This window comes from Artibeus jamaicensis, unplaced genomic scaffold (assembly GCF_021234435.1).
Source record: "Artibeus jamaicensis isolate MK-2021 breed Jamaican fruit bat unplaced genomic scaffold, CSHL_Jam_final scaffold_537, whole genome shotgun sequence".
Lineage (NCBI taxonomy): Eukaryota > Metazoa > Chordata > Mammalia > Chiroptera > Phyllostomidae > Artibeus > Artibeus jamaicensis.
This window is the reverse complement of record NW_026522047.1, coordinates 3205489-3276628: the sequence shown is the minus strand read 5'-3', so window position 1 is coordinate 3276628 and position 71140 is coordinate 3205489. Positions and strand designations below refer to the sequence as shown.

The 71140-nt window shown below is 52.8% G+C and overlaps 1 protein-coding gene across 1 annotated transcript; it reads left to right on the top strand.

Annotated features, from left to right (window-relative positions):
• The first annotated feature begins 21548 nt into the window (after positions 1 to 21548).
• Positions 21549 to 28548, top strand: TRAM1L1 (translocation associated membrane protein 1 like 1). Its single transcript, XM_053658273.1, is given in 9 exon segments — positions 21549 to 21738; positions 21741 to 21791; positions 21794 to 21923; positions 21925 to 22133; positions 22136 to 22198; positions 22201 to 22252; positions 22254 to 22384; positions 23893 to 23960; positions 28447 to 28548. Coding segments are annotated over 9 exon segments (996 nt in total).
• The last annotated feature ends 42592 nt before the right edge of the window (positions 28549 to 71140 follow it).

Here is a 71140-nt window from a genome sequence, read left to right as displayed (position 1 = left end):
TTCCACAGCATCTGGCCTGGAAGCCAGGTCAGCCAGCTGCAGGGGGTTCTGGCGAATATTACCCACACACTTTCCCAGGCAAAGTGGCAGAAAATGCAGACTCGGCGGCAATGACGCCGGAATGACAAGGACCACCGGCTGTGACAAAGCGGAAGGAAAGGCATCATCGCCTGTGGCGCTTGGTGCTGACCCTGGGTGGCCACTGTTAGGGGAGAAGGAATCACTGAGAAGCTGACCTATCAACTCCCACAAACACACGGGGGCTGAGGAGTCGCCAGAAAGGGGGCGTCCCAAGGGCTGAGAGCAGAGCTGTCGAAAATGGCCCCACAACTAGCCCTGCCCTGCGCCCACCCGCGGCCCTGTCTCCACTCTGAGTGTGCGGCCGGCTGGTTCCTGTTCGGAAGAGAGGTTGTGACCGGCATGAAAATGAGGCCCAAACGAGGCAGGAGATGCCCCGCTGTGTCCAATGAACTGAGCGCCCGCAGCCCGTGGCTGCGCAGGACTCACACCTGCTGGGCCTTCGGGAACCGGGTCAGGGAGGGGGTCTCGGACTCGCAGCTGCGGCCTCCCCGAAGAGGGCGGCGGGACATGGAGGCACAGCGGCAGGTGAGCCATCGCCTCCGGCCTGGCACTCGGGGTTACTGTCCGGGTTCTTTCCTGTTTGCTGAGCCACTAAAGCTTCCTCTGGATCCTGGGCTCCCACTTTGCTTCCCCGGCAACTCATTTCCTCGGTGAAAGAAGTTCCTGACTCATCCGAGTAATAGGCCCCTGGGGTGCGTTTCTGGCCCCGAGGGGGAGGGGGTTCATTGGAAATGGGTGGTCAGCACCCCGGGGGCGGGGGCGGTGCGGATGCAGCTGCACCCAGTAAAGACCATGGCGGTGCTCGGTGGGTGACAGAGATGAAACCCCTCCTCCCATCGTCACCCCGACGACACCTGGAGTGAAGAGCTCTCTAGAAGGAGGGTGTTTGGGGAGCTGAGAACCTTTGGTGTTTGTCTGATGAGCAAAGAGTGTGGGGGACTCTTGGGAGGACTCGGTCGGCACAGGAGGGGGCACAGCGGGCCCATGGTGACAGGTAAAGTCCCTTACCACGTTCCACACCCGTGAGACTCATCTGGGGGGCGGGGGCAGGACCACAGAACGTACCCAGACCCGAGTCTTGTGAGGTCGGACTCCTTGGGGAAAGAGGAGGGTTCAGCCTTCGTACCACATTAAGCCTCCCTCCAGGACACCATGAAGGTTGCTGAAACCCACAATCGCTGGTTAATTACTGTTCCAGCTGGCGCTCCCACTCTGTGCTCTGTCCTAGACACAGACTCAGATATTCTATTACTGTGTCGTTTAACCTCTATGACGACTCGACCAGTTCATCACCAAGTTTTCAATGTTTAGAGTTCATTTTTAATTTTAATTTTAATTGTTGTTCAAGTACCGTTTTCTGCCTTTTACCCCCATCCCAGCCCACTCCCAGCCCTCCCCACCTCCCTCGCGTTTCCACCCGCCCCCCTTGTTATTGTCCATGTGTCCTTTATACTTGTTCCTGCAAACCCTTCCCCTTTTCCCCCGAAATCCCTTCTCTTCTCCCCTCTGGTCAGAGTTCAAAGAGCAAAACTTCTCCCTGTTTATAAAGTTAACGAAGGACACAGCGGGTCTCAATGTCAGCTCCGTCTGCCACACAGAGTATCCTTCTAACCATTGCTCTGTGCTGGGATAACAGGAAAGGTCCAAGGTCCACTGAGCAGCGTCGGACGGAGCGACCCCGTCTTCCAACCCAGAAGAACACGTCCTCCCTGAAGGGCCCGGATGCTCTCGTTGCACAGACTCTGCAGGGGGCAGAGCCAGTCCACGGACAAGGAGAGAAGGGAGGCAGAAGCTCAGCCGGCTGAGGTGCAGGAGGTGTGGGCGCCGAAGGGAGCGCAGGCTCGAGGGACTGGAATCGGGGAAGGGTCTGGGCTCAGGGACAAAGGCCCAGGGAAGAGGCTGTGCAAGGATGTTCCTGGGTGGTCGCCACTGGGTGCAGAAGGGGCCACCTCGAGCGGGACACGACCAGGCGCCTCGAACACGTCCCATTGCAGGACCTGTATCCTGACACGGGCGCAGCACAGGCGCGGTCACCCCTGCTCCTAGAGCCACAAGCCAGGGCCGCGCCGTCCCGTGTCCCCGCCCTTCCCCCTCTCTGACCTGCGTCGTTCACCTCGCCTGCACCGGGCTCCTCCGAGCACAGCCAGGCAGCAGCCAGGTCGCACGACGCAGGTCCCGTGAGAGCAACACGGAGCCGAGACATCCTGTCGCCTGGGGACACTGCTTGTAGCACTGCCGCCACCGTGACACTGTGATGTCCTGAGGTCGTCACGCGACAACATGGAGCCTTGCCTCTTCTGTGTCTCTGAGCTGTGGGTGGTGACGCCATGGGGCTGAAGGGCCTGGGACACTCACCTGCCGAGAGTCCCACACGGAACCACACACATGACCTGGTCTCCTAAGATTACATATTATAGTGGAGCTGAAAGTTCCTGCCACCCAGTGATGTCACCGTGGAGACATTATCCCTTGGTAGCCTCATTCCCTGCAGAGTCGTGGGGCTCTGGGTCCCATGTCCTAGCACAGAGCCGTGCCGGTCTGGCGTGGGGAGCCTGTCTGTGGGCCCTGAGAGGCCCCCCCACATGACCTGTGGGGGAGCCAGGCTGGAGTGGCTGTGACCCTGGCAGGGCAGCCTCGGTGTGGGTCGCCCCTCGGAGAGCCAGCCGGCGCCGTGCGTGGGGAGGACCCTACTGAGATACCAGGAGGGTCACAAAGCAGTGTCAGACTTCCAGAGTGTCCAGGGAAGTGTCCAGGGAAGACCAGACCTGTTTAGCTACCTTTATTTATATCCTGCGTGTGTACAACAAATGCACACATACAGAAATTCAGCCTCATCCAAATGCAGAGGAGAAATGTAACTCTGGACAACTTGTGCAACTTCTGCCTAACACCAGTGTGAACTTGAGCGACAGAAGACCGGCATCTGAGCAGACGGCTCAAGGACTCAGATGGCCAGTCCTCTGGCTCCACTCGGGTGAGGCGCAGGTGCGGCCTCAGGCCCAGTGTGGGGACTGTGCCCCAGTTATTTCAGGGATGCGGGGCACATTCCGATCAGTCCCCTGGACTTGTCACTTACCCTCTGGTAGGGTGGCGTCTGGAAACCACGCAGTGGGGTCAGCCGTCCCCGTAGCCCCTTCTCATCGTCCCCGGGGACGCTGTCTCCTGCCATCCTGGTTGGCGGCAGCCTCTCTTCACCTGGGGTTAAGGACTCCCTTGTACGACCTTGACCTCCGCTCACAAGGATGGTGGTTTGTTTTCTCCAGGTGGGAGGTCATGTCATCCCAAATGGGGCGGGAGACCCCTGAGTTAACGCCGGGGTCGAGTTTGTGGTAAGTGACATCACGTCAGAGGCAGCACAACCCATTTCTGAAATGCTTTTCTGTAGCTGCTGCTCACGCAGTTTCAAACATAATTTAAGATAATAATTCTGAAAACCATTTACAAGTGTTTACGCTGCTTCGACACGCCAGTCATAATTGAACATTTCCACCTCACAAAGGCATTTCGTTTTACGTGAAACTTTTCATTTTCAGAATAGATGAAAGAATGAGCGAGAATGACTATGGCGCATGGCACATGACTTTTAGAGATTGTTGTTTTCCTAAGATTGCTTTTTTTGTGAAAACATTGTTATTCCGTTCTCCCAAAAGGTGCGTCTCTGTTTTGGCAAATAAAGGTTTCTACTATTTTCTATTTTTGTATGCTCGTTTTATCTTTTTCTAGCCTTCAGTGGTTTTATAAAGAATGTCAGGCACCGAGATCGCCTAGTCTCACAAGCCCGACAGCAGTTTTAAGCCCCGTCTTCCGGCACAGGCTGAGCGAAAGGACAGCGAGACCCAGAAACCCCTGGGGGGTCCGTGACCCGAGGACTAGCTCTACCGAGTCAGCTTTACTTTTTTGAACGTAATGACACTGTGCTGGATGTTTTGGAAACCAGCGTATATTGTGGAAAAATGGTTCCAATATAACTCAGCCTATGTTCTCGTCATATACAATGGGATGTAAGTGTTATTATAAAAGAACAGTGGTAACATCTGACCCAAGGGCGGACAGGAAGTGCGTCTGTCTATCATTTACAAATCGGGTGAGCACCAGGTAGCCCGGCTCACCGGGTCCCTGCCGTGTGCCACGGGCCTGGGTTTGCTCTGTAACTGTCATCCGATGAGGAGGCTCTGGACTTTGGCCCCTGATTCCTGGAGGGAAACTCTAAGTCCTTGCACTTACCTGGGTGATAGGAGGGTCTGGGTGTTCCTGGTGGGACCCTCAGAAGTCACCTGAGTTTATGCTGAGGATGTGGCCCTGCTGGGCCCCTGCATCGTTTGTGTGAACAAGATGACCCAGGATGGGGGCCGGCCCTGCAGAAGGACCGGCCTGTGCTTAGCGGCCAGGGGCTCTGAGCCGGGTGACCTCGGGGAGGGGAGGGGCTCCGGGCTGGAGATGGAGTGGGAATCCCGTGAGCAACGGACGCCACCCACCGGCTCGGGGAAGGAGACTGAAGCCCTGGTGCTCCGACACCCGCTCCGACACCCGCTCCGTCGCCCGCTCTGACACCCAGTCTGGCATCCAGAGAGTGACCTGCGCTGACTCCAGAGGCAGGACAGGGAACCCTGGTGTCCAGGCCCTGCTGGACCTCACCGCCAGCCCCTCTTCTTCCCTCTGGCCCTGATTTTATGCGTTTTGCTGTAAGAACAGTGCACCCACAACTACCGCACACTCCTGAGTTCTGAGGCTCGTGAATCCTTATACGTGAGTGGTGCATAGGGACCCCCAGACCCACAGCCAGCTGGCCGGCTGTCTTAGGTCCCCTGAGTGGGCAGCTGCCGTCTGACCTGGGGACAGCGTCAGGAGTCGCCGCAGCTGCAGGACGGTCCCTGCTTTCCCACCTCTTCAATGTGGACCTTGGTCAGGCTCTCCGGCAGGTAGCTGGCGGGGAGGGCTCGTCCTTCATCAGCAGCGGGATCAGTCGGGACAAGTCCCACTTCTACACGGCACTGAGCACGCTTGTCCTTTCCAATTGGGGAACCTGCCCGTTGCTTGGCAATGACAGGACAAGCTCTAATTGGCCCGCATGGTGGAGTCAGAATCCCGCCCGTGTTTGCGAAGCTGGATTTATGAGGCGACAACATGAAGGTCGGCTGTGAATTTCTCCACCAGGGTCCGTCAGAGAGACTTAGTGAAGCAACGAGCTTAGAACACACTGTGGTGTTATCTTTGAAGGGAATGTCTCAGTAAAATGGAGCAAAACATGGAGTGTGGGATAGTAAGAATTTTAAATAAAATTGACTTCAGTTTGAGAACAAGAGAAAAACTTGAGTCTGCATTATGTTATTCTTGAATTTAAGCAAAATATCCAGTAGTATATTTGGCAGTAGAGTGAGTCGTAATTGTCAGGATAAGTACAACTTCTAAAAAGATTGAAAACACTCGGGGCCTCTCCGAGTGCCCTGCTCCCCGTGCTAGCTCAGTGAAAATAAACCCCTCTCTGTTGGCGACTATTGATGGCTGTCATGTGACTCGAAGTGGTAGAGAAATTTCCTGTTTCACACACGGAACTTTCTAGAAATGACTTTTTTTTTTTAGTTGTGAATAACTTTCCTAACTAAAATGTACTAGGTGTTTTGGACTCTGAGCCTCTTGTGATCTGCCAGACACACAGGGCCGCCCGTGACCGCGGCCGCCCCTCCCTGGGTCACGTTTTCTCCTCCTGGTTAGGACGCCCCGTTCACGGTCCCGCAGTAAGGCCTTCCTTATTTCTTCTGAGTTACCCACTTCCTCTCCGGTCTTCTCACACTTCTGGCTCCTTCGTTTCAGGGTTACTGTCAACCAGGAAAGGACCGAAATGCGACTGTGGTAGACACTTTCATTCTCTGCACTGCTTTTATAGGGCGTGTGTGCGTGTTTGTCCCAATAAAACTTTATTGCTCTTTGTTTGGTCCATGTTTCTATCATTTACTTCTGCCTGGGGGGTTTCTTTCAACATCCCTGGTCGTGACTCTGTTGCAGATGGATGTTTTTTCCATCTTCTAAGTCCTAAAATTTTTCGCCTTGCCCTTGTGTTGACAGATGTCCTCCGGGTATAGATTCCAGATTGACAGGGATTCCTTCAGCGGCCCTTGGCCGACTCTCTCATTACCTTCATTGTGTGGAAGAAGACCTCTGCTGCCGTCCTTATCTTTGTCCTCATTTGTATAGCGTCATGTTCCTCTGGCTGCTTTTAAGGGTTTTTAAATAAGTTTTTAGGGCAATGTGATTATTATGTGCCGTAATGCACTTTTCTTCATGGTTTCGTACCTGATCTTGATGAGCTTCTTGAATCTGTGCATTTATGGTTTTCATCTAACCTGGAATTATTTTGAGCGTAATTTCTTTAAATAGTTTTTTGACACACAGCCCCCTTTGGGGGACTCTTGTCACACATAACCAAGGTTCCTAGACACTGTCTGTGACTCGCTGATGTTCTGTGTCATTTGGATGACTTGTATGTCTTCAAGTTCACGATTTAGGTACTTACAAAGTTCTACTTTGTCTTATTGGAGTCTAAGGAGACAGGCTCCTTTTTCTGATGTTCTGAAGCTAAAAGCCTCTTTTACGAATTGATTTGTTAGTGACAGCGCAGTAACATGTGACAAGGGAATATTGGGGAGGCCAGCAAGTTCAGTTTGTCTGTACGACGGCTCTAGTGGGGCTTAGCTTTCTTTAAATTCATTTGAAACACTTTTGTTAGATTGTATGTGACAGCTGTCATCTCAGTGTGCATTTAAAAAATTTATCAAAATTGGTGAATTTTTTTGTCACCATTTGAACATTGAAAATGGAAGAAAATAAGTGACGTTTTGGTCATATTATGCTTTATTATTCCAAGAAAGGTAAAAACACAACTGAAACACAAAAAATATATTTGTGCAGCACATGGAGAAGATGCTCTGACTGATGGAATGTGTCAAAAGTGGTTCGAGAAGTTTTGTGTTGGAGATTTCTCACTGGAAAGTGCTCCACGGTCAGGGAGACCAGCTGAAGCTGATGGCGATCAAATTAAGACATTAACTGAGAACAGTCAATGTTCTACCACCCGGGAGGCAGCAGACATGCTCAAAATAACCAAGTCAATAAAGTTACTGGTGAAAATGACAAATGTGTCTTTTATTTTATGGAAAAAACTAAACAGACTTTTTGGCCAGCCCAAGAAGTGATGAGATAGCAAGATTCCAAAGATGATTCCAGGTCCCTTTGTCACAAATGCAATCACTTGGAAGTATTTTACTTTCTCAGACAAAACCACAGCCGTTCTTGTTAGGAGATCGACAGCAGCAGAGAAGGAAGGTTTGCCCAGGTCCGATCTGAGACCTGTGTGTCCTTCTGTGATTCTGACCTTGGCCGAGCTGTGCTTTGTGACTGTGTGATTGTGGGTCTGAGTGACGCTATCGTCCTCACGTCGACTTGGAGGCAACGTGGCCGTCTCGCCGTCCAATAAAAGTGTGCATGGGACCGTCCCCCGGTGGACATTGTCAGTCTGGTACACACAGTGGGCTGTCTTTTCTAAGTCAGATATAAAATGTTGACGTATGACATGAACAACTCGTGATATTTACACATTATTTGATCAAATATTTATAAATGTGGCCTAACTTAGGATTGTTTTCCTGACCTATGTTTATATTTCTGTTTTGGATTAAACTTCATTTTTTAAAAAATAAAAATTGACTGCTGCAGCATCGGGAAGGCCCCGGGCTGGCGCTGCGCAGATAACAAGGCCTACTGTGTGCGAGCCAGGCCGAGCCCGGTGACCAGACCTGGCCGTCCTGCCATCGTGAGAATCCGGAAAAGTGAGTGGACTTGAAAACAGTATCCACATACTCGGGAGACTGCTGGTCATCGTCTCCAGGGGCAGTCGCCTCCCCGTGGCTCTGCGGCTCCATGTGACAGCACCTCCAAACTTCCCGCTCGTGCACGAAACAGTCGGGAGGACTGGGATGGGTTGGCCACACCCATGGGCCCATCCCGGCCTCTCTGGGTACGAAAGAGGGGTGCACTGGGCTTGATGGTCATCATGGAAGTGACTGCTCAGACTTAGGGTCCAACTACTTTCCATGGTTTTTTCTCTACTTGGATTCTGCAGAGTTTATTTTTATTCCTCATTATGATTTTTCCAGTCATTCTGTACATCGTTTGCCTTCACATTTCTTAATCCAACAGGTGCTTCATTGAACTGCTCTGAACAAGACGTCACACAGGTTTCTGAGATACAGATAGGATCAGCACGCCATCTCTGGTGTCGGTCACGGGCAAACACAGGCCTAATTAACAGTGAACTAACGCACTGGTCCAGCCTGGGGGCCTCTCTTGGGGCTGCCCATCGTCCTGTTTCCGGCTGTGCTCGAGCACCTGCTACCAGTACGGATTTGTGGGTGGCGCGCGGGTGTCACTGGTGGGTGCAGCTCCACAGCCCACTGAGGGAAATTTAGAGGCTGCTCCTTGGCCAAGGACCCCACGGGGCCAAGGGGAGATGAGGCCGAAGAGTGTTTCCGGAGTGATCGTGGGAAGGCGGGGTGGGCCTAAGTCCGGAACAAGACCTGATCCGATGAAAGAATTACCGTCCAAATAGTATGTTTTGTGATCAGCCTCACGGCTGCTCTTCACACTCAAGTGACACATATAAGATGGAAAGTAGAAATAATAGTGTGGCCCTGGCTGGGGTAGCTCAGTGGATTGAGTGCTGGACTGCAGACCAAAGGGTTGCCAGTTCGATTTCCAGTCAGGGCACATGCCTGTGTTGTAGGCTGGTCCCCAGTCAGGGGCATGTGAGAAGCAACCACACTTTGATAACTCTTTCTCCTTCCCTTCCCCTCTCTCTAAAAATAAATAAAATCATATATATATATATATATATATATATATATATATATATATATACACACACACACAGTGTGGAAACTATATAAATCATCTGGAAGTAAGTATAAGAAAATTACATAGGACCTCTTTATAAAATAGTATAAATTACTACAGAGAGAAATTAAGACGTATATAAACCAATTAGAGTGACCTACTGTTTGGAATCCCCCAGGGACAAGGGCGAATGGCCACATGAAGTCTGAGGGGGAGGCATGGAGCGTGCGGAGGTGAGGGACGGTGGAAAGAGGACCGGACGTCAGGGAGGTCGAGGGGAGGCCCGGGAAGGGGGAGTGAGTTACGACCGAAGACAGCACTGAGTGTTTCTGGAGTGAGAGACCGGTGACCCTTGTTCATCGTGGGCCACTGAGCTGTCGGGGGAGACGGGTCCCCAGCACGGGCCATTGGAACTCAGGTCTAGCTTTACACGGCCAACTTCCAGCCGGAGGTGACCGCTCACCTTTCCACGAGCAGATAGACAGCACAGAGTGTTCAGAGGGGAAGGGGGTTTGCTCTCCCGCCAAGATAAATTTCACGTGTGCACGTGTGTGTCCCCACAGTCACCGGCTCTGCGATTATCGACCGCCGCCTTAAACACCCCGTCACAGCTTCCTGTTGGAGGCGCCTTCCTCAGTGCATGGGGACAGTTCTGTGCGGACCACATTTAAAGACGAAGCTATCGGAGCGAAGGCCGGCTCGCTCGCTCGTGGCGCTCTGGGAAGTGAGTCTGGCTCCCTCTGTCTCCCGTCCCTGTGTGCAAAGTTGGTGTGGCGACGTGACTGCTTGTTCACCCGTGGGTGGCCCGGCATCTTCTGCAGAGAAGTTAAGTAGAGAAATGGGGAAACATTGTAATAATTGTAAAACTTAGGGTTTGAGAATATTGTGTATAAAATTATCAATCCTTTCACTACAGCTATCAGAAACTATTTCAGTGTAAAAGCTTTCATCATAATTGTTTTTTTTGTATAGTTATTAATGAATGTGCACAGGCGAAAGGAGAGAAAATTCATGGGAATGACCTAAAAGTCCACTGAAATTCTATGAATCCCCCAGCACAATTATAAAAACACGTTGGAAGCTACAGTGATACAGTTAAGTTTTTCTGAGAGACACCAACTGGAATGGAATTTTAGAGTTTCAAAAAAATCACATTTTCAAGTCTTCTGTTACGCATCGTCAAGTAGAAATTAAGGAAACTGGCACCAATTTACGTGCCTGCAAGCAAAGCGGAAGCGCTTTTTCCAGCCGCCTCACTGGCCCTGCGTGGATTTACTATTTCACTTTACGTCTGTGAAGCGTGGGGTCGCTCCTGGTGTTTGATATCAGTGGCCAAAGTGGTTCAGAGGTCAGTGAGGGCTGACCCTCTGCCTTGCACCCCAGTCAGCTCTGTGACGCCATGTCCCAGGTCCCCTCACCAGACGATTGGAGGACCCTGAAACGCTGATTATTTTCTCTCCTTCCCGTTCTCGCTGGCCTGGCTCTGAATCGCCTCCCGACGTCTGGAGGAGGGTTTGCGGGTTCCTCGCTGCAGGTCGGAATGGGGGTGCAGCAGGGTAGAGCCAGGGGCAGAAAGAGAATAAAACACGACCCTGGCATCTGTCACCAGGGCCTGTTCTGTGTGCGGGGAGCCGGGCAGATGCGGTTGCCGGAGCCGCATCTGAGTAGCCCAGGTGTCCCCAGAGGCAGAACTTCGCTGGGGACCCTGCGTGAACACCGTCACTCCATCAGGACACGCTGCGGGCTCCATGGGGCGAAGGGGTTTGCAGTCATGAGGGCAAGAATAGGGTTTCTTCCCTTTAAAATTTGTATTTTATACAACTTCAACCACTATCAAGTAGCCCAGAGAACAGAATGTGTTGTTCCAGAGTGAAATGGAAATGGAAACCATTTCATCTTCATACACACAGACTGTTTTATTCAACATTGAACACTGGTCGGGCCCTTCAAATCTGTACTTGTGCCCCGAGTTTCAGTGGTCGGTGTAGAGACACCATGTGATTTTTGACAATTTAAACAGATGTGATCTCTGTGAGATTGATAAACAACTGAATCACTCGTTAAATGGCGGGCTTCCAAGTGTGGACCAGATGCAGGGCTCTGGACTGGGGACACTGACTGTGGACACGAAAGGATATCACACTTTTGCTTGAGGTGTTCCAAATCTGGTGGCTGAGAGAGGTACTTTCTGAATTTAAAGGTAAAGCGTTATAAAACTGAACAGTGAATCAGATGCACCCTAACTGCTGTGCTGGCGGTTTGAGATTAGCAGAGCTAATCTGCTAAGAAGAACACGAAACCTGATCTATTAGAAAGCAACAAGCCCTGGCTGGTGTAGCTCAGTGGATTGAGCGTGGGCCTGCAAACTAAGGGATCATGGTTCGATTCCCAGTCAGGGCACATGCCTGGGTTGCAGGCCCGTTCCCAGCAGGGGGCGCACGAGAGGCAACCACACATTGGTGTTTCTCTCTCTCTCTGCTTTCTTTCTCCTCTAAAGGTAAATGAATAAAATCTTAAAGCAACAGGTGGTACAGAAGCTCTTCAAGCCAGTGAGGCACGTGATAGACTCTTAATTTTCAAAGAAATGATGTTAGCAGGGCCGGGCCCGCGAGGCAGGGAGACCTCTTGCCCCAGGCAGTCTGGTGCCGGGGTTTTCACTGGGTCTCCCTGGCAGGAGGGGGCCGGGGCGTTTGCCCACTGAAGGTAATGGAGTGTTTCGCTCTATGGGAGAGCCGGAGAGGCCTCCATCCACCTCTGTTCCCTGGTCACTTTGTGCCCGAGGTCGGAGAACGGACATGAACCCTGAACGGTAACAAGGTAGCCCTGTTTCCCGGGCCCTTGGACGGCCGACCACAGGGTGGCGGGGACACATGCTGCAGGGTGACTGCAGGGGGACAAAGGGACGGGCCCCCGCTCTGTGCTGCTCCCCGCTGTCCCAGCTGTAGGCATCACGGTCGTCCTGGCCCATTCGGTGGCTGTCATGTACCTCTGTCCTGTGATTTGGGTCACTTAGCGGTTTGACCGCTGGGCCACAGCACGGTTCTCTCCGGGCACCACCCACTGTCCTCTCTCCCTTCCAGCCCAGCTGGCGAGGCTGTACCCGTCGGGGACATGGAGACGGCGCCCTGGGTGGCCCTCACAGCGAATGGAGGAACCCACACACTGGGCCAACTTGTGATTCGTAGTATTTATCCGAGCAAATGAGAAGTTTAAACTCATTTTCTTCAAGAAAAATGCGATGTTTAGCCACATGGTGTGCGGGTCCCATCTAGTTCTAAGATTATACTTTATCTACTTCTTTTACTCATTTCTCTAACACATACTTAGTATACTGCGAGCAAGACTTTGTCCCCAGAAAATAAATGCATGGATTAAAACATTGGGAGGAAGCACCATTGTGTGTGATGCCCGGGCGTGTGTGAATCTGCACAGGTGTGTGAAGTAACCCCGCCTCCGATGGCCTGTGTTTCTGCTGCAGTAGTTTGGTCTCTGGCGTCTCTGTTCAGGTATTAAGGTTGCCGTCTGTCCGTCCGCACGCCCACCCGCCCTTGCTCACTGTCCCTCCACTGGCGCACTTCGCATGCCCATTACCCCCGTCCCACAGGCCTGACCCATACTTGTTAACTCCTCCATCGCTGCTGTGATGGGTCTCAGGCTGGCCCTCCCCTGAAATCCTTGGCTTTGCCAGCAGGTGGGCCTCATAATTACGTCCTGGCAGCGGATGGAGGTACGAGGTAAGGGGTCCCAGGACAGTCTTTGTGCCCTGCCGCTGGGGGCCGGGTGGGAGCGCAGGGGTCCTTCCGTGGCCCCGGGACCACATCTCAGGCTCCCTGGGTCTGAGCCTCTGGTCTCTGGGCCTCGCCGCCCTCCCTCCCCTGGGGCGGCCGGCCCGGTGCTGCCCCAGGTGAGGCCGGCTCCTCGGTGGGTCATGTCCCTGTGAACCCCATGGTCACAGCGGCGCCCTGGGCTACTTCCCAGACTCCCCGTCCCCTGTCCCTGACACCGCGGCTGGCCTCCGGGCACTGGCGGACCACCTCCCCACCCCGGCTGCCCCTTCCAAGGCGCTGGTTCCAATCCGGCCACTCCGGGCAGTCTGGATCCATCCCTGCCGGTCCCGTCTCGCAACTGGGTCCCATCCCCATGGTCCCAGAAGAGAGGGCTGTGGGGGCTCAGCCACCTGCGTGTGGTGCCTCAGGCAGAGGGGACCAGGGCCGCAGGAGCCTCCTGTCCTCCCTCAGCCGCCCCAGGGCCCTGCGCCTCTCCGAGGTCCCCTGAAAGGCCCAGCAGGTCCCCGGAGTCTGCGCAGTGAGACCCTGTCGGATCCCCACAGCCCTGCCACAGCGGAGTCTTCATGGCCCCGGCTCCCCGGGTGCTCCCCACCATCCCCTCCTGTGGGCAGGTGTGGGCGTCTGGGGGGCAGGCCTGCAGGCCCAGGGATGTGCGGGGCTGGGGGCAGCCTGTGGTTCTGGGGAGCCTGTCCCACCCCACCTGGGGGCGTCCCGGGCCTCTCAGGTGGAGGGTGGGGGTGGGTCCCCCTACAGCAGTGTGAACAGGAGCTCCAGCTGCAGGTGGTGCCCCCACCCAGTGGGGGCAGTTCTGGTAACAGGGCCCCTCCCGAGGGCGGGCCTGGGCAGGAACCAGCGAAGCTCCAGCCTGCTCCAGACGGCCCCCCTCCCTCCAGAGGGGGGTGTTTACTGCAGGCACCTGGTCAGCCTGGCGGGGGGTGGAGCTCTCAGCAGCTGGGCCCTGGAGTTTCCAACCCAGACGCCTCCCGGCCGAGCCCCGAATTCACCGGCTCGGGGTGACTTTCTTGAGACCTGCTGTCTGCCGAGCTGGGTGACTCTCCGTCCACCGGGCTGGCCCCCCAGTTCCTGGACAGCGGCTGCCCTGTGACCCCAGTGCCCTCACGCCTTCCAGAAGAGTTGTCGATTTTCGTACCTGCTTGACGGGCAGCCAGAACACAGAGTTAATTTTTCCAGTTGGGGAGAATAACAGTTTGAACATTGTAGGGGGAAAACACAGTAGAGAAGGAAAATTTTGTTGATTGAGGATAATCCTTAGACTAAATATTCGAGTAGTGACGTGAGGTGGTTCAAATTGGCTCTAACAATTGAAAATTGGCTTTGAGTCTTTCAAGTTATCAAAGCGTTAACTTTGTTCACAGTGCATTTGGAAAGATTCCTTCTGGTATTTAAATGCTGAGTTTACTGTAGATCCCACATTCCTTACATAGAAATGCTTGTCTGAAACTGCCTTAGTATGCATTTTCTTATTACTGTAAATGCGAAGCGTTTGTTTCTGTACCTGAGCTGTTTTCTGGCCCCTGCAGGGCGCACCGTCGGCGGTAGCCTCACCCTGTGCACCAGAGGCTGCGGGCTGAGCCCTGGTCGGGTGCCGCCGGGAGGCAGCCGGTCCACCTCTGCCTCTCCCCTCCCTTCCTCTCTCTCTAAAATCAGCAAACGTATCCTCAGGTGAGCATTTAAGGTACGTATATTTTCTGCTCTTGGGAAATGAAAACGAAAAAATATTTTTGCAAATTTTTTCTCTTTTTATGAATAATTTTATGACAGAGTGGATGACGCTTTTTAAAAACTACTCATGAGACAGCTTGCTTCTCCCTTTTTTAGCATTTTGTTCGTCTTTGAGATTTCTGGTTTGATCTCTTGAAGATCATTAACTCCCACAGATAAACCCCATACTTAAAAAAGAAAGATTGTTTTTTCTATATTCCTAAAGGTCTCACTTATACCCCAACTTATCATTTCATAGAAAAAAATTAAGTATTTTCTTTTTGAATTGAGGGTTTTGGAAAAATATTAATTTGAAAACTGAATGCTACCCTCTATTTTATATTCCATGCATAGAATATAAAAAGGTTTAGTGAGCAACAAAAACACTACAATGAATAAAAATGCTTTTTTAACAGGTTTGATGCTGTAGTGACTTGGAAGAGATATAATTAAATGCTAATTTATTTCAGAGCAGACTTGTCTCTATAGCACAGACTGTAAGACGTGCCGAAGCCGTTTGGTAGAAAACCAGTGGTGACTGAATTGGGAGAGTGAGGCAAGAACAGAAGGCGCGGGGGAATCGGACGTTTTTACTTGCACCAAACGCCGTCATACGTCCTGGATTCCTGCCCTTGGGATGATGGTTTTTTCCCTTGTAAAAAGAAACATTTTCATTTATTTGTGAAATCACTCAGAAGCGATGACCTGTCCGTTCTCTGCGTGCCCAGCAACTTTGGACCGTGCGTGGAACAATGAGGACCAAGCGGCCTCCGCCGTCCCCGAGCTCGGGTGAGCGCTGAGAGAAGAACTTGTCTTTCTAACGTGTTTCGGGCGCATCTCGATCTTAGCATCTGTGTGCTAGCTTGTCTTGCTCACACGGAATGCTGGAGACAATTTAGGAAGCTGCAAATTCGGTTTCAGAATGTGTTCTAAGGGACTGGAAAGCGGCCAGTGAAGCGTGGAATTGGGGACGAGATTCAGGAGAGCAGAGTGGGCGGACCTGGGGGCCGCTTCTGGGAGGAGGAAGCCGTGGGCAGCCAGAACCTCGGGTGCAGAGAGGGCCACTCTCTGAGTGGCTCTGCTAACACAGAGCGGGGGGGTCTGCAAGGCAGGGGGTCCCTGGGAAACACCCAGCTTCTGGGTGGGCCCCTGGTGGGCCCAGAAGACTGGGAACAACCACTTCTCAGGGTCGAAAGCCCAGATTTCAATGATCTCGGTTTCCTTTTGAATTTAAGTCAGGGAGAGAGGAGGAGGCAGCGAGTGAGGTGAGGTAATGAGCTCATGCTGCCATCAGATCAATAAAGATGCAGGACCTGTTCCTTCTGCAGCACAGAGACTGCGGTGGGCACTGGTTCTGAAGGACAGCAGGGGGGGTTCTGCCTCGAAGGTGGTGTGAGACCCCCAGGGGGTTAGGGCTGGTCGGGGAGCGCCTGGCCCCCCGAAGGTGTGAGCGCTGTTCCCGGGGGAACCTCTGCGCAGGGTTGGCCGCTGGTGGGTTTCTCAAGGGAGGAGAAAAAGGGCAAAGTGCGCATCAGCGAGTGGCAGCTACTGCTTCGCAAGCAGATGGAAAAGTGGACGTGATGGGAAGTAGTTTACGTTTATTAGTGAGGGAAAGTGCCCCAGGACTATGAATTTTTACTCGGACTAGTGAGACTGCTTGTCATGATCCACACCTGCTACTGTGGAAACTCCTTACCGATGGGCCTGCTGATCAGGAGTAGCGGCCACTCCGGACTCATTAGTCACATGCTCCTGGGTCCCAGGTGGGTCAGGAAATCCGACCGAAACCCAGTGACATCCCTAGGGGTCCAGCCACGCGGGTCACACTGAGATGCCCCTTCTAAGGGGAAGGGTGTGGGGTTGGCTCTGCCTCCTCCTGCGGCCGAAATGCAGGCACGAGGCTCGGTGGGTTTCGTCAGGTCTGGGAGGCAACGCGGTCCTCACCTGGCTTTGCGACTCCGGCCCGTTTACCACGCCCCTCATTTCCAGTGGGCGAGTGGGGCCAGGACAGGGGAGGGTGGTCTGGAAGCCCCGGGCTGCTGCGCAGATGCTTGGACCCTGGGCCGTGCGATCTGGTGAGTTCCATGGGTGCACCACATCTGGGGTGGGTGGGGTGCTATTTGGAGCCAGGTGGGGGCACCACTGCGTGGGCCCTTGAGATTTGGGGACAAAGCCCAGCCACGCCCCACAGATAACTACTCTCCTTTTTAGAAACAAACAGCTCTTGGCCTATCACTGGTCCTTCCAGAGACTGACTGTTTGGCCATGGGTCACCGGTGGGCTGCCTGAACTGCGCCCTCTGAACTGGGTGCCACCTGACCCAGCGAGCACAATGTGGGTGTGTGCAGCTGTGTTCTGTCAAATGTGAAGTTGTCCCTGCAGGGTGCGGCCCAAGCGGGCCCCAAAGACACAAGTACTTTTCAGGAAGGAGTGACCCTGGTGCCAAGGTTCCCCTCCGGCTGCACTGCCTTCTCTCCCCCAGCCTGTACCAGGGGCTTCGTGGGGACTCCCGGCAGGCAGGTGACACGAGCAGGATGAGACTCGCCCGGGTGCCGATGGCTCCCACGGAATGAGCTGTGATGACCAGACAGGGCTCGGGCTGAGGGCAGAGGGCCTGTGGGACGGCTTGTGTGGAAGGTTGTTTGGGTCCCGGTGAGTGCTGGCCAGTGCCGCACGGCCTGTGCAGCGTCGAGGGCTGAACTTGGCACGAGAGTGTCTCCCCACTTTGTCACACACACTTTTGCGTGTGTGTTAAGCCCATGGTTTTGTTTGCTTTCCTCTCTCACTCCATTAACACTCAATGTGGGATGTGCTGACTTTACGTCACAACACTTAAGTTACGTGACAGTAACAAATGTCACTCGAGGATTTGACTTCCTCTCCTGTGGACGGAGCTAGTGAGTTCTCAGCTGTGCGCAGGGTTGTGCCGGGTCACGTCAAATTGTGACCTTGTCTTTGTCTTTGTTAGCATATTGGGTGTGGCTTACAGAGACGCCTGTGGGTGCCGGGCAGACAAGGGGCGGACTGGTGATGATTAACTTTACGTGTCACCGTGACCGGGCCACCCAATGCCAGCAGGGGGTCTGGTTGGGCATCACCGCTGGGTGCGTCCGTGAGGACGGTTCTGGATGAGGTCAACGCTGGGACCGGTGGGCTGAGGAAAGCAGATTGCACTCCCCAGTGTGGGTGGGCCGCGCCCCACACACTGAAGGCCCAAGTTAAACAAACCAAAGGTTTCTGCCTGCCCCCTGCTTACCTGTCTTCTCCTGTCCTTGGACAGGAATGTCCTCTTTGGCGCCTCTGGTTCTCAGGCCTTTGGGCTCAAACCGAAATGATATCACTGGCTGTCAGGGGTCTCGGGCTGCTGAGGAGATGGGCAATCATGGATTTCGCAGCCTCCATGACCCTGCGAGTCAATTTGTTACATTAAATCTCGCATGTAACATAAGTAGGAGTGTAGAGACTTATGTATTCTGTGGGTGCTTGCTCTGGAAATCACTGCTTTGTGGTGTTTGCAATGTCGTATCGAGAGGGAGGAGAGAGAGAAGGAAAGACGCAGGGACCCCGAGCATCTAAAACACACCAACACTTAACGGTAGATGCACTTAAAATGTAAAAGAAAAGGTTGTACATTTTTGCTCCCTATTTTCCCAAGTTTCTAGAGTATAATGGACAATACTATTAAAAAAATAAAGCCTGCATTTTAAAAGAAAAAATTGGAGAAAGATACATTTGTCTGGGAAACTTAACTGATAATAATATTGTGAGGAAGATAAACTTTGCGTGTACTTTCATTGTTACAGAGGAATGCGGAAGAGTTCACAGGCTGTTGGATCATTATCTTCCAGCTGTTCAGAAAAGATCTCATTGTCTCTATTCGAACGCCTTCCTTGAACGTCCTGGAATCAACTAATAACAGATCTGAGTGGAAACATGAAAGTGTCGGGTTTTGTGAAATGCTTTCTCTGCGCCTGTTGAGGTGATAATGTGGTTTTTAGTCTGTGCTCTGCTACTGGGGAGCATCTGATGCTTGGCCCACCTGTATGGAGCCGTCTTCGCCTTCCTGGGGAGACCCCCAGGTGACCGTGGGGGGAGGGCCCGTCCCTGTGTCCTGGAAGGGTCGGGCTGGACGGAGGTGGCTATTTTGTTGAAGAATTTTACATCTGTGCGCGTCAGCGTTATCAGCCTTGTGCTTTTCTTTCTTGGAGTGTTTGTCTGGCTTTGGCATCGGGGAGATGCTGGTCTCACAGGATGAGTTTGCAAGGGCTCATTTTTCTGTCCTCTTTGAGGTGTTTGAGAAAGGTGGGCATGAACTTTCTGTCCCATGTTCGGTAGATGTCCGGCAAAGCCCCCTGACCTGGGCACTCCTGCGTTGGAGGTTTCTGGTTGCCGAGCCGTCTCCGTGTGTAGCTGCGGGCTGCTCGGGCTGTTTCCTCGTGATTCAGTCCCGGCGTGCGCACGTTTGCGGGAACTTTCTCATGACTTCTACGTTGTCCAATTTGCTGGTGCATAATTATTAACAGTGGTCCTTGTTATCGTTTTTCTCTGGCATCTGCTCTAATGTCTCCTGATTAACTATTGATTTAATTTTTTAGTATTCTCCCTTTTCTTCTTAGTTATTCTAGCTAAGGGTTTGTCGATTTTGTTTATCCTTCTCAAAAACCCAACTCTTAATTTGTTGAGTTTTATCTGGTTTTCCTATTCTCTATTTTATTGATTCTGCTCTAATCTTTATTTTTCTTCCTTTTTCTAGCTTCAAGCTGACCTCGCATCTTGTTTTCTAATTCCTTGAGGTAGAAAGTAAGTTGTTTGCTTGTTTGTCTTGCGATCTCTCTTCTTTTACAGTGTAGGTGTTTATCATTGTAAACTAACCTCTTAAAACTGCTTTTGTTACTCCCAAAAGTTTTATATGTTATGTTGTCTTTTCCATTCATCTTGAGATATAAGCAAACGGGTGTATCAGGATGTCCTTGAGCTAATGTAGTGATGTAATGAAATAAGTCAGTTATTTTGCTAATCAGTTTGTTTGCACGTAACTGCGTGTAGCTCTCTGACTCTGGAGACATGCTGCATTGTGTTGGCAAATTTGGGGCTTTGTTCAAACCTCCGGAGCTGGGGTATGTAGAACACAAAACTGTTCATGAAAATCGAATGTGTCAAAAACCAGAACCCTGACATTGGTCGCAGTAGCACCTCTGGGTCGCTGTGAAGAGCGGTTTTAGAGCCCTGGCTTTCGGTAGAAAGTCGGTTTCTGCATCAAACGAGCTTCTGGGCTTGGGCTGCGTTTTACAGAATCACACGGGCTCTGCCATGAGACGGGGCAGGGGACCTGTAATGTCCCAGGTTTGTGACGTGGTCCTGCTCAGACTGCCCGGTGAGCAGCCCTCGGAGAACGAGGTAATTCTGACTGTGGAAAAAGCCGTCGGCACTCTCCCACGGCAGGCCCACGTCCCACGGCGAACCTGAGCACAGCTTCGTCTGCTCCGGGAAACGCAGGGACGCTCCCTCGGCCGGAGCGCCTGGTCCGGCTCCCCGAAAGTTGCACGTGCGACAGACAGTCCCTGTTCTGGGCGCAGCTGGGCGTGGGCGGGGCGGACATCATGTGCGCTTCATTCTTAAAATCATGGAGCGCTTTCCTTCGAAAACGTATGTTCCGCACTTCAGATTTTAACTCAGTAATGGATGGAATCTCATGAGGTACAGAAGAAACAAGAATACTTACTTCTCAGGATTCAAAGAGGAATTTGAAGACACGTGGAATTTAAATTGAGAAAAATATTATTAGCACGTGCAAAAGCTGTTTTTGACCTGTGAATTTTAGAAAAATTATAGGCCTTCACTGGTCGATTCTTGTATGTGCCCCACTGGGAATCGAACCCACAACCTTTGGGTGAGCGGGCCGACACTCTGACCCGTATGTGGAGTCTAATGAACAAACTGACCTAACCAGCTAAACGGAGACAGAGTCCTGGATGGAGAGCAGGTGACAGCTAGTGGGAGCGGGGGAGGCTGGGGGTGGGGGGACTGAGCAAAATAGAAAGAAGACTCACAGACACGGTGGGGGGATTGCCTGAGGGGAGCGGGGCATAAGGGGACTAAATGGTAATGGAAAAATAGAGTAGTTTTTATAAAATAAAAAATACGCAAAACCAAAGTAAAGAAACCTTATTTATGCTACGGGAGGAAATGCAGTTTGGGGCTTTGTAGGGGAAAGACCCTCCGCCGAACTGAGAGGCGCCCCTTTCCAGCCACCGCCCGGTGGTTTGAAACACAGTCAGCACGAGGCCTGAGCGGACACTGCCGTCACCACACCGTTACCGAGGCTCGGAGGCCGACGTTGCCACAGGGCGCTCTGTGGAAGGTCCCACAAAGCGTCTGCAGGTCTGATGGATGTGCAGGGAGAGGCGGTTGAGCACAAGGGTGATGAGCACCCGCTCTTGGCGCCCAGGCCACTCGCTGTGTCCTCGCCGAACCGCTCTGTGCCTCAGTCTCTCCTACGTAACGCGAGCGGATGACCGAGGGCTCGTACCAGTATTCACCTGTTTCTTGTGCAGTTGATGATACACAGACAGGTAGACAATAACTGTGTTAATTTCACTGGGTTTTCTGCAACGGTTGCATTTATACAAGTAAAGCACCAAGAACAGCACCCGGTAAACCCTGTGTGCACTCTGAGAATTTGCTTCTGTCATCATTGGGGCGCTGTTTCCATCGTCGTCCTCGCTGTCGCCGTGACAATGGAGCCCAGTAGGGTCCTGCTTTGCCAGAATTTCTAACGAAGAGGCTAAGAGTTCAGGGGTGCCCTGCCTGTGGCTGGGGTTTGAGGCTCGCAAGACGCCCCCACGTGGGGCACCCAAGCTCCGCCCCAGGCCTGGCACGACGGCCTTATTCCCTGCCCACGGCCGTCTCTGAGCTTGTCCCAGCTGCCTCTTGGGCTCCAGTCCCGGCCTCAGCGGGGAGGGACCAGAGGGGTGGGTGGTGCCCCAGGGTGGGGCCCGGGGAAGGGGGCTCCAGGGCAGCTGGGGCTGCACCTAGAGGCACCCCGAGCCCCGGCTCCCACTGCCTGGAGCCATGGTGCTGCGCTGGCAGCAGCCGCCCGTGCTGAGCCACGAGTTTGTGCTGCAGAACCACGTGGACCTGGCTGTGTGTGTGGTCATGTTCTTCGTGCTGGGGCTGCTGTCCGAGTGCACGGTGTCCCTGGTGTTCCAGACGCGGCAGCACCGTGTCCCCGCCCCTGCTGAGGGCCCGCCCAACCTGGCCTGGTCTTCTACTCGCTGGTGGCCGTCCTCCTGCAGGATTGCGTGCTGGACCGCGTGTGCGCTGCCTGCAGCTGCCCTGCACACGCCAGTGACGCTTCCATGAGGCCGGCCAGCTGGGCGCCTTCTACCTGCTGTCATTTACGTGGGGCTTCGCGGTGCTGCTGGCCAGGGCTGCCTGGCCGAGCCCGCCGCCTGTGGAGCATGCCGCCGGCCACCACGACCTTCCGTACCAAGCTCTTCTGCGTGGCGCAGCTGGCCTACTGGTGCCATGCGGTGCCAGAGCTCTACTTCCAGGGGACGTGCCCGCAGGACCTGCCGTGCCGGCTGGTCTACATGGGCCTGCACCTGCTCCACCTGCTCCTCCCGCTCCACCTGCTCCACCTGGGGCTGCTGCTGCTGCCACGCACCATGTCGTGGAGCTGCCATTCATCCTGGGCTGTCTGGGGACCCTCGTGGTGTCGTGCCCACCGTGGGCCTCCGCCTGGCTGAGGGGCAGTCCCAGAACCCGGACGTGGCGAACGTTGCTGGCGGCCAAGGTCGCCGTGCTCCTATCTTGCTGCACCATCCAGGCCTGCCTCACCTGGGGCCTCTTCAACACCCAGCTGCAGAGGTTGGTGGAGGGCGACGCCCCCCTGCCGGCCCCCACAGGTCTCAGGTTTCTGTGTAGAGCCTTGATGACGTTTTGTGACCGGAAATGGGCTGTAGGGACTCGGCTCTATCAAGTGGCCCCTGGTGGAAAGTTTCATTATACAGAGGTGGGCAAAAGTAGGTTTACAGGTGTTCGCATGGAAAAGCAACACAAGAATTACTAACAGTAGAAGAATGAACTCTGTGTTCTGTGTACTCACAACTACAAACCCACTTTTGCCCCGTGCATGTTTCTGGTTTGAGCCGAGGTTTCCAGGAGCCTATTGACACCCCGAAGTGAGGACCTACTGTGCGTCCTCTCCCTCTCTGCTGTCTCGCACTCTCTCCCACCGCCCCGTCTTTCAGAGCCTCCCCCTGGTTTGTGGGGGGTAATTCGACTTTGTCAGTCCCAGCACCCGGGAAAACTGGACTCCACCCCCTCGACCAAAGACGGAGCCGCACCTGGCCAAGCTTTCTCTTCCGTTCCATCTGTGGTGAGAGGTTCGTGAGGAAGCAGGACTGTTTCCTTCTTGGCATCAGCATCCTTGGTCCTCCGGTTGTTTTATTTCTCCTGTGGTCTGAGTCTGTAGAGTCGATGGGGCTCTGAGATCCGTGGTGAAACTCCACCCCCGCCGGCCGCGGTGCGGCTGCAAAGCCAAGATGTTCAGCTTCTCCCGGAGAGAGCGGTCTCTCTGCTCTCCCTGACTCGCCTGTTACTTGTCACCAACTCCTGGTAACACATTTCTTGTCCATCCCAGATGCCATCTGCACATGAGCACAGACCTGGTGCAGCCAGGGAGTGACGGTGAGAACGCCATCATCTCAGGGGACTGTCCAGGCCGGGGTTCAGCTGGGCTGGATGTGGAATATGATGAGGGTCCTGATTGGCTCCCCTGGAATTTTCCCGGCCCTGTCCCCTCAGGTTGACTTTCCAACTTGGCAGCAGGTGACACAGCTACTCTGGGCCTCATGTCCATGTGTCACAAACGTAGAGAGAACGGGAGACACAGTTTCTGGAGGGCCCAGGACACCGAGTCACCTTCAGAGGACTCACTGGAGAAAGAGTTGCACAGGGCGGGTTAGGCGGTGCGTCCCCCCACCCCCCGGGGAAAGGGCGAAGCCCCTCTTCTGGGGACGTGGGTGTCAGCTTAGGCACATACGTGACCGAGCGGTTTAAAGTTTTGTGTGCCTGTACACGCCAGGGAAGAATCCCCACCGAAATGTGCAGGGCATCGTAAGAATTGTGTCCATGTTTGTCCCATGTTATTTGTCAGGTGCTGTACACTCTCTGACACCACCCGTGTCAGCTGCATGGCCCCGGAGGCCGGTCCTGACCCGCCGGTGGCTGTCGGCAGCCGGCGGGCCGTTTCGCACTGTGCGTGGGGACCGCCGCCCCCTCCCCCAACTGTGATTGGTGCTGGGTGAGGACGCATCTGTGGAGCCCAAGGTGTCTGTTTGCAAAATGCTCTTTGGGTCTTTACATCGGATAAGCCTGTTCTTGTTCATCACGGAAATGGCATCGCCTACAGGCAGGAAATCGCCCTTCATTAGGGTTCAGCTGCAGACAGGCGTGATGGACTTTCCCGGCAGCGTTAAGGTGAGTGGCCTGTGTGGGACTTATCCCCGAGACAGGCGGCCAGCGAGTGTGTCGTTCCTTGCTGTCTCCAGTCCACCTTCAGGCCAGGGCATGGACCCTCACCCCCCGAGCACAGAACTGAGGCCTGAACACGGGCCCGACACTGCACACCTGTAGCCCGGGGCCCGTTGGAAGTGGCACCCAGCTCACACCTGTTGGTGGTGCTCCTAGGTGTGGAAGGGCGGTGCGAGGGTCTGCTCACACGCGGCAGCCGAGGGCTCACCGAGGCCAGCGTCGCGCCTGGGTCTGTGGCCAACTGAGCCACACAGCCTGGTGTTGCCGAAGATGCCGGGCACCAGGCTGGTCAGTGCGGGGGCACTTGGCTGACCGGGGGTCACGGGGCCCAGAGTCGCTGGTTTGAAGGAGAACGTGGAAGACCCATCACTGTGACTGTGGACGTCAGACCGGCTAAGCGGGGAGAGGTGCGTTCCACAGACAGGAAAGGGAAGCAGGGTGGGATTTCTGAATTCCTGATTGCTCTGCTAGAAACATTCTGAATTATTGATTCATTTACAAGAAACATTCCTACAATAACCTAAGTAAACAAGAAAATAATTAAAATAATAATTAAAAAATAAAAGTCAGTGTCCCAACGGTAGCTTGTCTGACGCACATGCACATGCACACGCACCGGGTCAGATGGATGGAGACCCACGCCCAGGGAGCTCTGCCTACGGGTCATCGCTGAGCCTGGACCGATGGTGACGGAGCAGCTGGCAGGCGGCAGGCGCGGTGACAGCTTCTCAGCGTCCAGTGCGGTGTGTTTGCCGTGTCAGTCCAGACTTGACATTTAATTTAAAAGGTATTAACTTAGGTCTGCGCGCGCTGAAGGAGACAGCAGCTAGGAGACCAGCGCTGTCGTGTTTGGTCCCTGGCCAGGGCGGCGGCGTCGCTGTGACAAGTGAACTGCCACCTGGGGCCACTGTGGCGTGAGAGCGCAGCCGGCCGCTCCTCCGAGGGACGGGCTCGGTGAGCAAATTGGACTGCTGTGGCTTTGGAATTCCTATCGCAGTGTGTAGTTACCAACTTGCAGGAGAAGTCCTCCGCTGGGGTGTGTGTGTGTGTGTGTACATGTGTGTGATCGCTCATGTACCTGTCTATATATCAACCGTAAACATATCATATAAATACATATCATATAAATTTTGGCACATTCATCTTACAGGTTTTTAAAAAGGCTTTATCTTCTCATGGAAAATAGAGACTAGAAATGACAATATATTTTGATTTTACTGAAAAACAAATATGTTCTTCATATACATAACTAGTGATGGAATCAGTATTTTCCCACCATATTGTCCACCCGGTAAACACTGCACTGTCCTGAGTGTGGCAAGCTGATGAATCGTAACTCACGGCAAATGACAGCAGATTCCACTGTGTGGTTTTCAGGGGGTTGGAAGTGGAAGCTTAATACCCTTCACTATCCCTTACGTTTCCAATTACATCATAAAATACTGCGCTAAATTTAGCATCGTTGAAATTGTACTCAAACTACTCACTTATAACCTAAAACACATCGGACAGCACCGCCGGCCCTTCCCTCATGGGTGGGGGCCCCAGTCCGTTTTCCACCCATTTGTCTCACGATACTCGGGGGGCTCTGCTTACCTAAGCCCTGTGCTGAAGAAGGTAATGCCGGTGTGTTAGCGACCCACCCTGGAAACCTGGACCTTGGGAGGGACAAAGTGGCTCAGTGGCCTTCAGCACTTGCTGGCTGTGACATCCAAAGACAGGCCTGGCCCGGGGGCCCTGAGCAAGCCTCCTCCATGTGGAGGCTCAGGGCCTGCTTCTCACTCCTTGGCGGTCCCCCTGCACCGGGCAGTCTCCCCTCCTGCAGGAAGGCCTGCAGCCGCCCCACCCAGAGCAGCAGCTTCCGCACGGCCGTGATGTGCCTGAGTGACAGGCCCAGGGCCTCGCTCACCTCCGCCTGGAGCAGGCAATGCTATTTAAAAAACCTTAGTACAGTTGGGCATCCACATTCACACAAAATGAACCAGAGAGAGTTTATACCCTTCACAAAAATGAACTAACATGGAGCATAGACAGCATAGATTTTTACCAAACCGTAAAAATCCTAGAAAAGAACGGAGAAAATGCAGGTGAACTTGCAGTCAGCAAACACTCTCTAGGTACAGCTCCGAAGGCTCGGCCCTGAAAGGCTGGAGAAGCTGGACTTCATTACACTTTCAAAGTTACGCCCGGAGGAGACAACATACAAGGAGCAGACGAGGCCCAGACTGGGAGAAAACCACTGCAAAAGACGCGTCTGGTAAAGGACCATCATGCAAACCTGCCAAGAACGCGTTAAAGTCAAGGAGAAGAAAACGAACAACCCAATGAAACAAACGGGCGAGAGTCATGAACACACCTGTTGGGAGGGCCCCCACCCAGGCGCCACCCTGGGGAAGGCAGTTCGGCCGAGAGCTCACCCCATTTAGACGCAGCCCAGCCGTCACACGCCAGGGAGTTTACTCAGCAGAGCGGAACGTGCAGGTCCCCACGGAAACCTGCCCACGGGTTCACGGAGGCTTCAGTCATGGCCGCCAGGATGGGGAGCGGTGAGATTCCCGCCAGCAGGGGGCGGGTGAGGGGGCTGTGCTGTGGGCAGAAAGAGGTCCCTGCGCAGCACTCGGAGGACATGAACGGTGAGACCACCAAGGAACCTTGCCTGCGGGTGACCGAGAGCAGCCAGTCAAACGGGCCGCAGGCTGCGTGAGTCCGACTGCATGACGTTCTGAAGCCGGCAAAATTGCGGACACCGTGGGAAGGCCCGTGGTCAGAGGGGGCGGCAGGGATGGCAGGCAGGACCCGCCACGCTGGTGGACACACGTCTTCCTAGGCTTGTCCAAACCCATAGAACGTGCAGCACCAGCAGTGACCCGATGTGGACTGTGGACTCTGGGAGACCGTGTGTCGAGGTGGGTTTACCCGTCACGACCAATCCAGCCCCGTGGCGTGAGGAGTCCACAGTGGGGAGGTGGTTTGAACGTGGGTGATCCCGGGACCTCTCTGTGCTCCAGACTCAATTTTGCTGCAAACATCAAACTGTTCTAAAAAATAGTCTATTTTTAAAAAAAGTACCACATCACTCCCCCACCCACTTCCTCACTGATCTTCCTTCCCCGTTTGTGATGTCAGGAAGGAAAATGCAGGGCTGTGCACACTAAGGGTCCTTTAGTCACTAGTGGCCCCACTTTCCCTGGGCTGACACGGGAACCCATCGGAACAGACAGAAGCCACGGCCACAGACCACAGACGGTCCAGCCGTGGTCGGCTTTCTGGTGGCTTGTGCAGGTGGTTGGCGTAGCCTCTCATTTTAGCCAAGCAGTGCCTTGAGTTGTTCAACATTTTACTTATATAAAAAGGTTATGTTTTGGTCTAATTCTAAGAACAAATCACCTAAACACAAACTACACTCACAAACTGTCCTCACTCTCGTTCCCTGTTGCTCTTTGCTTCTCTAAGGAGTCCCTCCCAGGATACCCGAGGGATCCGGTACATATGTACATGTGTGTTCACACCTGGTGTGTGTGTTTGTTTTATTCAGATAATGTACCTCTATTCACTTCACGCTTCATACAGATTTATATGCCGAATGATTTGAGATTAAGGTGTGTGTGCACAGCTCTCCTTCAATGTAGAAGGCGCCACTCCCCCTATTCATCCTATGTGTGACCTGCCTCCTTCCTGGGGGGCTGTCCTGTCTGTCCCAGGAGCCAGGTGTGGCTGGAACCCAGGAGCAAGGGCCCCGAGCGTGGTATGACTGGGCAAGGCCAGGCTGGGGCCAGACGGCCACGGGAGACCGAGACTGAGTGAGGTGCCTCAGTGTGACCGCAGCATGACACGGCCTCGACAAGGTGGCGCGATGACCTGACCCCCCTTCCAAAGGTCCCTCTGGCTTCTCTGTGCCGAGTGGAGTATCTTGGTGTTGGAAGTAGAAGTCCCTTTGGAAGCTGTTGTCGGTCGAGGTACCGATTATGATTTTCTGACCGAGGGGCAACAGTGGAGACAGAGAAAGGGAGGGAGTGGAAGGGGAGGGGACAGAAGTGTGTGCTCTGAGGACTCGAAAGTGGACTGGGCTGAGTGTTGATGGATGATGCCGACTCATCGCTGGCTCCTGGTTTCCGGCTTGAGGACCTCGTGGCTTTAGCAGCAATTTGTGTTTGAACTTCACCTCCAAGTTTCTGTGACTCGCTGTTTGATCTTACAGACGAAGATCTTGGGTTTCTGTGTTCATTTTCTATGCAGATAAGACAACGGACATCCTCTGAAAAGTCGTGCATTAGTCAGTCAAGGTCTAACAGTCAAGGTCGTGTGGCTAGTGAGCAGCAAAACCCACCCCTGCTGCTCTGCTCCCGGCCCACGGGCTACCCCCAGCACCCCGTGTGGTGAGGAGCTGCTCTCAGACGCCCCGCCCCCCTTTTGCCCCCTCCCCCTTCCACAGCAAGACCGCCTCAGCCCGGTCACAGGGGGACCTCAGGAGGGCGTCGAAAGCTGGTCGTCCAGCAGTCCCGTGAATGACAAGGGCAAGAAGACAAGGCACTAAGTCAATTAGTTGCCAAACTTTTTTGAGTTATTTATTGGTTGGATTTTCTGTAGAAGCACAGTGCCTGGGGCACAGATTGGTCTTGTAAACAATTTCAGAAAACATCCAGGCCTCCGGGAGGGAGTTGAATTGTTAAGACCGGTCTCTGTCCCCTCCTGGACTTTGATCCCCTGTGAGCCCGGAGCCCCGCCGGCCCCACGATCCAGTTAAATAGTGCGTCTCATCCCGCCTGTTACTGGACCATTGACTAGAGGTGGAACTGGGTTTTGTTTAACATGCTAAAATTTCACCTTTCAACACAGCTGACTGTACTACTGCATAAAGGAGAATTCAAAAGCATATAGTTAGTAAAATGATAGAAAGAACAGTGAAAATTTGGAAATAAAATGTCTTTGATTTCTCAAGTCTCGAGCAAAAGAAAGAGGAAGAAAGTGAAACCATTTTTTGTGTTGGCTAGCACTTTGCACCGAGACGCACTTCACACTGAGGCCGTGGGGGTCGGAGAGAGCAGACGGCCCAACGGCTGATGGCCCGACAGCTCACGTGAAGAGGGAGGTCTCCGTCGGCTTTCACGCCGATTCCACGAGAATAGGCTCATGCTGCTAGAGAATTTACTGGGTTCGGAGGGAGTGAAGCATATACAAGCTGCAATGGTGTGATTTCAGATATGTTGTTAGAAATAACCTTAAAGATTATGGACGCAGGTCTTCAGAGATTCAAATACAGTTACTGGAGTTTTTGAAAATTATAAGGGATGAAGACGTTTTGAAGATGGTGTTGGCTAACGACAAATGCCGTACAGGCTACACAGCAGGCCGTGTGCCTGGGACTCAGAACACGGGTGAACTGTGGTGGAGAAGATGTGACTGTCCCCTGGGCACACTGCTACCCATTACCCTCTCTGTGGCCCGGCTTCCTTATGTATTTAAAATAATTGTGCCTACTCAGCCTCCCATTTTCCTGCTCCGGGAAGATGTCCTCTCTCACAGGCCGAATTCTCCCCGAGGAGCACCACTGCCCTGCGGTTAAAGACTCAGCCTCCCTGTGCACACCGTTCATTGGGGTCACTCCCAGACAGGGGTTCCTGAAGGTCGATAGAAAAATCAGTGTCATACTGTGTAAAGAAAATTGCTTTCAAATCATACAGCTGATAGGCATTTTTATTCCCTTTCATTTACTCGATTTCAGTAATTGGTTTGCCCACCCTCTTAAAAATATCAGTCCTTGCAGAACGTTATTATCGTAAGTATACTTGTCTGCGTGCTTCTCGCTCATTTCCCTGACATTTTGACTCGTTAAGCTTCTGGTGGGCTCCGGATATATACCTGGCTCACTCAGTTCTGAAGGACGGCCTTTTGATTGGCTTGAGTGGCTTTGGGACTCACAAGCTCAGGGGAGAGCTGTCTCCTGAACCTGGACTTGAACCAATGACCTCTGTTCTCCTTGGGACTCCACAGACCAGACGTAGCCACACCCAAAGAGCAGTGTTTCAATCGAACCTTCTTTACAGGGGAGTTTTATGGATCGCACAGAGACAGGGCACTTTTTAATCATTTTTATGTCACTGTACTGCCTGAGGCTTCCAATTCCATTATATGAGGATTATAAACCTTGTTTTCAAATTGATTGTTGATGTCCAGCCAACAGAGGCTTTAGAAGATCAATCAGAACTGCCAAGCCCTATTAAAATGAACTTATTGGGTTTAATTGTTCATATTACGGCTCTCTGAGCCGCTGCTGGTCCTAAATCTGAATTTCCTTCCTTGCAGATAAAGCTTCCCATTTAGCTAGCATTGCAATAATCTTCCCTGAGTGGCCATCGACGATCTCATCCTATGTACACATTATTTTCCTTACACTTTGCTGTTTCCTCCAAGTGTATGAACTAGAAACGTGTTTTGTATCCTTCCTATAATGGTATTAGTTAATAACATTTAAGAATTAAGCACTATAATTGGGAGTTAAAAATCTGGCCCCAAAGCACGCGCACACACATTTCCTGCAGCTACATCCTGGCAGAAGCGTCGGTAAACGTGCTTCTAAGAAAATGATACGCGGTGTGTTTTAATGAGATGCACCTCGAAAGCATGGTTTAGTCTTGGATGGATCATATGCACGAGTGACTCCATGTCGTTCTCGTTCGAGAGACCCTAAATCTATTCCCCTAGCGTATGTCACCGAATAATACGGGACAGCCCGAGGGAGGTGGGCAGAGGGACATGAATGACACACTGATCTGTGCCGAGCTGGTTTGGGGTCGCAGAGACCCAGATCTGAGACCCTGATTCCCCACAGGCCAGTTAAGTCTCTGAATTTCCTCATTCCTTTAGGACAGTTTCGACTGCTTTGAAGGCTGTAAATACACATTATTGTTAACTGTGTAGTATAGAAATTTGACTCCCAATATGACTACCTAGTCATACAAAGGAGACAGCATTCAGTAAATGTTGGTGGTTATTACATGTGTGTGTATGAATTGCTGTTGATTCTCAGAATACATTAATAAAAACAGATCCAGAGAGGCCCCACTCAGTGACCCACGCCTCCAGAAGGCTGAGATGAATTGATTTGTAATCCAAAACTCTACACCTAAATACCAGTTAGGGTTGAGGCTATTATCGAGGCATTCCTGGACATGTAAGTACATAAGGAAACTGATTTCTCAAGCACCCCTTCCCAGGGAACTGTTTGGGGTCAGCAGTGTCAGAGAGAGTGGTCTGGAAAAGCAGCAGCAGAAGGCAGAAGTGTGGGTTCAGACACGAGAGGGGAGTCGAGGGCAGGTGGAGAGTACAGGTGCAGCGATGTAAGGACACCCTGGGGCTGTGGTGCGGCTGGTGAGGGATCCCACAGGACAGAGGGACACAGCTTCAGGGTGAGGACATGGGCAGCTCTCTGGGGAGAGATGCAGAGTTGCTAGGGATACGGGACGATGAAGGGAGGGGAGTGTGCTGGTGAATGAGGGGTGGGGGATGGGAAACTAAACCCATTCCCCTCTCCATCACGGAAAAGATTTATAAAATTGGGAGATAACATTAAACAACTATATTCATACACTATTGAGCAAGAAGGAAGCCAATATAATAATAAGAATAATTTGCAAGAATCATCTGAGCCTTAAACACAGTGGCGAGTAGGACACAGTGTTTGCTGGAACTTTCTCCCCTACAGTCAGGCAGCCGTCCTCTGAAACCATATGTCCTTCCTCCTCCTTTATTTTGGGGGGATATCAGCTTTTAAATATTTTTGAGTATTTTCAAATTCAATTTATTGGGGTGACAGTGACTGATAAGATGAGATGGGTTTCCAGAGCACAGTTCTGATACGGGACCTGTACCCAGTCAGCCCTCCTCCTGTCCCTGTATATGCGACCCCCTGGCCCTTCACCGCCCCCACCACCTTCCCTCTGGCCGCACGCACCTTCGTCTGGGTCTGCGAGTTTCAGGTCTATGTCCCACACGTGAGCGAGATCCTGTGGTTCCCCACTTTCCCCATCTGACCTGTCTCACTCAGCTGCTCTCTGTGCATCCACGTTGTCGCAGACGGCGGCGTTTCGTCTTCTCGTGGCCGAGTCGCGTTCCGCGGCGCACGGCCACCACATCCCTGTCCCACTGTCTGCGGACGGACCCTCTCCGAGTCCCGGTCACCGCGACCACGCCGTCATGCACACAGGAGTGCCTGCATCTTTGCGAGGGGGCGTTTTTAGGTCTTTCGGGTCGACACCTGCTCTTTGTAACGAGTGTGTTTACCTGCCCTTTGTTCTCCTTCGTTTCTCTCTCACCTGCCGCGTGTCAGAGGAGTGAGGAACGGTCTGCACACCTGTCGGGAGCAACGTGACACGAGGAACGACCAGTGAGTGACTCGAGGTCTGCAGTCAGCAGCTTCCATTTCTACTTACTTAGAGTGTAGATTAAATTCACCTTCTGTTGAGGAGTTAGTGTCTACAAATGCCCGGGTAGACGCAAGAAGCTAAATTAAAACCACTAGGCCGCAAAAAGCAAAGCTGGCAAAGCCACAGCTATTTTGTTCAGTAAATGGATTTTTCCGTAATTGAAAAAAAAAACAAATTTAATTAGTCACATTAATGTAACTCAATCTTAATTACTGCCCCGAGAGGCCATTTAAATATGCAGGGACAATTCTTTCCAAATGCCTCGTCAGCTCTAATTGGCTGGCACGTGCTGTCCCTTGTACTTTCTGGAAATGACTTTGGTTTCTGGGTTCCGCTGCGTCCCGTGTCACTTCATACTGTGTCCCTGCGGAGCCTCGGGCATCTGAAGCCCGCAGCTCCCGAGGCCCCGGCCAGTGGCGCCTGGTTTGGCATTGAGCACCTGGCAAGGAGAACCAGGAACACCTGCGTGAACGACCTGCTCCCTCGGCCTTTGTCCCTGGGAATCCAGAGTGGCTCCAGCCGCTCAGCTGAAGGTCCCCTGCTGAGCGGAGGTCACTGGAGAAGTCAGCAGCGGCTGCCCTGTGGAAAGGAGGAGGCTGTCACCGCCCACAGGTAGCATCACCTCTCTCCAGTGGCCACACTCTTGGGAGAAAAGGGCGCCAGATGCTGGCTGTCTGGGAGGTGAGGTGGGTCCCGACTCAGCATCAAAACGTGACCACCTGCAAAACCTCTGTTCCTGTCAGCCAGAGAAAATGCTGTTTTTACGGAATCAGGTCAGCCCTGCTATGACATCCTATCACCGGTCTACTTTAATTGGTATTATGATTGTGTGCCTATTATGAAAACCTTTCAGTACTATGCTTATTTCTGCTTTTCTATCTACACTGTTTCTTAGGAATTTTGCATTATTTTGAAAGAGCTTTAAACAATAAGGCATCTTTTATTCAGTGTTGCCCCTGGAACCTCCGTTTTGTGGCCTTTATTTCCACGACAATGTTTGCATCTAGCATCACAATTCTCTGTGATGGTTTTTCTCTGATATTTTTTGTAGTTGAGATTTAGTGATAAGTGACTTCAAATCTTGAAAAAGATTTGAAAAAGTCTTTACTGCACTTGCTGTTGAAACATGCTTTGCTGGGTATGGAATTACAGGTTGACCTTTTTCCCTTGACCTATTTTTTAGGGTGTTCCCGCCCTGTCCCGGCCCGTCGTCTCCAGTGAAACCTGCTTGGTCATCCTTGTGGCTCCTCTGGGCAGTGTCTCCTCCGTGGGACGCCTCAAGATTTACTGCTTATCACTGGTTTGGAGCAATTTAATTATCCGGTGGCATGACTTGGTACAATTTTTCTTTTCTATATAGTATCTGAGCTCCATGGATCTGTGGGCTGGCTAGGGTGGCTCAGCTGGCCGGGCATTGTCCAGCAAACCGAAAGGCCGTGAGTTCGACTCTGACCAGGTCACACGCCTGGGCTGCGGGTTTGGCCCCCAGCTGGGCTGCGTGAAGAAGCCACTGGGTCAGTGTTTCTCCCTCTCATGGGCGTTTCTCTCCCTCTCTTGCGCCCTCCCTTCCGCTCTCTAAAAAAGTTTTTTAAATGCTAAAAAATATCCCACCATTTTTTCAAATATCCCCCCTTATTTTCTGAAGGCTGCAATGACATGTATATTAGTGTTTAAACTTTACCCTCAGCCCATTCCCATGATTTTATCATAACTTTTTCTTCCCATGATTTGTTTTGGGTAATTTCTATTGCTTTGTTCGCTAACCTTCCTGCGGTCGGTTGGTCATTCATCCCAATCTTCACATTTTTACCTCGTGCATCGTAGACTTTCATCTCTGAAAGTTCACTTTTGTTCTCTTCTGTATCTTCCATAACAAATACCTACCTTTCTGAGCAGACGGTGTATAATCATAGCAATGTTTAAGATTCCTGTGTGCTAATTCTGACCTGGATCAGCTCTGGGGTCTGTTTAAACTGATTGCTTTTTTTTTTGCTTTTGCTTTTCCCCCTCGCTGCAGGTCTCATTCCCAGCTTTCTCCCCTGTCCGGTGGCCTTTGACTGGATTCCAGACATTGTGAGTTTCACTGTTGGTAAAACAGCCATAAAAGGGATGAGGCTGTGAGCACAGCTGCCCTGCGTGGCGGGGGCGGTGGGGGGCTGCAGCCCGGGGCGGGGTGCACTGAGGAAGCTGGGAGGCGGGTGGGAAGTTAATCGTAGTTCTCTGGTTGCCGTGGCAGGTGCAGCCCGAGGGTTCTGGGGGGGGGCCTGCCTCCAGGGCATTGTGTGTGGGGAAGCAGAGAGGCCCCGCTTCAGGCTGGGTCTGGTCAGCCTTCTCCGGAGAGATCTGCCCTGACCCCTCCTCCCTTTCCCCAGCCCCTGGAGAAAGAGGATGGAGGGTGATTTCAGTGAAAGGAGGGCTTCATTTTGACATTTTAAGTGAACTTCCTAATTGTTATAAGTTCACTGGGACACTGGCCCACGCAGGAGAAGTTCAGTGGACACCAACCGGGCGCAACACCAAGGGGTCCGCACCTGCACGCACGGCGGTAAAAAGAAACCTTCCAGAGCAGCCTGAGACCACCAACTGGCCTTCCAGGGACCCCGCTGCGACCCCGCTGACTGCTCACCAGGAACATCAGAGACCAGAGGTGAGGGGTGGCATTTTCAAGGTGCTGAAGGAACTCTTCAATCATTCGTGGAATTAATAAACTTTACCTATTTCGATGAGGAAAAACCAGGCATGTAAGTTTGCAGTTTGAAGGCATGTGAAAGGTTCTGTGTTCACAGAATTATATTCTCTGTATTTCAGCTTTTTAAAAATGAGCAGGTGCGCCATGTTGTCCCCGAAACTGTGAAGGCAGCCCTCAGTGGGCGTCACCCATGTTTACAAAGGGGGAGGTTTGTAACGTGCTTGTGAGAAAAGACATCACCGAGTTTCCGACAGGAAGACCGAGATTTTATCTCCCGGAGTTGCCTCTGCAGCGGCTGCTGGAGCCTGTCAGCTGTGCAGTCGGGAGCCGGACGCCCCCAGGGACCGAGATAAAGCGACGGCACTGCGGCCACATGGTCCTCGGACAGCAGGGACCCTCACACGCCGCCGCCGCCGCGGGTTTCACTTCTGCACCCGGAGCCGGTGCTGCACCCCCGGCAGAGGGACCTGAGCCTGTCCCTGCAGAGGGAGGAGGCTGCTGCCGAGTCAGGGAACGAAAAGAAAACACTTTCCAGATTCGCGTAAGCTGTGAGTCGGAGGGTTGTGACCGAGTAGGACAGACACTCATTTGGGTTATAACATAGAAACATTCTAAGCTTAGAGCAACACTACTAAAATGTTTTGATTTGAAAAATGCGTGGGTGAGAAAAAGGTTTCTATGGTCCATCTCTCATCTTACATAGTTTCTCAATGTCTAATTCGTTATCACTGTGGTCACTCAAGAATTACTTGTTAGTTTGTTTATTGAGTTGACTTGTGGTGACCATCCCAGCGTGACCCTGGCTGTGAGGACGTGATGCTGGAGGTGACAAGTGAGGACAAATGAGGGTGATTTTCGCAGTTTCAGAAAACAGGTCATTTAAGTTTCGGACTTGCCCAGGGAGTCACCTCGATACATTATTTTGGCTTTACAGGAGTGGGATCGTGTGAATTTTGGGCATTCCAGTGAGTACTGTAGAAGCTGTCTTCCTATCAGTTATGACTTTATGAGTTCGTGTTTTAATGAGCAGCTACAATGTGCTCATTAAACGGACGCTCCGTGTCCTGTCTCTCCTGATTCTCACCGTGCTCGCCCCAAGCGCGTGTCCCGCCCACGTTCCCGGAGGCAGGTCCTCCACTGCGGCCCCCGGCTGCCGTGTGACCCACCCGCGTTTGCGCGGCTCCTCCTTTGATTAGCCGAGGGCTTCTCCTCCGTGGCCGCGCTCTGCCAAGTCTTGTGGCAGAGTCTTCCTGTTTTCCCACCGCTTTTGCACCATTTTTAAAGAGAAAAGTGAGTAAGTTCATGGTGTAACTACACAAGTACCCAATGTTAGTTCATGTTGTTTATGTCGAGAAGCCCCCGAGGGGGCTGGATGGTGAGGATCTGTTAGCTGATCACCACTCCCTGGCCCCTGCACCTCAGCATCCGAGGAGCCGCTGTGGGCGGTGGGGTAGTGGGGGGGGCTCAGGGGCAGCATTGAAGTGCCAGCCTGTGAGTCATCCCGCTTCTGACAGGGGCCTCAGGGTCCTAGGGGGCAGCCCCAGGGGGGTCTGGTCCAGGCATTGCGGGTCACCTGAGACTCTGACGCCCTGGGAACCAGTGGCTGCTTCTTGCTGACTCTCCGATTTCACTTTCTGTCCCTTAGCCCTCCTGTCGCCGTCCTCCGGCCCCTGACCTCTTTCCCTTGTGAAGTTTTCTAGAACTGAAGACAGCCAGGGAGAAACCCCACGAAAAGGGCCGGCCCACCAAGCCCCCTGTGAGGTGAAAACGTACACACTCACCTATCCGACCAGCCCGGGACAAACAGCCACGGAGCGTTGGCATAACAGCATTCCGTGTTCTACAGAACGGAGGCTGTTCATTTTCTGCCTCCCGGTTAAAGTGCACAGGACAAAGACCGGACGTTGCATTGATCGATAACTCTGCTCAAAATCAAATGAGATCACGGCCTAGATATTAACCCTCAGAGCAAATGGGAGTTGGATGGCACGCTGGCTTATATCAGAAATATTTGCTAAAAGGGGGAAAAAATCATTATATCACTGACCCCCGGAGACCGAAATGTAAATGTATGACACTTCTCTTTTTGTCCAAAGCCTACCACAAATAATTTTTCCCCACCCATTATTTCAGCAGCTTCTAAATATTTTAATCCATTTCAGCCTCACTAGGCTGGTAACTAGTGAATAAGTCAGTCCTTAGCCTCAGATATAAAAAGGCACTAAGGTAGTAACTGAATTATTTCATAGGCACATCCATTCAAATATCCATTTTGGATGCTCGTCAGAATCTCCAGGGTTAAAAGTGACTAGAATTGGGCCAAACGCACTTCATTTCCGCAGGGGTGGACCTAGTTTTCCTGAGTGTTAGTGCTGTGTTCTGGGAGGACTGTGGGCTTTCAGCGGGTGGGAGGACAAGGCCTTGGTTCCGGGCTCTGCCCCCCGCACGCTCCAGGCCACAACCGTGTCCCAGCAGCTCCGCGCCTCGGTCACTCCTTCATGAAGCCGCGGTCCCTGGGAATGGTCCTGATGGTTCAGGTAGAACATCGTCTCTGCAGGACCTGCTCAGAGCGTCCCCTTGGTGACCCTCCTGCCACTTGCGGTGGACGCCGGCGCAGAAAGCGATCCTTGTAACTGCAGTGTGGAAACACGGCCGCACCGGGGGCGGGCAGGACAAGCTGTGGGACATCTTACTTACTGATTCAGCAAATGAAATACAAACGAAAACAAACCTGTCCCCGTCACAGTGAGTGACAGACGCAGTGAAACACAGGGTCATGGGCCCCCAGTTGCACCCACGCGGAGGGGCCGGGACCTACTTTGGTGCAGCAGATGTGCCAACGCTGGTAGCGACACCCCTCAGGAGCGAGTCGGGGCCCCCCAGACTCCAGGAGCGGTGGGCCCCCTGCCAGACTGGCTGCAGCCGGGAAGGCTGTTCGCATGCTCAACGCCCTTCTAGAAAAGATTCATGTTGTGAGAAATTCGTATCAGAAAGTGCTCAAAACTATAATCACCAAGCAAAACAAATACATAGGGAAATGAACAGATGAAACTGCGGGTATTTCAGGAAAATGTTAGCGGAAAGGCACATTTGAATTCCGTCCTGGAGAAGGGATGCCCGGGGCCTGTGTGTGTGGATATGGAGTACCTGTTCTCCCCACTTGGATGCAAAAACAATGTGGTTACCGTGTCCGGAGGCAAACGTGCTCCGGGCCCGCAGACTGCGGCTGGCAATGCCTCCGTACGCCGGCTTGCGCAGAAGAGAATGCATATTTAAGCATTTCCTCTTGCACCATTTTAAACAAACTTCAAAAATCACCACACCGAGGTCTGCATCAGGCCTCCCAGAGCCCCGCAGAGCTCCATTTTACCCCCAGGGCAGTTGGTTGGGACAAGAACCTGCGTTTGGGGGTGAACCTGAGACTCGTCCGGGGAACCGGGTGGACTGACGGATGCAGGGCAGGCTCTCAGGGTGGAGGCTACACCCAGCCGTGTGCTGTCACCGTGCGGTCCCCACAAAGTGCTGGGCGTGATGATGTGGCCAGACGCTGGTCTCCCGGGACACCGCTCCGCAACTGCGTGCAATGCCCCAGGCCCCAGGGTATGACGCTCGTTGCCCAGAACAAGGCGGCAACTCTGATTTCTCAGGGACACATTCTAATTGCCCGATTCCTACGCCCGGTTGTGCACTGCAGCCGAGTTAAAACCAGGTAGAGCGCTTGAACAACAATAAAAAACAAACACCCAGCACTTAGGGGCCCTGAAAACTGTGGAAACGAAAACAGTCTGTTTCGATGATTCTCATGCCTGTCTGCGTGGCAAAAGCACATTAAAACCCCGTAACGGCACTTCCAGAGACCCCTGAGTGGGCCTCCCTAAGAAATGCCACCCGAGGGTGCTTGGGGTACCACCGGCTGAGTCCCCACCCCCTTCCCCGCCCCCAAGGCCAGGGTGGCGCCAGGCTGAGAAAGCAACGCTCTTTGGAAAAACAAGCAAATGAGAACAGTGCAGAAATTATTTTGTGAATTATTTAAAGCCTGGAACAGCTATGGGAAATGAAAAGAAAGTAGATTACAACGTGCACTGGGTGGGTAATTAGAGTGGGCGAACCCCAGGACGGCTGTCAGTGAAGAGGAACCTTGCCCGCTCACACAGCAGGGAGGGCTTTCTCCTGGAGGCAAAGACTAAAGGGCAAGGGGTGGTTGCGGGGAGGCAGGAAACCGGGGTGCCGAGCCCGGAAATGGGAATGGTGAGGTGGGATGTCAAGAAGACCCTGGAAACTAATACTGGTTCACGTCACCCGTATCTGGGTCTCCACACCCGCCTAGGATTTAAAAGGAGGGAAGATGCCTTTAAGGTCGTTGGTGCGCCCTCTGGTGGTGCAGGACCTAATGCCCCCTTGGTCCTGCCCCTCCCCCACCGCACCCCCACTGTGTGGAACGACCAGTCCCGCACCCACAGGTGGAATCTGCTGCGTGTTCAGCCGCTGCTCCACCAACTCGCCACAGGGGGGCGCAGGGGCCCTCAGTCAGCGTCAGCCCCCCTGCCCTGGCCCCTGTTCTCTCAACGCACCGGGCTCCACGCCGGGTGGGCGGCCCTCGGCCCTCAGTTCCCTGGGCCCTGGCCCCTCCCCGCCACACAAACCGCCACCTGTACCCTGGGAGCCACGGCTCTGCCGCTCACACTCTCCTCTCGGGTCTGAACTGGGCTTTCCACAGCCCCACTCGAAAGGCAGCGGGGTCTCCGGCATTTTCAGGTCACGTTTCTCCTCCTCTTCCCTCCTCGTGGTCGGCGAGGACTCGTCACCTTGGTCTCGGGGGCATTCTCCTCCTCTGTCCGGTAGCTCTGCCCGCAGGTGCGAGTCTACTGTGGGAGGGCACGTGAGGACGTGGGCTAGGTGGGGTTCCCAGGGAAGGGAGGGGTGCAGGGGCAGGGCCCGCGCCCTCAGGTAACCGCTTGTGGCAGTTTCATTCAACGTCTTACACAGGGAGTCCAGCCTCGTGCTCATCACACGTGCAGTCTTGTTCATCACTCAGCAGCTCCTCTGACCCACAGGGCTGCCACTGTGTTGAAAACGTACACAAACTCCGGACGTCGCCAACCATCACAGGAAAGCCCAGGCTGTCCCTCTGGGCTTCGGGAACTCCAAGTCTCCGTGCTGTTTGCCCGGGACTGTGACCTGGGGCGTGCACGCGTATCCCTGTGTCCTCACTAGCCCACCCAAGTCCACCGAGAGCAAAACAGGCCTGGCCAGTGAGAGAGGACCAGTCCGGACCAGGCCTCCCCTCTGGCCACAGGGCTTGTGCCTGCACCGAGCAGCCGCTGCCTCCCCGGAGGGGCGTCCCACTCATCGGACTCGGAGGGCTCGGTGGCGCTGGTAAGCCCTGGTCGAGCGAGGGTGCCCCTGTCCCCAGCTACCACCGCCTACTGCAAGGGCTGACCTGCATGGGGCCCTGCGCCAGCCAGGCAGACACACAGTCGGGAACGCGGACCTCTCAGTGCAGAGGTGAATGACACAGCGATTTTAATTACACATTATGATGTGTAACGCATCGAAGCTGATGGACACGCTCAGAAAAAACACCCAGTTTATGTAAAGTACCAGTGAAGCAACAATGGGGGCGGGGAATAACTGCCATGGAACGTCAGGAAGTGCCACACTCGTCATAGACAATTGCTCCTCCATGCACAGACCTGGCAGCCCGAGCTCCCTGCCCGCGGAAACCAGCCAAGGTACGCACTCGACCCGGAGCAGCTTTCCAAAGACAGCGACCGGTGGGCAGCCCGGTGCCCGGCCCAGCTGCCCGCTGGCAAGGGGGTGTCCGCACAGGGTCCACAGACGCTGTGAAATGTTTCTGAGGTCAAGCACTTCAAGAAGCTGTCCAATGGCAACTTAATTCTGAGGAATGACCAGTTTGTAGCTGTAGGTCCCTCCTCTCGCCGGAAGTGCAGCGGGGGGCCCAGGAGCAGAGGGGGCGGAGGGTTAGTTTACGAGAGGTGCGGTGTGTGTGTAATACACCGTAGCAAGCACCAGGAGGTACGGAAACGGCAGCTTCCGGAGAACCCAGGCAAAGAAGCCTTCATTTTCGCCACCACGTGCACTGAATTAGCACAGCTCTTCCCTGGGGCCAGGTAACAAGGAGAAGGTGACAGACTTTGACCATAAACGCAGCTAAATCCGTTTAAAAACCAGTGAGACAACGAGACAGGACCCAGCTGCTGCACCTGTAAACCCCCCTCTGATCACATCTGAAGAGCCACTTACAACTTCCTTCTAAGGGCGCTGATGTCTGTGGGGGCAGACAGCGCACCTCTCGGTTTGACTTCGCAGCCACACACACCCGTGCAGACACCCACCCCTCGTGTTGCACACCTACCCGCCCCTGATATTGCACACACACACCCTTGTGTCACACACATGCACACACCACCCCTTGTGTTGCACCCGTCCTTCTCTCAATAGGCTGGGCTCTGTAAGCACCCGACTGCTGAAAAGTGCGTTTGCAGTTGGCTCCCACAGTAAAACAGGGGTGTGCAAACACCTGACTATTCCTCAGCGGAAGCACATTTTTGGCTGGATAATAAACCATGTATTTAAGGAACATCCAATGGCCAGGTGAAAGTGGTTACCATTTCCTGAACTGTCTCATTCGTCTATCCTTTAAAGTCTCTTTCAGGTCAATGGCTTTGGGAACTTCAGGCCTGTTTCTGACAGGGTAGCAATGTAGGTGCTTCCTAAAGTGAAATATTATCAGAATCTCAGGTTTTATTTACTGGTAAACTTCTCTGTCAACAAGTACATGTTTATTGCCTACTGTAGCCCAGGCAGTGTCCCACGGGTCAGGAAACGTAAGAATTAGGAGCAGGCCCGAGCACCAGCTCCCTCCTGTGCTGTGAGTGGCCGGGGGTTAGGTTCCACGATTGCCAAGAACAGCCTGGCCCCAATGTCTTGGGGTGTCTGCCCACAGAACCGCTAGTGAGGACCACTGCAGGGGTGAAGGGCCGCCCCCAGGGTCCTGTTCAGAGGGTGGCCTGGCACTGCTCAGCCGAGGGCAGGTGGCGGAGGGGGCTGCACCAGCTCCAGACCGAGGCCACCTGGCAGCTTCCTCGTCGGAGCTCCCCGACTCCCTGAGTTGTCACCTGAGGGATGTGGCTGCTGTGTCGGGGCTCACACACGGGGGCGTGCAGGGGCACCGGATGGAGAGAAGAGGCCCCGTGGCCACTCGCAGAGAGAAGGGAGCCCTGTGTCATAACCTGCTGGGGAACCTCAGGCACTCCCAGCCCCCACTGCCACTTGGTGACGGCCACAGACCCGGAGGAGCCCAGCAGGAGAACCGCCCAGCTGAGCCTGGTCACGCGGCAGAACCAGGAGAGAGAGAAAAGGTGACAGAGCTGTTAGTGTCACTTTAAGTTGAGCCGGCGGACTCCGGGGTGGCTTGTCGCAGGCAGTGCAGAACCGCAGCAGACGCTACCTCTCGGCATCACGGTGCGAGCAGTTCCCCGAGACTGTCTGCCCAGGTCCTGGTGGTGCAGCGCCTGCGTGGGCGTGCGCGGTGGGCTGTGCTCCCACCAGATGTGGGCGGGGCTCAGACCAGCCTCGAGCTGGGCAGAAGCTTGGTAACAAGATGAACCACAGGGTTTACGGGACACGTGGCCTAGGTGGGTGGCACCCAGAAGTGTGCATGACACAAAAAGTAAAGCCGGGAACACGGTACGGCAACAGGCTTACACATGTTACATGGCTGACAAATACCGTGAGTGAGACATTAGATCCAGCCCTTGGCCTTGGAAAGGCCTGAGGTCTGGGCAGTGGGTGTAGGAAGAGGGCAGCTGTGGTGCACCAAGGTGACCTGTCCCCAGGCACCGACCCACAGGGAAGGCAAGGCCTGACCGGTGTGGCCCAGGGGGCTGGGAGTCGTCCTGCAAAGCGAGAGGTCACCAGTTTGATTCCCAGCCAGGGCACATGGCTGGGTTCGGGTTCGATCCCAGGTCGGGGCGCACAGGAGAGGCAACTGGTCCGTGCTTCCCTCTCACATCGGATGTTTCTCTCCCTCTCTTCCTCCCTCCCTTCCCCTCTCACTAAAAATAAATAAAATCTTTAAAATTAACCCCCCGTAGTTGCAATTTCTCCAAATACGCATCAACCATTGTAAATTTCAATTCCAGCTCATAATAAACTTCATCCACATGGCATATGGTTTAAGGGGAAATAATTGAAAAATAATCCCTATCATTAAAAGTACCTTTCAGTTTCACCAAAATTACTCAGATACTGGCAATAATTTTCAGAACTACTATTTTCTCAAAAAGTAGCTAAAAGAAAATGTCATCTTGTAAATCAAAAAGTTAATAACAAATCTCTTCACAAAGGGCAATATAATTTGTTTTGAGAGTCCTTAATTTTAAAGACAATAAAGAAAAACTGTAAGCCCCAGCTGGCGTGGCTCAGTGGATTGAGTGCTGGCCTGAGAACCAAAGGGTCGCTGGTTCCATTCCCATTCAGGGCACAGGCCTGGCGTGTGGGCCAGATCCCCAGTGGGGGGCGCCCGAGAGTCAGCTACACATTGATGTTTCTCTCCCTCTTTCTCCCCTTCCTTTTCCTATCTTTAAACAACTCACACGTTTACAAATGAGCCAATGGATAGAAACTCCCCACCCCCACATTAGAACTGGAGTTTTCCTGCCAGCGGGGCAGAGGGAAGCAGAGTCCAAGCTCAGGATTTGCCAGGATTTGCGCTTCCCCAGGGCGGCCCACAGCCGGCGCCCCAGCGCGCCCAGCCCACATCAGCCAGAAGAACCCCGGCTCTGGAGCCCCGGGCGAGCCTCCGACCTCCAGGAGAGGTCCGCCTCCTCCCTGGACGCGGGTGCTCACCCAGCGGACTGCAGGCGCTCGCGTGCCTGCCCTGCGCCATCGGGAATGTTCTCATTTACCAGGAGTCTCCAGAGGGGCCTTGGGAGCTGGAGAGGCGGAGGGGTCAGAAGCGCAAAGCACGGACTGATGGTTGCAGAGAATCACAGGAATGCGGAGTCCCGCCCCGGGGACACAGTGAGAGGTGGTCACCACGACGTGTGCGTCCGGGCGCTGGAGAGACCAGAGGGGCACTTTGTAAATTACACAGACGCCGAACACTAGGCTGCACGCCTGAAACTAATATAAAGTAATATTGAATGTAAACTGAATTGGAGAATAAGGAACAGTATTCCAATTTAAGGACTTCTAATTAGCCAGAAAGTTAGCGAAGGGAGCCGAGTAAGCGAGCAGCCCAGCCGCCGCGCCTGCGGAACTCGGGCCCCGCACTACGAACCTGCAGTCGCCCTCGAGACAGCGTTTCAAACCTCGAGTCACCGAGGAGCAGAGGCGGGCCGGACCCTTCCCTCCGGGTCCCCGCCCCGGCACCGCGCAAGAGCCGCCGGGCGGTCGGGTCGCGAGCTCTCTCCGCCGGGGGTTGGGGGGGTGGGGGGGGACCGGGGCCGGGAGGTGGGTGGTGCAGGGGAGGGAGGAGGGACTTCTGCCGTCGGACTCCCAGCAGGGACCGCCCTCCTCCGCGTCCCCTCGACCAGCCTGGTGGCGTCGCTGGGCGGCTCCGGGGAGGTGGGAGCGTCCCCGGGGCGGCGGAGGGCGCTGTTCGCAGCCCCCAAAGTTGGTCACAGTCGCTCCTGGGCGGTGGGTGGGGAGGGGACAGGTGCTGCGCGGTTCACAGGACGGTGATGCCGATCCGCGCAGGCAAGGGGCGCGGCGACCGCCCCCCGCCGCTGCGCCTCCGCGTCCCCGCCTCCTGGGCTCTGCGTCCGCTCGCGCGCCGGTCTCGCAGGCTCAGCGCCCGCGGCGTCCGCTCCAGGCCCCGCGTTGAGGGTCCAGGACACCACCGGAGGCCTGCGGCGGGAAGCCCAGTTCGGCTCTGCGCTGTGAACGTTTGACGTCCAAAACGTGTATTTTCTTAAGTGTCTTTTATTTTAAAAAAATCCCATTTTAGTTCCAGCTAACCCCGAGAGCATAATTATTTAATACATAGGAAACAACTTACGGTGGTTTTCTTTTCCCCTCAAATATTTGCAGGTTTGCTGCCTAGCTAGCTCTCTCTCCGTGGGGAACGGGACGAGACTCTGCTCGTACGAAGCTAAAGTCGCCCTCCCTCTTCCCGCCCCCACCGAGCGACTCCGGCGCCGCCTGCGCCCCCCCCCCCCGCGGTGGCAGTGCGCGTTTCCCGGGAAACAGGCCTGTGCCCCAGAGAGTGAGGCCTAAGACGGACAGAAATTGTTCTGGAACGCGGGGGCCCCTCTCGGCCGGGGTCGCAGAGCTGCGGGGTCGCAGAGCTGCGGGGTTACTGGCGTCTCACTCCAGCGGGTCTGCGGTGCGGGCGTGAGGACCCGCGGTGCAAACTCCTGGGCGCCCCAGCCCGGGGCGCTGGTGGCCGGCGGCGCCTCCTGAGGGCCCTGGCTTCCCACACCCTGTTGCCGAAGTAGGCTGCGCGTCTCTGTGACCATGAGTGACAATAACTTACTCAAGCAGTACTAGAATCCACACTGTGTTGCAGGTTGAGTCAGAAATACCAATATGGTTTTTGTTTGTTTTTAGCACATTTATTTTTTAAATATTTTATTTACTTTTTTAGAGAGAGGGAAGGGAGGGACAGAAACATCAGTGTGTGGTTGCCTCTCCAGCGCCCCCTACCAGCGACCTGGCCCACAACCCAGGCCTGTGCACCAACTGGGAATCAAACTGGCGACCCTCTGGTTCACAGCCCTTGTTCGATCCACTGAGCCACAGCAGCCAGGGCTGCACACACCTTTAAATGTACCTGTGCACACTGGCTTGTCTTATGTACACAAGGTTTCTAAGTGTGTCTGCCGGGAGGGCCCAGAACAAGGGACACTCAGTTGTAAGGACACGCACATGCACCCACGTGTTGCTTTCAAAATGCCAGGTTTTCCCGTAAAAGGCACCAGGAACCCTTGGAAAAATAGGTAGTCCCAGTGCCGTCGGTGGTGGGGGGGGCGGGGAGTGGTGCGGGCGGATGAAGGACGGGCCGACCAGCGTGGAACTTGCGGGAGAGAGAAGAAAGGGTGGGAGGGACCCAGGGACAGGGCAGGCTTCCTGGCAGGAGGATTCGAACTGCCCGGTACAGGAGAAAAAAGAAAGACAGACGCCATCACTAGAACCCCGCGGTGACACTTGCTGAAACCGGTCAGAAATGGCTAAGAAACAGGACGCCCACGTGGCCTTCCCGTGTGTCGACCACACTTAAATTCGTGACGCCGTGGTGTGAACACGCACCTGCACGTGGGCCCCTCCGCCCGGCAGGGGGCGCAGTGCCTCCGCGGGCTGCGAGCTGGGCTTCGGCGCTCCCTCTAGTGGCCGGAATGGGACAGGAAACGTCTTCACATCTTCACAGGTGAGAAGCCTGGGGACCCACGTCCGCCCGCGTCCACCCGCGGCGCCAGGGCCAGGTTGGCGTAATGAACTCTAGCATGATGCGATGAGAAGGGACACCGTCTCCGTGGCGTGTCCCCCAGATCATAACCTCATCTTCATCACAGCGACCCACCGAACAGGCCCAGATGAGGACATTCCACAGAAGCCTTGGCCTGTGTGCTCTCTTCCCTGCCACCGGCGTCGCAGCCCCGGAAAGGCGGAGCAGCTGTCGGAGGTGCCTGAGTGACCTGGTGACCAAATGCAACGTGTCGTCCTAGAGGACGCTCTGGAGCAGGAAGGGGAGACTAGCGGGGGCCCTGGGGGAACCCAAAAGGCTTCTAGTGTGGTCAGTAGTATTGTCCCCCTGTGTACGCACTAGGGCGATACCATCAGTGTGGCTTTAAGATGCGAGCACCAGGGGGCGCTGTGGGGAAGGAACAGGGCAACTCCGGGCCCTGCGACCACTCCCTGCCCACCTGAAATTGTTTCAACCTAAGAGGACAGAGAAAAGTGGGTGCCAGCTGTGATCTGAAACAAGCCAGAGAGAAGATGCAGCGGCAGTATCTCTAAAGTCTCCGCTCTTCAACTCCAGGTGGAAATCCTGATTCACACGCACCGGCTCTTTGTTCAAGGCACCTCTCAAATGGCAAGTCGGGGCGGTTCCCTTCTGACGCAGCTACAACAAAGCCTTTATTCTACAACGTGTTCTGTGCTAGAAGGGGGTGCGAATGTTGATTTCAGGCTCCCCAAATGCACACTATCAAGGAGCTTATAGACTAGTTGGCAAGCTTGTTTTTGTTTAATAACTTTTCCTAACCAAATTAGAAATTCAGTCACTACAAAACTCTCTATCCTCACCCGAGGCCATGCTTGGAAAGAGGAAGGGAGGGAGAGGGAGGGAGAGAAGCATCGGTGTGAGAGAGGAACGTCAATCGGTTGTCTCTCACACGTGCCGGGACTGGGGACTGAACCCGCAACCTGGGTATGTGCCATGACTGGGAATTGAACCCATGAACTTTCGGTCTATGGGATGATGCACCAACCAGCTGGGCTGCAGTGGCCAGGGCAATAACATTTGTTGAACACAAAACTGAAACACAGCTGAGATCCACAAGGTGATACACCAGTTTGTAAACGCCACCTCGCAAAGTTGTTTAGTACATTTCATATAGAAACTCTAGAATCAACTTTGTTGCGTATGTCTATGAAAGATACATGAAAACAATAAATATAACAAGCATAACAGAAAAGTCATAAAAAGCGTTAGTAAAAATATACTGAATAATTAGTCGAATTAAAATGCTACTGATAAAGGTACCTGCCCAGGCCTCAGAGTGAAGGGGCGGGCGGCGGAGGTGGGGGACCGACCTTCAGCCCAGCAGCAGGTGGTAGATTTTCCCTAGCCTTAGAAAAGGCTAAACAAACCAGCATGCAGAGTCTCGTTGCCCTGGCAACCGAGCTAGCAGCTCCCGACAACAGAGGGAAACCTTGCACACACCATGTTTGCACGGGCTGGAGAAGGTGATTGAGGGAGGAAAAACCCACCACCCGGTTCCAGAGGTGTTGGCAGGGGGAGGTGCGGACCTGCCAATCTCGCGAAAGGAGGGGTTGGTCAGGAAAGTGGGACACTCCAGGAGCTCACTGAGTAAACAGGGCGGGCAGAGACTTGGCCTCACCGTCCCCTTGATTTCCCTGTTGGGGGCGGGGCATTCGCAGACTTGGGGGCCCCAGAAACCGCGTGCTCTGGCAGCTCCCCTGCCCAGGATGCGGGGAGCGGCGGCAGTGGCCTGGCCGCGTGGCCCACGTGCACACAGACCCCAGGAGGACACCTGAAGCCGGGCTGCGAGCAGGGACAAGCCAGATGACCCCACTGCAGCCGCCTGTGTTTCCCCAAGGACCCCAGAACTGATCTGCCAGTGGGTGGTGGGGTTTTTATTTGGGTGTTTGGAGGGAATGGGCTCCGAGGCAGAAGTCTGCCATTCCTCCAAAACTGTGGAGCTTCTGAATAAATGGCCTCTCTCCTTTCACGCCGAACCTCTGTGTCAGGAGTTTGCCTGTGGGCGGCAGGCAGTGGAACCCGCTCCTGTTGGGCCACACTACCGCTCGGTAATGTTGTGCCGCCGTTAAAATAACTATGAACAAGAGTTCAGCGCGGGGAAGATGGCTGATGTAATTCTAGGTCGTAAAATACGTAAACGGAAAGGGAAATTTTGTGCAGACTGTTTACAAGTGTTTATAAGAGCAAGTAAAATATGAATATATCCTGACAAGAAAAATACAATTTTATTTTAAAATATGTTAATGTTTTTAATGCTTATATTAAGCTTTGGGGATCAAATTGCTAATGATTTATTTTGCAAGTTTTTATTTATAAAAAAATGAGCTCGGCGTGTTGCTCAGTTTGGTATCTTGCTGATCTCATGTTTGCTGTTACGAAGTTACACCAGCATCTAATGCTGTTCATTTGCACAGATATAGCGGTGCAGTGTGCACACTTCTCTGTGAACCTGTGCTGCTGGTGTGTGTAATCCACCATGTCAATCAAATTTAGATAGTATTTTTCTCTTCTGTACACTCTCTTTTTCTTGTGGTCCACACACACACACACACACACACACACACACTTCCTGTCTCTCTCCCTGTCTGTGACTGCTTCCGTCTGACTGTCTCTCTCTGTACTCACTTGTACACGTGTGTGTCATGTATGTGTGTATTTCTATGTGTGGGCCGTGTGTGTGGATATGTGTATGTATATGCGTAGATAGGAACAGAGATATAATTCACTCACCAGAAATATCTGTGGCTCCTTACAGTGGAATAATAAACACAGTGACAAAGTTAGTTAAATAGTAAGAAGGAACTTCGTAATCAACAGTAAGTGTATTGTTTGACAAAGGAAACATGTAGGATAAAGCTGTACAACTTTTCACACTGCGTCAAGGCTGTGTACGCAGACCCCCAGCTCTGCGGCCCGCGGCCCGACAGCGTCCGCGTCGTCTGGACCATCAGGACCGTCCGCCGCAGTGGGCAGCGGGCCCAGGCCGGCGGCACAGGCACACTGACCAGGCCGCCCACCGGCCGTGACGCTGCCGACAGACTGCAGCTGGGACGCAGGCCCGGGGCTTGAAAAAAGCTGCACATCGAGATTTGATGTAAAAATTTCTTTGATGTTGGGATATTTAAAAAAAATTAACATCATGGACCAAGCAAGTCACCGCTGCCATCTTCTGTGACCTGCATATGCCCCCCCAAATTCCGCATGTGTAACCCTCACCCCGAAAGGCGGTGGCGTCAGGACGTGGGGCGTGGGCAGGTGATGAGGTCTGAGGAGGAAGCTCTCATGAGCGGGAGGAGCACCCTCAGAACAGAGACCCCGCAGAGACCGCCGGCCTCCCACCGCCAGGGACCCCCTGGGATGGCTCACCCTCGGAGGCCCTCGCCGCCCCCAGCCCTGAGGGAAATGACATGCTGCTGGTCACACCACCGGGCTCCGGGTTGCGTCGTGACGGCAGCCTGAGCATCCCACGAGACCACCGTAGTGGCACGTGCCCTCGGTTTAGTCCCAGTTCTTCCAGTATTTAGTGGCACGTGCCCTCGGTTTAGTCCCAGTTCTTCCAGTATTTTTGAAATGAAGGCGTAAGGTTTGTAAAGGGGCCGACATCCGAGACAGCTGAGGCTGCAGAGCTCAGGGGTGGCCGCCCTGCCCTCCGGCTGCCCTTCCACCCAGTCTATTGGTCTGCTAATTAAGAAGCGTTGATCACGCCAAATTTAAAAAGCAAGTGAAGACTTCATTCCTACCTGAGCGCTATAATAAAGGAAATCTTCTGAGTGCCCTTAGCATGCAGTCACACAGAGGATCTGGACAGTGTGTTTTCCGGGAACGAACGGCCAGTTCGACTCCTGGCCTACGAGGCCCCCTCCTTTGGTGCGGTCTGCGGCCCCCGCTGCCCCTCAGAACACCGCCACCCACAGAGAAGTGTGGGGCATTCTGCCAATGCCAGAGCAGATGACTTTTTAAAATTTCAGATTAATCAAGATGGAAATTTGCCGGACTAATTTGCATTCTGCATGCAAATGTGGAAACCCTGTCATCCCTGGGCGCCCGGTGGCACTGGCCGCTGAGACATGATTTATTTAGACAGAGCGTCTGGTTCTGCTTTGCTCATTTTTCAAATGTCTCCTCCAAGCACCGGGTCTTCAAAATGTCGACCTCTGGGTCTCCCGCGGTTTTCAGAATAATAAGTGATTTGCCATATCATTTATATTTTAAGTTTTCTTATGAATAATGGGTCCCATTCTCTATCCTAATCCTCAGACACCACTTGCATGCAGATTCCCTTCTCAATGTGGTCTTTAAAAAAATTCCTCCCTCCCCTTTCTCCTTAGCTGACTGCCCCTAATGTTGCCAATCAACTCAAAGGCACTTCAGTTTGCAAGATTTCACGTCACATGATGGTCACATGACACGTGACAATCACGGACAAGATGTGCGAGAAGGCAAATCCCTCGCATGTATCTCGGCCTCACTGTCCATTTGCCCCACCCTTTTGGAGGCCTTCCCTTCCCCACTTGCCCCAATTTCGACTCTTCAATCATTTTTAAAGCGTCACTTTGATTACACCCTTCTGCTGCTAAAAAATCTCAGTGATCCTCATTATGCAGGGTACTAGACCTAAGTCCCTTTTCCTTTAATTCAATGTTCTCTAAATGGTGTCCAGTCTCAGCTCTAATGTTAATTCAGAATATCCAGAAGGTTATTTTCCTACGTGGAGTCTCTTGTAGAGACTCAGAACGGATCGCGTTTTAATGGGAGGGGGGACGAGACCGGCCGGCCATCGCCGCGTTGCCCGGACGCGCCTCTGCCCACTTCCTCCCCATGGACCTCCCGGCAGGCCCGCCTCTCTCACGGCGGCGCAGTAACTTGTTGAGAGATTGATACGCATCTACTTTGCCCACACTGTCCCAGGCTGGTTTCCGGTCCTGTAGGTTCCTGACTACAGGAAAGTTCTTTTTCCAGAGAGAAGGAAGGATGTTGACACAGGACGTGTTTTCCCAGCTGAGTTTTTTCCCAGGAGAACGAGCACCCTGAGGATTTGACTTCCTAAGTGGGAGTGAAAGCAGGAGATGAGAGAGAAAGGAGGCCCGGGAGGGGGAGGGTCTGGCAGGTGACAGGAGGAGCAGGGCCGTGTCGGGGACAGGGGACCACAGGGCAGAGGGTTTCACTTGGTCTCTTCTACATGAAAGAGGAGGGTTGCCCTGGACGCAAAGACCGGACTCGGGTGCGCAAACTGGACTTAGAAGCAGCAGCTGCCATGGTCCACAGACAGCAGGACTGGAATAAAACAAGGACATGTTTCCGGCACATCGACACGTGAGGTTGGAGACACTCCTACCTACAAGCAGGGGCCTCTCCCTGCGCTCCTGGCCTCTGAGCGGTCGGAGACCTGCATCTGGGTTCTGGGCGTCCCGGCAGCCGGTGCTTTAGTGTTTATTGTTAATCATTTTCCATGCGAACCTTTGGCCAACCTCTCTGCTGGGAAAGGGAAAGAAACCGCCTAGGGGAGGGGGCATCTGACCGATGCGGGTGGACAAGGAGCCGCGCTGACCGGGAAGTACAGGCTGCAGAGGCAGATGGTGGTGACTGAGGGGCAGACGAGGTGCCACCTGAACCCCACTCTCCTGAGAGAAGCGGCCCTACCAACAGCGACCAAGCCCCGCTGCGGGCAGGTGCGCAGGGGAGCTGCCCTCTCACGCGTGGCCACCTGGCCAAGGACAGCGCCCTGCTGAGCCGTGAGGTGAGGCCGTGGGAGTTGGAGGCCAGTGAGGACCTGAGGACCCAGAGGGGGGCTGAGCACTGGTCCAGACACACTCTGCAGTCACACAGTCTGGGCTGCTTCCTCGACTGGGTCTGGGATCACAGTGGGCCGCTCTGAGCGATGAAAATCTGTAGTGGCTGGTACATCAGGTGGTGGCCGTTCTCACCAGCTGGGTGGTCGCCATGGTGGTCTGGTGGTCTCCTACCTGCAGGCGAATTTGCTTCTCCTTCCCTCCCACCAATTCAGTTCCGTGCCAGCCAAGCCCCTTTCTCTCCAGCAGTCCCTGGTGGCAGCACTTCCTCGTGCAGGGCGGGTGTTGCTGCACGGAGCTCGGACACCTCCCCCCGCCCTCCCTGCCCTCCCTGCCCTTCCCTTTTCTGCTGGTTTTGGACTTGGGGTTCTCGTCTGCCTTTCGGTTCAGCGGGAGACGCCGCCCAGGCTCTTGTCAGCGGAGACGTGGGGCCGTAGTGGGAACACGCCTCTGACATTGGTGGGCTCGCAGCACAGGGGAGCCCGCGCCCCGTGCGCCTGTCACGGCCACGCCAGCGCCGGCGTGGCAGGGTCTGCAGGCCTGGAACTTGTGAACACAGACACTTGTTGAGGATGCGCCTCTCTTGTGGCCTCACATTTCTGCAGAGACACTGCAGATTCTAAATGCACGTCTCTTTTTAAGGGGACTATGCGGGGGGGGGTAATTGGGGGTTTTTTTTTTTTTATTTCACTCAGAGGGAAGCAAGTCCCTCACCTACAGCAGCGTGAACCGGAAGGGGTGACAGCACACGCCGTGTCATCCTGAGGTTCCACAGGGACCTCAGGATGACACGGCCCGGGCCCACCTCATCACAGGAGAGCATCGCTCAGCGGTTGTCCCCGAGTGCCCACTGGTGGGGACAACGGTTCCTGTGTCAAGACTGGCCGTGGCCACGAAGTCAGAGTGACCGGCTGAGTCTTGGGAACAGAGAAGACGATGACCATGGCCAACCAGCATCGTCACCGCTGCGCATTTCCTGAAAGACGCTCATAGCCCCTTGGGGTGATAGCCTCCAGAGGGGACACAGCTGACCGACACGCTCGGGTTGAGTGGGGACACAGTGGTGGGCCAAGGGCCCGCCAGCTTCTGTGTTTTTGCCGAACAACCAGCAGCTGGACTGTGGAAGTGGTGGTGCCCTCTGCAGGCCTGGGCCCGAGCCCAGGGCCGGGCGACGAAGGGGCATTTGGCCCCTGGCAGCACAGTCTCTGCCCCTGTCCGGGAGCGTCCCATCGCGTGGGGACTGGGCGAGGCCTGCCGCCCACACACCAGCCTTACTCTCCCCGAGGGACAGGGTATCAGGCAGCCGGGTCAGCGTGACCCCTGTGGTTTTCATTCCAGGGTAAAACCTGCAATTACTTCCTTCTACCGGTTTCTTCTGAAATTTGTCTATTTCGTAATCATGATACTCTCATCAAGTTTTGTAGAGCCAATTATAGAAAATTGATAACATTTTGGTGAAATTCCTTTTACGTGGAATCTTCATAAGAAAGTTTTCATGTTCATTTTAATTTTGCCCAAATGAAGAAGCTTTATTGCAAATAAGCATTTGGAAACACTCGCCACATCGATCCCCCAGACTCTTGATCCCTCCTCACACATAGAAGTCACACCGGTCTGGGGACAGGGCCCTCCCTGCCTCAGCCTGGCCTTGGCCTTTAAGGGGGGACCCCAGCAGAGCCCAGTGACCTGGGAGCCACCACAACCGTCCAGAACTTGGGGTTGGGGGGGGAGAACTGAGTGGAACCCTCAAACACCATGCAGGAAAATTCTACAGATTTGCTGAATAATGAATTTAGGGACCAGTTCACAACTTCCAGTTCATTTTACGTAAGAATGTTTCCCAGTAAAATCAGGGTATATTCACTATACCTAAAAAATTGCCCTCGGACGAGCATCCCGAGAACATTCAATATTTAATATCTTCCACACTAACCTCTGCTTCGGGGCCGCGTCCTGAGGACCCCGATGGGAAGTACACGCTTTAAGAAAGTAGACTTGTATTAATATGCAGCGACCTCGCTCATTTCCCTTTGAACTGCATGACATCTCATGAAATGTGCTTGAAATTTTAAGAACCTGGAAATCCGTCTCCGCAGAAACGAGGGTTAAAGGCCCTGAATCTCTGGAAGCGTCAGCTGGGATCCGCCCGGCACTGGGCGTGTCTTCAGAAGAAGCCCCGCCCCCTGCCGCTGAACCGCTGCCCCTGCTCTGGGGCCGAGCTGCTCCTGAGCCCACTCCCTGCCGCTCCTTCTGTCTCACAAACTGCAAACATTTTAAGGGCGTGTCTTTCCTCTTCTTTACAATCGGGGTGTGGTTTTCCACTTTACCACGCGCTCAGGTGTTATCTGCTTGATGAACTTATTAAATTCAGAAGTTCAAAAACTCCAAATAGAGAGTTTGTAGGTGAAACTCTCCTTACCTTCTTACCATTAGGTTTTTTTTCTTTATTTTTGTTGTTGACAGCACTGCAGATGCGTCCACCCCGCCCATGCGCCCCAGCCCCCGCCGTCCCCAGGCCGTTGTCTGTGTCCGCGGGCCGTGCGCACAGGTTCGTTGGCCACTCCCGTGGTCTTCCCTCGGAGTCCCCTGCTGATCGGATCTGTGCGCACACGGAGGGGCAGCGAGGTCGGCCCAAGCCAACGCGCCGCAGCCTCTCCGTGTGTTTTCCACGTCAGAACCACCCTCGTCTTTCCAACGTTCCTTCTAAGGCGTAAGAACTACTTCCAGTAAAGATTACACGTCTTTGATCCGATTTTGACTTTACTCTGCAGAGGTGAACTAGCTCTGTCATTATAGGTAAGTGGTTTGTGTATTATACGTTAGATACATGGGGAAAGAATGAAATTTAAAGATTAGAGATTTTTACTTAACACAAAGTCTTTGAAGGGGAATCCTGGATACTTTTGGGGAAAACAAACGAGGAGGAAACAGAACAATGGCTGACCACGTGACTTCTCCTTTTCTCCGGAAGCTGACATTGGAGGAGGGCGCGGGAAGCATCTGTCTGTCAAAGACTCTTTGTCAAAGAGTCTGTCAAAGGCGAGAGCGGCTTTGACAAGGACCAGAGGTGCACACTTCAGTGACCAAGTCCGTGTTGCGAGGACGTGGTGCGCAGAGCGGCGATGACGACTGATGGGACAGGAGTGCGTATCCGAAAGTTCCCGCACAGGTAAGTGGTAAAAGTTCTCAACGCAAGAAAAAGTTCTGCAGGGCGACAGATGCCGGCGGGACTCACCTCACATACTGGGTCACTGTGCCCGACACACACCTGCGACTAACACGATGTTGCATGTCCGCAAAACCCCAGTAAACTGGTCCTTTTCTCCTGGGTGACGGAGGACTCTTCTCACATGGCTATGTCACCTTCTGTCTGCGGTTTGTGAGTGTGTGTAACTCAAAACAGTTCACACCTCAGGGCGCCGTGTTTGGGGAGGCACCTTCTGAACCCCCACAGGGCTCCGGTGTGGGGCCCGGGGAGAGAGGGCCGAGCCCGTGGTTAAAGCGGCCCCTGTTCGCCGTCCAGGCACTTGTAGTGACCACACACAGATTCGAACTGGTCTTCCCTTTGTGGGATTCTGTTCTAGACCACCGGGAACATTGATTTAAAAAACAAAATGCAGATCACCATATTTTGCCGTGTATAATGCACACGTTTTTTTGCCAAAATTTTGAGGGTAAAATAAGGATGTGCATTATACATGGGTAGTACTGATTCTGCATCTATATAAATGGTTTTAATTCTTTGATTTATGCTTTTGTGTCAAATGCGTAACTCTAGAAATAAACATCTAGCTGCAAAGACATCTGTATGAAAATAAAACCCTGGAATCTGATAATAGTTTTTGTTTCTAAATATAAATAAATAAAACTTGAATTAAAAAATTAAAATGGGAGATTTTTTTTTCTGAAAGATTATGCCAAAACTGTGGGTGTGCATTATACACAGGAGTGAGTTACACACAGCAAAGCACAGCAGGAAAGACGCTGTGGAAGAACTCTCCAATCTGTAAGAAAAAAGGATGTACAAGAATATCTTTAAATATCGAAATTATTTCATCAACTTAATTTACATGTGGCCTTTGAACAGGTGTCTCTGTTTTAAATTTCGTAAGCCAGTCCCGAGAGGTATGATTGGTGGACGAAATGAGCTACAGTGCACGTTGCTCGTGTACAACTTCGTACGCGAGGAGGTAAAGCCACGAACCACCCACCACAGCCTGGGCCACGAACATATTGGTCACCCCACAGTGTCCTCCACCCTCCCTACTCGTTGTCGTGACTGTTTCTGTGGTGGGGACAGAAGGTGTCATTCAATACAGTGCTGTTAAGCACACGCTCCAGGTAGCAGGTGGCCTCTCGGACTCTCTCCTTGTCCGCCTGCCGCACCGGGCCCTTGACGGGCGCCTCACCTCCTGCAGCGCGTTGTACCTTAGCAGTAAGAAAGGATTTCTCATTTATGCCTTTCTTCCTCTATAAAATCTCCATGAAATAAATATGGGTTTCATGGTTAAAGTTGGCGATTGAGTAAAATTGTTTATATCCTCCTGAGAATTTGTGAGAATTAATGACCAATTTACATGATTCCTTACAATTAATTGCTTGACATAGGGAGAAAATATCAGTTTTGAAATAAATCTTTCAGTACCTCTAAGAACAGAGGTACTACACTCAAATCTGATCTGGCCGACAGACTCAACTGTCCATTTTTGCAAGAGCGAAAGTCTCTGTGTCTCAAACACAGTCATGCCTGGCACCCTTGTCCTGGGCCAGCCCTTTGCAGACGGTGTCTGTGGCGGAGCCAGCTGGGGCAGGACTGGGAGTAACCATGCGACTCCGTTGGTAGACCAAGCCCGGGCGCCACGGCCGCGAGCGGTGCGCCACGTGGGCGGTGACTCCCCACTAACAAGCACCCCCTGCGTCATTTCGGGAAACTGTCCTGAAAATTTGACGTGAGTACCACATAATGGAATTTGCCTTTTACCTATAACTATCAGATATATTTTTGCTTTATTTTCTATCATTTAGTATATGTTGAAAAAGTATGCATTTTAAAACTTATACTCAACTCACCCCATCAGAATATTCAATACACTTCCTCGCTGTTGAAATACAGTGTCATGAAACTCTTCACTGGCTTTTCAACAGTGTTTCTCAGTCCCTGCTTTAGAAGATCGTGGGAAACTAAAATATGTATTAATAATGACCAAATAATGAAGAAAAACTCGATGTTCTCGGAACACATTCCAGGAAAGACACACACGTCCGTCCCTGCCCCCAGACATTTCATTTTCTCCGGGAGCCTGAGCCGTTACCGGCATCAGGAAAGTGAGGAGAGGTCGATTTTCACTCCCCACCTGCCGGGCGCTTGCTCAGCGCATTGTCGCCTTCCTGGCGAAGTGTGACGGAGGAGGAGGCAGCCTGTGACGGAGCGGTGGACGTCTGCATCCTCCAGGGCCTCCCCCGAGGGGTGCGCTCATCCACACCGTGGCTTTTCACGGTCCCGGTCCAGCCCCGGCTGTCAGTGTGAGGGATGAGGCCTGTGTGTGTGGATGTGCGAGGCCTCGGGTCCCTGGCGATTTGGGCAAAAGAGCCACGAAAAATTCTGTGAAATGTGTTTGTCACTATCCTGCTGGGTCAGAAAGCACCTGTTAGAAAAGAAGGACTTTTCAGCAGAAGAGACTTCCTTCCGCACTGTTTCCCGGTGAGCCCTCGGTGGCTCTCTCTCGCACACTCGGTCTCAGCCGCCCGGACATCAGGAGGGCCCGTCCCGAGCCCTGTGGGCTGACCCCTGGCCGGCTGGCTGACACCGCAGCTCCTCCTGGACACTGGTCCCTTACACTCTCACATCCGTGTCCCTGGCGGTGTGCGGCTTAGGTCTGCAGACGAGGCGTGGCTTTTCTCTAGTGATGCTCCCGTATCCCGCTCTGCGCAATCGGAACAACGGACGATGCTGCCAGACAGACGTGCTCCCGCCCTTCCTGCTGTGTACCAGCCTCGCCTTTACTTTTATTTTTCAATGATGCTGAGGCCGGAGCACAGCTCCCACGGGTGCTACGGGAACTTCAAGGCATCACGTCATCACACAGTTAGTAGCGGCTTAGAAACATTCACACGGTTCCCCTTCCCCTTTCCCTCCAGCTGAAGACATAGGAAGTGTGACGAAAACTACCAACGATTAGACAAAAAATCACTGTCAGTGTAGGTGCCTGAAATACTGGACTCTTTCAAACTGCAGGTGTCCCAGGAGCTACTCGAATTGTTGGTCATTTGCTGTGTTCACACAAAGAAAGAGTTGGAAGGCTCAGAACCAAATAATAGTTTCAAGAAGAAATAAAAGCAGGTTTGTAATAGTCTCAGTGATAAATTGAATAATCGAAACTTTAAATTTTAATGATTACAAGTAAATGGATAATTATACTGAACCTTCATTTCATTGAAATCCACTGGACTGGATTCTCAATGCAGTTATTAAAACACGTCACAATTATGCACAAATAGAACACTTGGAAGGCTATAAATGTATGATCCCTGTGCTTTTTCTAGAGGCCTTTTAATGTGTTTAGCTGCTTTGACTGTTGGGCTGCGCATGACTAAATATAAGCTCACAGAGGACGGGGACGTTTGTCTGCTCACCGACGTGGCTGAATTTCATGGAATGGCTCCCACACGGAAATCGGGTTTCAGATACTTTTAAATGAGCAGATGAATGACAACCTAGAAGTTACCCAGCAACATCAGTCCATTAGAACCCAAGTCCGCCCTGACAAGGTGATGTTATTGTTAATAAGAGGACGGAGTCTCAAGAACTAAATTAACTGCACAGAGTCCCATAGCCTGTGAGTGGTGCAGCTGCTGACGTCAGCTCCGAACGTCACTCTGCATGCGCTGGTTGGCGCTGAAGGTTTCGGGTGAGTATAATTTAACTTGGGGGAGAGTAGACTGTCTCTGACATTAATACAAAACAGTAATAAAAATATTTCTGATGGAGTTATCTTTAAAAGAATGCAAAACATATGGCCAAGTGTCAAACAGTTAAATAGTTGACCCAAACATTATTAACACACTACTATTTGTAAAATATCAAGATTTAGAGAACATTAAATGAAAAAGGAAGATAATAATAGCAATTATCAGTATCAAAATCTGTTTGGAAGTGCCTGTGCCAAAAATCTCTAGCAGTTGTCCTAAGTTTTTACCATTTTTAATAAAACTATTTACAACTTTTGGATGGATAGCCAGAAGCTCGTTTTCATTTCCATGTACTCTTTGACTTCCCAAACTTTAAAATATTTATTTTCTTCCATAATGGTAGGGATACATTTTACTTGACTTTGATCTGTGATAGGAAGGAGGCGGTGAGCGTAGCAATATGGACTAAGCTTTCTGACCTTCTTTTTAATGATGGGCCTTTGGCTACATTTGTGATCAAATTAGATACATTATACATTTGTAAGCAAGTGTTACCAAACCAGAAGATTATGACAGTTTGGTCTATTTTTTAAAAATCCTCACTGGAGGGTATGATTATTGATTTGAGAGGGAGGGTGAGAGAAACATCTATGCGAGAGCGAAACACTGATGGGCTGTCCCCCGTTGGGACCGAACCCACAGCTCGTGGGTGTGTAAGATGATGCCACCTGGCCAGTGCTAGATTCTCCTTCCAGGACAGAAAAAAATGTAGGCAGTTCAGAGCAAAGACTCTGTGGTCTGGATGAGAAACCAGCGTACACACAGTCCCCAGGAAGGACTTTTTACGTGTCCAGATAGTTCCCGCCGTCTCGCCTGTGTCCCGTCCTGCCGATACGGGGACCGCCTCCGTGGGCCCCTCCAATGCACAGGTGGGGAGCTGCCTCTGTCTCCTTCACCGAAAGGGCATCGCCAGCCTTTCCTTTTTAATTATGCCGACACAGCAGAGTGAGCATTCCCAAACGCTTGTTATCTGTCCCTGCCTTTTCCAGCCTGTGCGTTCAATGCTACTGTTTCCCAGGGACTACGCCGACTTCCAGAGACGTTCAGTGAGAAGGAGACAGACCCCTTCCCAGGGCCCGCCAGTGTCTGCGGTGGGATCTCAGGTGGGATTGGGGAGTGTTAGAGGTAGTGCAGCTACAGTCCTGGTCCCTCTCCTCCACCAAGCTTCTGACACCCGCCCTGATCTAGAGAAGACAGACAGGTTGCTGATACAGCCTCATCCTGAAGTTGAATGGTAACAACATTTTCAGCATATTATGCTTTATTATTCCAAGAAAGGCAAAAACACAACTGAAACGTACACAAAAAGATTTGTGCAGTGTGGGGAGAAGGTGCTGTGACCGGTCGAATGTGTCAGAAGTGGTTTGCAAATGTTCGTGCTGGAGATTTCTCAGTGGACAATGCTCCACGATCGGGTGAAGGTGATAGCGATCAAATCGAGACATTAATTGAAAACAGTCAACGTTGTACCATGTGGGAGACAGAGCCAACATACTCAAAATATCCACTTCAATAAAGTTACTGGTGAAAACAAAAAATGCGTCTTTCATTTTACAGAAAAACTAAATGGAGTTTTGGCCAATCCAACAGGCAATGATAACCTTTCACACGTCACACTCTTGTGCTGGTTCCGGTTACTCACCTGGCATCACAGATCGAGACACGGGGCACCCGGGTCCGCAGTGAGGCTCCCACGGAAGCCCAGCTGGTCGGCTACCAAAGCCAAGACGCAAAGCTGGCCCTCCCCCTCCCCCCCCCAGGTCCGAGAGCTGGCAGAGTATGTCCTGAGAATGATGGGCAGCTCGGGCCTGTGAACTGGACAGTGGGGGCTTGTCACCTCCAACAAATTACCTGAGCAGAGTGGGTGAAACTCAGCGTCGGTGGGCGGGTCCCTGGGCCTCGTCATCACAGGGCCTCTGCTCATTTCTCCTTTTTCTCCCCAAACTCCTTTCACTGGCTACTGTTTAAAAAACCTCGTAGCTGGTGGAAATCCACTCGCTTTATATGTAATTATAGTTCAGAAAAATAAATGGGGGGAGCATGCAGCTCACCTTTGTACCCTTTCGGTTATTAGCTCAGACAAAACCTACCGTTCAAACTAGGTTGGGGCTAGCACGGAAGTCTGAGTCTCTCTAACACTTTGCAGGTGACGTTTAGAGGTGATTTTGTAAGTAGAAGACCAGCAACTGTATTTCAAGTAAAATTATGCGTATTCTCCAACTCGAATTTTGTCTCAAGTTTTATTCCAACAAACAAATAAATCCTCACATGACCCTGCTATTTGGCAAATGACAGATTAATTGGAATCACAATAAAAACATTCGTGTGTCTTAGAAAACCGGTAAGAATAAACACCAGGAGTAAACAAAGTATCATTTCCGTTCGTATCCAGTGCTACCTTGGCATTCATTCTCTGACAGTCTGTTACTGCTAACATTTAAAACGTGTCCCTGCTAATGTATCCCAGACAAGTGGGTTTTGGAATAGTGCCAATAAAACGTAACCTGGTGTGAGCAGAAGCCCAAGCCACTGCGGCAGCTAAGAAAGCTTGTCAAGGATCAGGTGGCATTTCCCACGTAACGTCCAGCCACACTGCCCCGTGTGTCCGGACTGACCCCTCCTGGGCACCAAGAAGACAGGCTCCTCACCTGGCACTTCGTGGGGCCCTTTACTTAAACAATGCGGTCTGGTGATGGTCGCCCGGGAGTTCCCTCTGCAGTGCAGGGGCATCTGAACTCCCTCCCGTCCTTCTCCCCGACACACTGCCCCTAACGCTGTAAGACAGGTGAGCTAGCCTCCGTCCCCTGAAACACTTAGTTCTCCATCTCGCTGAAGGTGAAGTCTCGGAGCGTCGGTCAGCTTGCCTGAGGGACCAGCAGGCGCCCTGCCCGCCGAGAGCCCTGTCCAGGGTGGGCCAGAGGAGGTCCACGTGGTTCCTATGGACAACAATTGTGCCTAATAATACAACAATTAGCAAGTAACAATACAGGAGTGAACACGGTGTTGCGTCCTCACGACCGTGTGGCACTGGGGCTCCGTCACGTCTGCTGTGATTTCGGCATGTCGGCAACCTGGGGAAGGGCTGAGCTGCCATTCTGTTCAGGCTTTAAAGGTGCAGCAACTCTCCGATGGCCGATGTCCGAGAGGTACGTGAGGAAGGATGAGGAGGGTGGAGGCACGGCCTCTGACTCGTGTTACCGGCGTGAGCTGGATGTAGGGCATCTCCAGCATGTCCTACCCGGGCAGCGCTCTGACCGCCCCACTCAGCCTCACGCGCTCCCGGAGGGCCCGCCCTCTCGGACACGGCCGAGTCCCCGGGGACAGTGCTGAGTCTCGTCCCAGTGCATTGAGATGCCAAGCCCAGTCCCCCACTAGTGACCCATTAACCGGGGGAAACCTCAGCTGATCCTGGCCAGCTTCACACCATTATCCGTGAAACTCCCTCTCTACTCTTGCTTCTTTTTAAATACATGGCAAACTCTTTTTTATACATCCGTGTCCTGGGTAACAGCAGTGTTCCCAGAGCAGGTGGGGCTTCCTTTCCCTGGGTTGGGACTGAGATTCCAGCTTCCTAGTTCGGGGCCTGGTGGAGGCGATGTTATGAGCAACAGTGGCTAAAATGCAGCAGATGAAGAGAGGGGGCTGTGAGTCAAAAGCCCAGGACAGGACGCCCCTAGTAAGGGGAAGGAATTGGGCGCTAATACACACCCCGGGGATCCAGGCGCGCAGCGGCTGCGCAGGTGAGCTAGCAGGTGAGCTAACACTGAGCAGCTGGGCGACCTTGAGGCTCTCTCCCAATTCCGTCCCTGCAGGTGCCGTCTGAGTCCCGGCGTCCCAGTAAGGGTCTGTCGGGAGCACTTCCAGAGGCCAAAGCCTGTTCTGTCCATGGAACTCGTTCTGGAACCGAGAATGATTTTAGTGCGTTCAGCCACCCCATCCAGGGACCTGTGCAGCAAATATTTAACAAGGCTGCACCCCATTCACAATGGAAAAATATTCTACACGAGCTGCGTCAGCTGCAAAAGAAGTATGCACGCATTTCCTGGGCAGCGACAGAGCCCAGCGGCCCGGGTTCCGCGCGTCGCGCGTGGGCCTCCTCCCGGCGCGCAGGACCTGGTGCGGGAGTCCGTGCAGCAATGCTGCCCGGGCGCCCGGGCTCTCCCGCCACGGAGACGTGGGGCCTCCAGACGGCGGATGGTGTTCAAGAGCAGTCAACGTCTTTTTAGAAGCTCCGGTTCATCACACAGTGTACAGAGAAAGGTTTTCCTTCCAGAAGTTTTGCTGAGGAAACTCGATCTGTTAGTTTGTTGTTGTTACAGCTCTTGCAGTTCCATGGTAACCAGCTCTAGGGGGCGCCCTGGAGACGCCCGCGGGTCCGATACGGCCAGGCTGACCGGCGGAAATCCAGGCCGAGCGTGAAGGGAACGCGCTGAGTACATTCTTAGCATGAACTTCACACACCGCTTCTGACCCGTGAAATCCGTCAGAGCACCTTCTCTGTGCAGGGCACCCATGTTTCTCTGTGTTTCAGTTGTACTTTTATTTGTTTGTTTGTTTGTAGTTATTGTATTGTTGTTTGGTTACAACTGTTTTTACCTTTCTTGAAATAATAAAGCATATTATGCCAAAACTGTTGCTTGCCTTCTTCCATGTAAATGTTAAAACGGCTACCCCTAAAATTCACCAATTTGGAGTGTTTTAAAAGTGTACAGTGTACAATTGTGATTGTATCACAGTACAATCTAACACAACTGTTTCGAATGAAGTTGAAGACAACTCAGCCCTGCGAGAGCGGGAGAACCCGGTGGACTGACCGGCCAAGAGCTTCAGTGCTGCAGAAAGGGCGCTGGGCCATGACCCTCCCCTTGAGATGCAGGGGCTGCTTTCGACAGCTCTGGCAGATTTTGAGATTGTGTCCAGTGTATATTTGTTTATAAAAATGTTCTTTCACACCTGGAAATAAAACTATCAATTTTCTATTTCAATTCCAAAATGAGTTTCTGATTGTTGAAAGAAACAGAACTGATCAGCTAAAATGATTTCGTGTTTGCCACTGATAACAACCTGAAATGTAAAGTACTTCATCGATTGAAAACCATGTAAAACAGAAAAAAACAGTCTTGTTCTGAGTAAAAGAAAAATTAAACGCCTTCCGTAAGCGGAGCTGAGTGGTGCTCACGTGAGGCTGTGGGTGAGCGCCCCGTGGGTTGCTTCCTGCTCTGACCGGGGGGGAGCCCGTCTGCACGGGGCCCAGCGCTGTGTACTCGGTGCCCCTCCTGTGTCCTCGTGCCAAAATGAATATTAGTGACAGAAGATTGAGTTGTGGTCAACAGGGAAAATAAGTTGCTAGAAGACACACTGGTTAACTTAATATGTAAAATGGAAAAAAGTGGATTGCAAGTTTGTTAATCATTAAATTGCAGAAAAAACCCTTCTGGTTCTCGAGAGACACAGTCCTGTAACACTGACTGCATTTCCGGGGGGTGGGGGACGATTTACAGGTGAAAATGGTCTGAGAAAAGGGGGGCAGGGGCGGTGGAACCAGGAAGGATGGTCTGATTCCTGGCCACCCCCAGGGGAGCGAGAATCCAGGTCAGGGCGTGTTTTCTATGTAGGAAAGTAAATAACATGCAGTGTTTTGGTTTTTGTTGTTTTTTTGGATGACCCACTTTAAAATATTTCAGTGTAAAAATTATAGACCAAAATTTCCACACAGAATTTAGTCTACGGGATAAAATACTAGGCAGAGGATCCTTGGGCTTTTCATGACCTTGCAGTTCCAAAGTAACAAAATGTCACTAAGTAGGATGTGATGTCTAATCCTGAAAATACCACGGAACCACCAGTTTCCCAGGGCACAGAACGGTTCAGATGTAATTTGTATGTAATGGATGGGGACTCACAGATGATTATGAGACTGGATGTAAACATGTTCCTTTAAGCTGTAATTTGGAGAAGAGTTAATCTAGTTTTTCAAAACACTGCAATAGAACAAATACCACCTATTATGCTACTATTAAATCTGCGGATATAACCTTCTGGGAGCAGAAAGACGAGCAAAAGTAAAAGCAGACGATGGTCCTTTTTGTTAAGTGAGAGGGTCAGTCTTTAGAACTAACTTAGTTAAAGCTTAGGTTCCATGTTACCTACTTGGGAGGGACAGTTCTCTTTAGAAAACTTAAAATTGCTATTGGATGCAAGATCCAATAGCAATTTCAAACCCCGGACATGGTTGGAGGCACGAGTCACAGAAATATTGGCAACTCAGGTTCAGGATTATCTCTCCGAGACCCTAGGTGGTCCTCCCTTCGATTACTGAGAAGACAGGATTAGGTGAGTCAGATAATGGTAGGACAGGCGTTTCTGAACTAAGTGCAGGAGTTGAAGTAAAGATTTTCAGGACTTTCCACCCAACTTCAGCGTTTGATCGCAATGAAAAGCATGCAAGTTTCTTTAACAAGGAAGAGACTTCTAGTTTCCCCTTGGAATGTAAACCCTGAAAAAAGCACTGCTCCCCTGTGATGCCAAGAACAAGAAGTCAGACCGTCTCCAAATTCACAGACTCTAAACCCAGCCCGAGAGCTGACGGGGCACCGCAGCCCACCCACCTGACACGGGCCCAGACAGGCCGGGAGTGCTTGCTTGTCTGTGACCAGTAAGAAGGATGGAGCGAAAATCGTCCACGTGGGCAGGTCTCTGAAGTCAGCTGGGCCCTCTCAAAGGCTTGGCGGTTCCATTGTTGCCGTCCGCCCTTCCCCCACAGCTGGCGTGAGGGCCCCCGTGCTGTGTCCCGGGTGAGAGCGGGCTGTGGCCGGTGCTCCTGTCCCCCGGCTCCCACTTGGGGGTTTCTGATTGCTCTGCCCACCCGCCCCGCCTCCAGGCTGCTACAGTGCACTTCCAGAAAAAAATCCTTATTCCTCAGACAATTTAATACCTTGAAGTTCGAAATGTGTTTTTGTAATTTGCAATTTATAATTTGATTTTGGAGTTGTTTTGAGGGCCTGATTTGGGCCAAGGAAACCCTCTCTTTTCTGCAATGCAACCATCTGTCACGCTCTGTCGGGGTGACTGCCGGGCGCCCAGGGTGCAGGTGTCAGGTGGGGGAGGACGTAACGTCGGGGTGAGGGCTTCCTCATGGACCCCTCACGCCCACGAGGAAGGATGGACAGGCAGGCAGGGCCAGGCACCCATTCTTCATATTCACAGTCGTCTGGGACTTCCCGTTAGTGAAGTAGGGACACCAAGGTCAAGGATGCTTTTAAAGAGACTGAAGATAGAAAGGCAATGAAAATTACTCCATATTGTGCACAACAATAATTTTTTAAGATGTGAACCACCCAGGCAAAGAGCGAACACTCCGGTTGGAAACCCCACCCCGTGGGTGTGCTGGGTGCAATCAGGTTAACGACTGCTCCCCCCACGGTGAGGTCTACACGCTCGGAAAACGTGGGGGGGTTGGAAGTGGGTGGCTGTTGTTTCATTCCACAGCCTCCAAAGGATTCAGTGACACTACGGACATCAGTCAATCCGCTTTCTTCCCCCCATGCCCTTCTGAGAGGAAATAATTTTTATGCAGCCTGAAAGGAGTTTTCCAAATGTAAATACAAAGTTGGGCAAATGTGCATTTGCACTGCGAGTACACGAAACACGGAGTTTACTTTCGCGTTATTACTTTTTAATCATTGCATTACTTTTTTAATCATCGCATTACTTTTCACAGGAGCAACTGCACACCCACTCGCCCTGTGTCTCGTGCTTCAACAAAGACCAGAGAATCCAACTGAGAGAAGTGCGTGGAACCGGCGTCCCATTCACTGTCTTGTTACCTGCTTTTCCTCACCTCCTTTTCTGTTCCAGGGGAAGCCGGACTCCTCACCCCGGACTCCAGCGAGGGACCCGATGCTTCCCACTCGGTGGCCTCATTTAATTAAGTTCAGAATTCTCATTCGGAAGTGAAAAGAGATCTATTACACGCCTCCCAGGTGGCGGGAGAATGAGACCTAAATTCCCTAGTATGTGAAACACTCGGCGTAGGTCCATTCGCTTTCAGTTCTACAGTCCAGAGGAAATCCGGAAGACACAAATAAAGTAACATCAGTGAAAATGTTCTCCTTCCTATCAATAATTTATCATTGAGAAATCGCAAGTACATTTATTAATAAGTAATCAATACACTGTTAATAGATGTTGCTCCCATTAATAATGGAGGTGAAGCAAGATGGAACTGTTGATCCCGCAGGGGACGATTACCATGGCAGCAGAAAGGGCGGCGGAGGCGACAGCGGCCACTTAACACCCCCGCTCACGCAGTGCTGCTCACACTCTGCTTAGTGCTTCTCCGAGCCTTTCAGGTGCATTAACTAACTCAACTTCTCCAGAAAACCGCAGGCACTCAATACTGTTACAGTTTACTTTGTCAGGAACAGGACGGGAAACCGAGGCACAAGCGTGCGGAACTCCCGGGAGGCCACGAACTGCTGAGCGATGGGCGGGTCGGTGCCGGTAACTCTTGTGCTCGGTTGCTGCGGAGAGCCGGCCATTTCTGGGGATGTTTCATGGGAACGGCCACACAGCACTGTGGGAAATAACCTCTCCTCTTAGAAACTAAATGCCCACCGAAATACTACTGTGCAGTCTGCACCTGTACTTTCCAGGACTCAGCGGGGGCCGGCGCACAGTTTGGCTGGGGGGTGCAAACCTGAACTTGCTCAGGTTCTGGCAGATGGGAATGGCAGGCTTCGCCTCATTAATGTGGTTTCGTCTATCACTTCCTAAATCCAAATTCACAGAGACAGCTTTTCTTCCAAAAATGCTAATGGCCTTGTTAATTAAAATTCAACGTCTATCTTCAAATTTCTCTCTGAACCAGGGGCAATTTTTTTCATCGTTCTCTGTCTCCTGAAACCCTAATAATGAGTGATGGAGTCCTGGTTGGATGTGTGGGTTTTCCTTTCAGGAAAATAAGTCGGATGTGATTTAAAGGATGAAGCTGACATAAGACTCACCATTGTCTATGTTTCTGCATGACATGCGCTCGACAAAAACGCGGTCCACCTGCAGCATCAGCGGCAGGACCCCGACAGAGGCCAGTCACGAAGGCCAGGCGGCCCGCCAGCCTTTGGTCCCCCGGCGTGCCTCTGAGTCCGTGCCCCCCCCAACACCGGGGCCCCCTCATGGGCGTCTCCTCCCGGAGGAGCTGCCTGTCATCTGTCCACCCTTCTAAGGCCCCGCTCACTGTCTGCTTTGCTTTGCTTTGCACTCTGAGGTGCTACTCAGCCTGCGGCTCTGACAGCTGGGTAACGAGCGCTGTCTGAGATTAATTAAGTCGGTGATGAATTTTAAGCAGAGGTCCAAAATCAGGGCAGGAAGACCTAGACGAAAGTCAGCTTTGCCCAGGGAGGGTGAGGGGCGGGTGGGGCCGCACCTGGCTGGGGAAGGCGGCCTCCGCCTGAGCGGATGCCCCCCCCCCCTGCCGACCCCTGGCAGACGCGTCCTGCGCTGCTGTGGTCCTTGGGGCCACACAAAGTGTTAAAAACCACTGTGTGGTTTCCAGACTTTTGTCTGCATGTGAGTTTGGTGTTGTTTTTGGTGGGACTTAGGGCTCCACTTGTGCAAGTCAAATCAATTGTTCTTCCAGAAGTCATGTATCCAGACCAGAAGCCGGAGCTTCATTCGTAAGGATGTTGTGTTGTTTTACTAATAAAGAAAGCAAATGTGCGGAGGAGTGATTTGTAAGTACCTCAGCTAATGCCTGTAGAGGACTCATGTGTGTGTTTGTGTTTGGTCTTCTGGTTTTTTGGTGATCTCGACTGAAACCTTAAACAGTTAAGGCCAGGGTTTGGCGCAGCCTCAGGGTCAGGGTCAGGGTCGGGGTCAGGGCCAGGGTTTGGGGTCAGGGTCGGGGTCAGGGCCAGGGTTTGGGGCAGCACCAGCGTCAGGATGCTCCGTGTCTGTGTCCTGTCTCTGAGGACCCAGTGTCTCTCGCTGCACTCATCTCTCCCGTCTTCCGTCCCGAATCTCAGTCTCCTGCCCAGACCGTCCGCTCTGTGCCCAGATAATAATCGCTGACTTTGGCAACATTCAGAACAGTCATTTTTCTGGATTTATATTTTTAATGTTAAACATTCCTTAATGGCCATCATGCATTCGACTCCGGAATGGTCACTGGTTCTTAGGCAGAGGCCAGCCGGCCTTGCTGTGACGCGTCCCCCCCCTCGACCCGGCGCTGTGCTGAGACAGCCCACCATCTGCGGGTGTGGGTCCCCACGGAAGCCCGTGGACATTGCTTCTGTGGCCTGGATTTCGCTCATGAACTTGGTGGGGGTCTGGCCCTTCCCACATCACTCCACATCTTCATTTAGCATTTTCCTTGTGAACTACATGCCCACGTTTCCCTTCGGCCTGAACTTTATTCTCTCGTGACTCGTCCGCTATAACACGAAGGCTTAAAATTAGAGTGTCCAGTGTTTCAACTTTGCAGACCTTCTCATAAAAATGTAAATTAAAGTAAATGAAAAACGTGTATAAGGAAGATTACTTTCTTCATACTTTTGTCATTCTCCTTTGAAACTGTTAACAACACTTATTATAATTAAAAGGCCTGGTACCACATCATTAAAATGCCACCAGTCTTCCGTGAAGTGCTCTGTATTTTCTCCGTGGGGGGGGGGGTTGCCGTTGAAGATGCCACCGGAGGAGGGCGGCTTCCTGCCGGGGCCCCAGGGTCACGGTGCCGGTGACGGAAAGAGCCGAGCTGCACTTGGCCAGTGTCCCATTTACAGCACGCACGCGGCTTCAGGAGTGAGGTGAACTGTTTCACATCGCCGACAGGCCTCGGCCTCCGTCTGCCACCGTGGAGAGAGTCATTTCTAGGTCAGGAGCTCGTCTGAAATCAGGGAGGCGGCGTCAAGATAAACAAGGGGACGGGGGTTAGGCCTCCTGGGAGTTGATGCCCAAGTCCCGCGAGCTGAACGCGAGCCCACTGCTCGCTTCCGAGCAGAAGGGCCTGGCGGGTTAATGACGTTGTCCTTCCTCTTCTCTACGCACAGCCGTCAGCGAGTCCTGCGCACCCCTCGCGCCAGCCTCTGCCTCTGCCGTGGGCAGGGACACCCAGACTTGGCGACATTCGGAGGCGTCGTTGCCCTCTGACGTCACAGGGCTGGTGCTTCAGGGAGGCTGTAGCCTGAACGGTGTCGGCACGAACAGAGAGGACGTTCAGACGCCTGTGCCGTGGTCCTGTGCCGCGTGGTCCTGTGCCGCGTGCTGAGCGCCGGCCAGAAGGAGCCGCGCCCCGCCTGCTCTCTGACGCATGTTGTTTTCCCTCTGTGCCTGTAGGCGGCGCCCTCCCAACCCCCGGGCCGCCCTGGCTGGGGGTGGATGCGGTGTCCGTGCAGACACCCGTGGCCTCCACATCATCCTTGGATGTTCGGCCAATTCCTCAAGGTCGCTTCATGACCTTCGTGAGTTTTAAGTTGCATATGAAAAATAGAAGTTTCACTTAAAATAAAGGAGCTGTGAAACAAGTAGCTATAGCTTTTCTAGTGAAGGACGGGCGTTATCCATCAGGGCTCGGTGGCCAGAAGAGAAACAAAAATCAGTTACCTGACCAAAGTCCTGTCGACTGAAACTTCTTCAACCTGCAGACGCAGCAAGTCCCACCCCCTCGAGTCCTGCTCTGTCTTGGCTCCACCTGAAGTTTGAGGTCCACATCCGTCACCGAAAGGGGTCCGTGAGCCTTTCAGCTCCTGGGCTTTTCTCTCTGTCCATCGGCCTCGTCCCTGGAGACA